Source organism: Peromyscus eremicus, chromosome 6, assembly GCF_949786415.1.
Source record: "Peromyscus eremicus chromosome 6, PerEre_H2_v1, whole genome shotgun sequence".
In the NCBI taxonomy this organism is placed as follows: Eukaryota; Metazoa; Chordata; class Mammalia; order Rodentia; family Cricetidae; genus Peromyscus; species Peromyscus eremicus.
This window is the reverse complement of record NC_081421.1, coordinates 90,201,628-90,273,716: the sequence shown is the minus strand read 5'-3', so window position 1 is coordinate 90,273,716 and position 72,089 is coordinate 90,201,628. Positions and strand designations below refer to the sequence as shown.

At 37.2% G+C, this 72,089-nt stretch overlaps 1 long non-coding RNA gene across 1 annotated transcript; it reads right to left on the bottom strand.

Annotated features, from left to right (window-relative positions):
- Positions 1–31,510: 31,510 nt before the first annotated feature.
- LOC131912673 (uncharacterized) lies at positions 31,511–40,422 on the bottom strand. The gene is made up of 3 exons (XR_009379672.1): positions 40,344–40,422; positions 36,798–36,906; positions 31,511–31,761 (listed from the first exon to the last, which is right to left on the bottom strand). It is a non-coding gene; the product is annotated as an uncharacterized LOC131912673 (long non-coding RNA).
- Positions 40,423–72,089: the final 31,667 nt, after the last annotated feature.

Sequence of the window (72,089 nt, the reverse complement as noted above, 5' to 3'; positions counted from 1 at the left end):
AGAGGAAAGAGGGGTCAACCACCGCACCAGAGTTCTCATAATATCGTCACATGGCTGAATTGAAGTAAGTGGATATCCAGCAAAATTGCTCTTTCACACTTCTGTAGAAAAGTGAAAGTAGAAATTAAATCATTTTAAAATAAAAGGAACCTAGCTGTTTATTATCTTCCCATGTAAAGCTAGAATATGTGCTGTGAAATTGATCATTTATAACGGACAGTCCCTACTGTGAAGAAGTTAAAAATCATCTTACCTTTTGTTTGATGGATCTTTTAATGGATCTGTAAAAAAAAGAGTGAGATCCCAACTTTCTGTTGAGATTATTACTTTTGCTCTATGGTACAGAGAAAGTGGCCAGTTAGCTGAATTGATCACAGCCTGGTAACGTTATACATCTTAGAATTTTGAAGAGTCATACAGAATGGTGACTAAGAATTTTATTTTGCCCTCGTGTATTTTCAACTACATCCAGGCAAATGAAGATAAAGAGATAGGAAACAGAGCTAATTCAGAAGACTGAAATTTAAATAAAATTAAAGCAACAGTATAAACCTCTGAGCCAGGAAATGCAGGCAGGAGTGAATTCAATTTCAAATAGTAGTTAGTTGTAGTCAGACTGCAAACATAATTTGTAAGTCGTGCCTCAGACCTCAGGAAGAACCCTATAATAAAATCTGTGTCTTGAATCTCCACTGACCTTTACTTCCTCAGCATACCATAATATTCCTGTTGCTCCACTGAAGCCATGCTTCCATGAGAGATGGAAGAAAAATTAAGATTGTGACATGCTTTGGGCTGGGACATTGTCCTGGTGAAAAAAAAATCATTGACTTAAATTTTAATCAAAACCCTTCTAATAGATGGGAAGTAGTGGGGTAAACCCTGTCTCAACAAAATGAAAATAAATCCATTGAACATGGGAGCTCTGTTTTTCAAATGCTTCTTTCTGTTGTCACAAGGAATGCTAACACCATCACTCTGTCAGAAAGTGCAGCTTGAGAACAAAGTAGTCGTATCTGGCTTTTCCTCGGAAATTAAAAGCCTTGACTATTCCTTCTGCATAGCACATTATGCAGTTGATGAACCAGTTTCTTCTCTTCAAAATGTAACATTATTGTAAGAATAATGTATTAAAACAATAACTGGGAGCTTTTTTTTTTTAACTTCACAGTAGAAAGTAATGAGAAAATTAATTTTTACCTGAAATTTTGAGCTGGGGAAAAAATCTTATTTCTTTCATAATTCTGGGTAAATTCTTTTATATTTTTTGACCTGTAAAATAATAAGGCATTTTAAAGCATATGATAATTTATTTTGTCTGCAAGAAATACATCACTGATGAATATTAAACCTAAACATGTTCTAGTTTAAACAGATTGTAAAGCAGATGTCGTGAGAAAGCTAAATAAATAATAAATACAATGAGAAGAGTCAGGATTACTCACAGAGTGAAAATGAAAGCCCTAATAATGACAACGTTGTGAACAAAACATTTGAAGAAAATGCAGGATACATAGCTTATAGTTGGAAGTTCTCTAGGATGTATTTTATTCCAAACTTAGAATATAGTATCATGAATGTAAAGCATGGTGAAAATTTGCGGTGATACACCAATTACATTGCAGCATAAACATCAGCTTCAAATGTCCCTAATATAAACTCTATATTATGAAGATGTTATAGTTAATAGCGTTAGTTCTTTAGTAAAGAGACTAGAAGTTCTTCAAGTTAATTTGATTTGGCTGTGTAAACTCTCCATTTAACTAATACACCTTTTTAAAAAAAATTTTGAGTATTTTCTTTTTACATATAGTCTAATTTCCAGAAAGCAGTTGAGAGTGTTTAAACTGATCATTTTTATGGAATATGCATGGTGTGACATGAGCAACATAAACAAATACATTAATTGCCTTATCATAGTTTTATCTGACAGATGGGTCCCCAGGCACAGAGCCTAACCTTTTATTTTGACACCTGCCACATCTTGCCAGTCCTGACCCTTTTTCTTTGCCAGAGTGTCGCTGTGTGGTTCACCATGGTCGCATTAATCTCCAGCTTTTAGGAGGCATAATGTTGGAGTCCTTCTGAGAATCACAGCCATCAGTCAGCTGATACCACAACAGAGAGCATTTCACAGATCCATCCAACATCCGCTCTCTCCTGTGATTCAAACATGTTTTCTCTTATTCCTGTGACCTACTGGCTCAATAAGATTACACGGAGCTCCATTCAGTGGAAGGCCCCGTATTGTTAACATGTGACAGGAAACGTTTAATTTAGTAGTCACTTAAAATTCAGAATTAATTGGAGATTTTTTTTAAAGAAGCTATGTTTTGACTTTTGTGCTAAATGATACTTTTTGCCCACAAAGAAAATGTGCATTTTACTGTAGCTTACGAGTTAAAAACAACAGGAACACTTACATTTCGAAAGACAACGAACCATCAAGGCGATAATCATGTGTTGTAAATCACAGCACACACAATCTCCTACTTGCACCTTCAGTTTCTGGGGGGATTCCAGAAACCATTGTCACATGTTATGCGTCCTGGTTAGCACAGCTAAAAGCACATGTCTGGTCCATTAAAGAGTGAGGTTTGGTTCTAAAGAGTTTCACAAATCAGCGAACATGCAGAAGACAGGTGAATTACGAGAGCACATCCATTACTGGGGTAATTTGGTATAAATTTCCAGAGATTGTCTCCTTAAGCAAAAGCAGACTATAACAAATTACAGAAAATACTGTAATCAATCTTTGAGGGGAGGAATTTGGAAACAAAGAAACAGAAAACTAGATATGTAGATAAGAGATAGAATTTTCGAAGCATGTAGAGTATTCCACTAGCTCAGACCAGTTCGGTTTGAAATATCACTTCCGAAATGTGTAATTTGTCTTCCTCAGTGGCATCTGTTAGTTCTGGAATAAGCTTATTTGATAAAATGTAAAAAGCCTGGGACCAAGTCTTGGTTAAGCTAAGTTTCTTAATAATTTAGAGGCCCATTTGTGCCAGCCAGGATATATATGTACACTGAAAGAAGTATGGGATCTATATCTTACAATAGTCAAAGAAAATGCTGTTTCATGCCTGGGGCTAAGGGCTATTGGAGTCAAGGTAATTATAGAGCGATGGCAGCTTCATGCACCTCTGCAGAGTCAGCAGTTTTGTAAGCTTTACTGATCCCTTATTAACATGACTCAGCTCTACGGCACATATTCCTCTTTTTGCCCTGACACTTCCCAGCTTTCACAGGTCACTCTGAGGTCCTGATGCCTCTGATGTGCCTTGGTATGCTATAGAAAATCCTTTTCTCATGTGTTAAATCTAAATCCAGAGACAAAACAACAACAACAACAGTAATACACCCAGCTCAAGTTTTAAAGCATAATTACCAAGTTCACAGGTTACTAGCCACACTGTGGCCCTGGTTCAACCAGCTGGGGAGAGGGCCAGAGAAAGGAAAGTATGTATGTAAACATGGCGACTTGGTTGGCTTGCATTCTTGATGCTGCTGATCCTCTTAGAGATTTGTCTTGATGGGTTGAACAATACTCAGAATGTAGTCCAGGCACGGGAAGTGTTCCTGGTGTTGCTCATTACCCACCCAGAGCAATGGACACACTGAAGACTGCAGTTTAGGAAACCTTTCAGTTCTCTGCTAAGGACATTTGACCGCTTCTGAGTCTAACAATCAAATCTCAGACTACTTTTTTTCCTAACTTGTTTCTTAATTTTTTTTTTTTGTTTTTTTTTTTTTTGTTTTTTGTTTTTTTTTTTTCGAGACAGGGTTTCTCTGTGTTGCTTTGTGCCTCTCCTGGAACTCACTTGGTAGCCCAGGCTGGCCTCAAACTCACAGAGATCCGCCTGGCTCTGCCTCCCGAGTGCTGGGATATAATAACTCAATTATCCATATTGATTTTTTTTAAAGTAGTAATGATCACTAATATAGTAGTGGTGAGTAAGAAACCAGAATTTCGCAGGATTATAAGACTCAGATGGTTTTAGGCTGCCCCTCTAGATGATTAATATATAAAGATCAGATCTTTATGATCAAATTCTAATTCTCTGAGCACTGGGTTCCTCCTCAAAAAGCAGACACTGTAATGGCAACTCACTAGCTCACATTATCATCGTAATAAGAAGACAAAAATAGAGTGAATTTTGAAAACTAGTAATAGACTAATCAAAATTAAGTCATTATATTTTTCTCTTTTTCAACTCACTCTTGGGGGTTTAAGAGATAACTCAGTGGGTAAAGTGTTTGCCATGCAAGCTTGAGGATCCTCAGATCCTGTGTAAAGCCAGATACAGTAGTGTGAATCTGTACTCCTAGCACCCCTGCAGTATGATAGGAAGTGGAGACAGAGGATTCCTTGGGAGCTTGTGGTTCAGCAGACAAAAAAAAACAACAAAGAGAACCTGTCTCAAGGTGGAAGATGAGGATCAACACTGGAGGCTGTCCTTGTGCTGTGGCACTTACACATAGTAACACACACACACACACACACACACACACACACACACACAGAAACAGACAGATACACAAATCATATGCATATACATATACATACAAGTATTTGCAAATCACGTACATACTAAGAACTAGGATTAAGAAATTTATCCATCATCTATCTATCTATCTATCTATCTAACTAACTAACTAACTAACTAACTAACTATCTACCTATCTATCATCTCTCTACCTCCTGGAAAAATCAACATTTTTATAATAGTTATATTTAATAGTTATTATTTGAATATTATTATCCATATTATTATGGATCCCCCATGTGATATGGCTCTTTTAGATCATATTGCTTATTTCTATTGTATTTACTACTATTTTTTTTCCAAACAGCAACTAGATACTAAATTTGCAAAGCTTGCTTCAGGAAACATCCTGTTCTTGAGGTCTGAAGCTAACTTGATTGTGAATGTTATTTAAATATATTTAAGCAGTATAATACTTTAAAAACTACCAAGAGGAAGTACATATTTAATAAATTAATGAAAATATATTAAAGGCTAAAAATATCCAAAAGTGGGAGAAAGGGTTTCATGATAATACAGTTGAGGGAAGTTCATATTGCAGGTGGAATCCATGCAGAGTTTAGAATAATAGATTATATTTTGAAAGCTGGGGAAGAAACTACCTTATTTCAGGCAGAGTAAACCCTCCAATGAAAATTATAGATTCAGCTCATTTATGTATACATGTCCGTTGATATATACATGCAGAAATGTGAGAAAATAAAGGCAGTCAGAAACACAAAACCAATAAAATTTCAAAGTCTACAAAAGATTTTTGTAGTTTCCAGCACCTATTGAATGATATTAGATTTTTAAAACTGGACATCTAGAAATGGAGTTGCTGGACCAGTGTGCTGGTTCAGCAAGTAAAGGTAGGTGCTTCCCACTCAGCTTCAAGACCTGAGTTTGACTCTTGGAAGCCAATGGTCAAACGGGAGAACCGCCTCCAACAGTTTCCCTCTGAACTCCAAGTGTTCTGTGGTGACACACAGGCCCACACACATGTATCTCCATACCTACAGACACAAACACAGGCATACACACATGCACAGCATTAAATAAATAGAGAAAATGAAACAGAGCTGCTTTTACAAAATATCACTTCCCATCATGTATACCAAAGGCACATTACAGGAGTAAAGTGCTCAAAAAATTATTTCTTCCAAATACAATGCAATGCAACATTGTTAATGGAAGTTTCTTAAACCTCTTAAACATCTCAAGGAATAAAAGCACTATTTAAATAATATTAACATGTTTTTCTGTGGCCATCTGGCATCTCAGTTTAGTACAGAGAACAAACAAACTAAATGGCAGGAGAATTGCTTCCTTAATGAGCAACTTTATAACCTCAACAGTTTTATTAATTTGCAATACAGACATTCTAATTAAATTACAGAATTATCACAGAGCATTAAGAAACTTTGGACTACTGTACACATATAGTACCTTACTTAGAAACATCTACTTGGTAAGAATGTCATTCATTAATTTAATAATTTAAAACTACAATATAGTTAATAATGAAACACGAATCCCATGCAAGCTTGTGGCCTTTCAGCATTCAACTGTGGCACAGAGTCTAAGTACAAAGTGGTGGTAACATTCTTCTAACCACGTGAAGTTCCTTTACAGATAGGGTTGAAATCAATGATCTAATTATTCCAGAAGCTGACAAAGCATGCCAGTCTAACGAGGTCACTGTGTGGCAGGCTAAGCAAGCACACTGTGGTGCTACAAACACATAGGGTGGACTAATCCCAGCCTGGAATTTGGGGACTAAGACAGTATTAAAAGTCAGAGAGGTAACTCCACACAGCAATTTTCATGTACACAAAGTGAAACTGAAAATGAGAAATATGAACGCTCTCAGATGTTTCCATAAAATTGGAATAGAAGCTACGTGTCTAATTCACTCGAAAAAAACAAAACAAAACAAAAACCTCAGTTCTTGGGGGGGGGAGTAGGGGAGGAAGGGCAATAAAAGTGTATCAGAATTACCAAACAAGAAGGAATTAATGTGGAAATGATGAAAACACATCTGGGCCATCTAGAAGTGGCTTACGGCCTCCTCTGAAGTTTTTCTGTGTCCAGGGCACATGCAGAAAAGAGCTTATTGAACACACAAAAACGACAACACAATTCATTGGAGCTTTCTTCCCCAGGCTTGAACGTTTTAAAACCAAAGATTGTCATTTCCATGGTGTTTGCTAATTAATATTCTTTGTCTTTACTAGTGTTTCAGTTACTTAAGACCGCAATTCTAGTATTGGAATCGTAAATATATTGCGTTGATGTCTGAATACTTCACATTTTTTCATTTTGTATTTTGGTCTGTAGCATGTCTGTGGATGTTTCTTCTTCACATGTATGAAGTAGTTAATTTTGTTTCTGGTTTGATGACTTCTTTACAGTAGTCACATAAGGCATTAGTCTTGTTTTCTTTTGTAGAGAGTGGCCTGCCACTCCTGGCCCCTGACTCAGCTCTATGCTGAAGAAAGCTGTATTAGCTGGGGACCCTTAAGGGCTCCTAAGGAAAAGGCAGAGAAGGTAGTTTTTCACTAGTAATTTTTCTAACCCTTCTTTTATGTAAAATTAATTTTGACATTAATTATTGACATTAATAGATTAGTTAATTAGGCAAATGTAACTCAAACCAAACAAAAACCCAGTTCTTCTCCTGAGAAATTCCTTTGCAAAAAAGAGGCAATTCATCTCCTTTCCCCTGTTAGAAAAGACACGCTGATTCTGTTGTCATCATTTTCGAGTTAGCCTTTACGTTTCTTCCTTTTACATCTATTTGTTTATTTGTATGTTTAGGGTCCTTTACAGAGGTTAGACAACAACTTTCAAGAGTTGGATCTTCCCTTTCACCATGAGGGTTACGAAAATCGAACTCAGGTCCCTTGGGCTTTGAAGGAAGCAACTTTGTTCAATGAGCCATCTTGCTGCCCAAGACTGCTCATTTACTTTTAAGGCTCAAGTTTCTTTCTTTCTTTTTCTTTCTTTGTTGTTTCTTTCTTTCTTTCTTTCTTTCTTTCTTTCTTTCTTTCTTTCTTTCTTTCTTTCTTTCTTTCTTTTGTTTTTTGTTTTTCTAGACAGGGTTTCTCTGTGTAGCTTTGGTGCCTGTCCTGGATCTTGCTCTGTAGACCAGACTGGCTTCGAACTCACAGATATCCTCCTGGCTCTGCCTCCCAAGTGCTGGGATTAAAGGCGTGTGCCACCACTGCTTGGACAAGCTGATGTTTCTTTAAATATTAGTCATCTCCTCTGCCTATGTTCAGTTTGGCTTCCTAAATGTTTCTGTTAAGAACACTTTGGATCTCAAACTCAGGGGCTGCCCTCAGAAATCAATTATAAACCTCTCTTTGAGCCTTGACATTATTGATCAACTTCCTTGATATGTCTTTCTAACCCCATCTTCATGCTTTGTTCGGGAATGTGCAGCTTTCCTAAGGATCAGCTTCCCACCCCCACTTTCCTTATCATTCTGAGGATAAAGCTCTGTTGTTGCAAAGCTCCCCTTGTATCTCAGCCAGGCATTTCCCAAAGCTTTACCTCACACCATGCTGACATCTACTTGAAGTCTAGACACAGGCACCTCAAACTCCACACATCCAAATGCTTCTCACCACACACTTTCCAGGTCCTTTCCTCTGAGAACCAGGCTCCTGTCTTGGTTTGGTTTACATCTCCCCAAAGGTTCATATGCTTGAGGCTTGCTCTCCAGGTTGGAAGTTTGAGGAGATAGTCTGGATCTGTAAAAGGGGAGGATCCCGGAAGAGGGACGGGATCACGGCAGGTTCTTGGGCAAATCTCGACACGCCCTCGGAAGAGAATGGAACATTTCTACAGGGATTCTGGTGAGTTTTTAAAAGTAGGTTATTTTAAAGGTTGAAGTTGGCCCTACTCAGACTGCCTGGCTTTCCCTGTGATGGGGTGAATTCTTCCTTCCACACAAAACCTCCTCTCTGTCATTTGCCATGATGCAGCTATGAGAAGAAGGACCCTCTCTTTCCCCCACAGCCTGAAGCATGCTCTTAAACCACGAGCCAGTCAACATTTCTTAAGAAAGGAAAACACCATGCCATTAGTCACTTCAAGTATTTCACTTCAATTGCTAAAAATATACTAAGGCAGTCCTTAATCCGTGGACGTATCACCATAGGATTTGCACTTTTAAATGCTCCGAATTTTGCTTCAGCTCTGTTTTGGTGTCTGCTCCCTCCTCTGAATTCCCTTATTATTATTATTATTATTTTGCCATTAGTCTTTAATTCAACTCGAATTAAATATGAAATTTTTCTCTAAGACTACTTACATTCATTTTGAAAAACCTGTTTCTGTCCATAACCCTCAATGACTTTTAGTAAGATTTTTCAACTATGTTAAACGTTTCAATCATGTAGCCAAATATAGTTGCCTAGCCTACTTTCTTTGGATTCCACATCTAGTTTTTTTTTTAATTTTTTAACATTTATTTGTTTATTTATTTATCTTTATTGTTGTGTGTGGTGTGCCATTAGTGATATATGGTGAGAAGAAGACAATTTGAATGAGTCAGTTCTCTCTTTCCACCATGTGGATTCTGGGCATGGAACTCAGGTCCTCAGGCTTGGTGGCAATTGCCATTACCCATTGAGACATCTCATCCTCCCTTATTCTATATCTTTTAAGACAGTATGTCACTCAGCCTTTCACCCCATACTACAGTCTCAGCATCCAGAGAATGAGGACTTTGTGCTATTTATCTGCATACCCTAGAATGTTTCATAATGCTGAAGAAAATTAAATGAATGCAGTAGCTTTGGTCACCATTCCACTGTCCCTGGCACTGCCACATCCCCACATACAAATTTTCGGTCTATGTGTTCCCTGGAATCACTGGGGAGATTCTGAGAAATACTCAGCCTCCGCCTACAGAGATTCCAATTTAATTGCCTTGGGTGGGATTCAGTAAACGGTATTTTTAAACGTTCCCCAGACAATCTGAAGTACGCCCAAAGTTAACTTTTGAGATAGAGAGTAAAGTGTAGGCTGTGGAAACTTGAATTTTGAATCTAGTTTAAGATTAATTTTCATGTACTATATTTACCTCAACAATCAAATCCACCCAAACGAATCATTTAGCCCTTCCCCATGCAAGAGAATTTGATACTTAATAGATCTACCGCTAATGGGAAATATATGCAGAAAAAAGTACTCATTTTAACACAAAATTTAGCCTTTGGAATCTATACATAATTAGATTAGAATATTTAAATGAACATGTCATAGGACCAGAAAGAAAACATTCGAGGCACATGTGTAGGCCTTTTCTTACCTATTCGATTAAGCAACATTCCATCACATTTTGATTGTTTATACTTGCAGTTTTAATTAGGACTGAATTAACTCCAAGTCAGGCTATTTTAAATTTTAGAGGTTATTGATCTTTCATATGTCTTGTGTGACCATCCACAGTATTGATCATCTTTAGAGTCACAGACCCTGGTGAAGATCTTCAAGCTCCCTACAGGTTTTGTTTCCTCTAAGGTTCAAAGGCCCCACACTGCCTTTACTCTGAAGACTCTTCTAAGATCACGGTTTCTTTTAATTTGACATTGTCTTTATAGGCAGATACAACATGTACTTAGAAAATTTTGTAAAGTTTAATTCTAACCAAAAAACAAATGTGTACTGTCTAATCTGTATTTTAGAAAACAATCGACTTTTCAAAAACATCATTGAAGATTCAGCTATGTTCTAGTTATGAAATATTAATCATTTTTAAAATTTAAATGTGTGTGAGTGTGTGAGTGAGTGATTGTGTGTGTGAGTGTGTGTGTGAGTGAGTGATTGTGTGTATGTGTGAGTGTGTGTGTGTGATTGTGTGAGTGTGTGTGTGTGTGTATGTGAGTGTGAGTGTGTGTGTGTTGGTAAGTTCTTCATTTGTCATCCCTTCTCGCTTACTCAGAGTGTCAGAAATTTATTCTTCATACTTGATCTCTCAGAGGGATAGGCAGGTGAGTGAACAAAGACTCCTCAGTTCTTTTGAAGTTGAGCACAGAAAACTGAGGCAGGGGCCATAGCTCAGTTGGTAGAATGTATGTGAGTGGCCCTGGCTTAGATCTACATCAATTCACAATACCAGGCTGAGTAGTTCACCTCTGTAATTCCAGCACTACGTGTGTGGAGACAGAGGGATCAAGAAAGAGTTCAATCTTGGCTTCATAGTGAGTTCTAGACCAGCCTGGGATAAGTGTGAATCTGCCTTAAAAACAGTAACAATAACGACAACAAAACCAAACCAGGAAACCTGGAACCTGTGCGGAATGGAGAGTGTTCAACATTTAGGAAAACATTTGAGGGAAAATCTTTTATTGCTACTTCAGCCCAGGATTCCTGAGAAAGTGACACAGACAGGGAATCTCCATGTGAACCATGCATAGAAACAGTATTCAGGGGCCAATAGAAATCATAAAGATGGGAGGAAGAGAAACAGTGGATTACAAGTTAACAGAATCTGTCTGTGGGTTTAAATCTCACCTCTGACATCCTGGGATAGAAAGCTTCTTTTATTTTATTAGAAAACTACTCCAAGGTTTACCTCCTAACATCTAAGCAGAGTCTTTACTTTCATTGTTTATGATGAACCCTAATCTTGGATGACCTACCAGGCTTCACATTTCATATCTTCAATTCCATTGTGTTGTTTTAGCATAACTTTAATGGCTTCTAGGAACATGCTAAAATGATTCTTCCCCATGCTGTGGACAAGTTGTCAAGATTTGGCCAAAACTCCGTGTCTAGAAGCTTCACTTTACTCCTTGGGAATGTTCACACATGATAGCAAATCTCCCCTGCCCCTTAAAAGATCATGGATTCTCCTATTTTCTTTCTAATGTTCTTTTCCCATTTCATGTGTGTTTATAGCATGGATCTATGTGTATGCTTGCTTGCATGTGTGGATGCACATTCATGTGTGTGCAGGTATCTGACATGTAGGGGAGCACGCATGTGTAAGCCAGAGGTCGATTTCCATAATCATTTTTGATCTTTGCTTTTCCACCTTATTCATCAAGACAAGGTCACTCAGCCAATACCCAGACTTGCTGATACAGCTAGTCTTGCTAGCCAGCCTGCTCTGGGAAATTACAGTTCCTGCGTGCTCTCAGCATTTGTATGAGTTCTGGGGATATGAACTTAGCTCCTCACACTTGTGCACAAGCAGTAAGTTCCTTAACCACAGAAGCATCTCCCAGCCCCTGTTTTATCTCCTCACACTTACCCAAGAGATCTTTTCTTCTATAGTTTAATTAAAATAATGATTTTGAGTGTTACTCTGTGTCAAACACAATTTTGAGATCATTACGCAAATGAGGAGTTCAATGGCACAGAAGGGCTGACTAACAGAACCGAAGTCACACAGAACATCAATGGCAAAGACAAAGAGTCCAGTCTCTTTATTGGGTTGACACCTGAATCCTACCTTCTTCAGGAATCACATGACCTGGAGTAAACCATAGAAAGATCTGTGGATTGTTTTCTAGTTTATAAAATAGGAACAATTACAGTTACTTCATATAACTGACGTATTTGGTATGCTAACACACAGGTGGCACTGTACCCAGCAGTCAGAAAGTGTTTTAGTGTGAGTGGTTGCTACTACTGACTATGTAGCACCTCTCCATCTCTTTCTTGGCTCCCAGTTCTTCTGTTCCATATCTAGTCACCCAAATCTGCTTGATGTCTGGATGTTCCATAAACATATTAATTCAATAATGTCTTCCCAGTCCATTATTCTAGTACAGTTCTGTTGGTGAAATTATTAAGGTCACTCCACGTAGTTAAAAGGAGATTTATTTAGTGGCATAACTTACAAATTAAGGGATAGGTAGGTCGCGGGGTCTGGTGAAGGTGTATCGCAGTCCAACGGTGTTCTCTGGAGCTCTGCTTGGCCCACCTCCACTGTCCAGGGTCCCCGAACCAGAGAGATGGCTGGCCCATCCAGATCTCAGGTCTCCAGGCGCCTTCCTTGGCCCCGCCTTGTAGGCGTGACAGTTGCCGAAGTCTCAATGGGGGTTGGAATTGAGATCAAAGCTGGAATGGCTACCCACTACACAGTTCAGCTGTACTAGTGTACTGGTGAAAGTCATTGCCCCACCAAGTTCAGGGGGCTTTCCAAGATTTTCTTTTGGTTATTAGATTAGCCCAACAAGAAGTTTCTCCCTATTTCACTCACAGCTTTCTATTTTTTTTTCTCTTCCTGCCTCTTGTACCAACTCAAGCAGACAGCTCAGTTGCAGATATGATGAAATAGTGATTTTCATTCACACATATTAAACAGTGCTAAAGTAGTCCTATTATGTGCTAAAGTAGCCATTTATGTGCCAAACACGACATTGATGAATCTCTACCCTCAGTGATCTTCCAGTCTACATCAATAGGAAATTCAAACGCTGCAAAGAGCATTGCTAGACATGTGTTTTGTATCATACTAATATAAACAAAAGAGGGATTATGGACAATATGACAAAGCAAGCAATGCAAAGCTCAGCCTATTTGATCTGGGACTAGAGATATCAGGATAACCAGCAGGTGTTGAGGGAGAGTGTTTCACAACTAAACAATTTAATCAGCTACAGGATAAATATAGATAAGAAATGTATTTCAAAATAAAGTAGCAAATGCTTAGAAGGAGATATGGTATATTTTTGAAGCACAGATGAGGTGTTGGCAGTTGAAGGATATCAAAATTGGGCAGCAATTCAGGGAATTAATTCAACATTTCTACAACTGTCTCTATTTAATTTGAATTTTATTATTGTGGAAGAGCTCATTGTCAAGGTTTGCTCTGCAGTCACTACCTTCAGTCTGAAGTTGATCTCAATTGGGTTTGATCCTCAGTGACCACACAATTCAACTTGCCTCCTGCTTCTCTTTGGCTGCTGGTCTGTGAAATCAAATGTAACTTATCCCTTTTTAGCTTAATTATTTACATGCTCATGTTCCTTTCAATCTATTACCAGGTGGGGTGGGCAGAGTTTACTTAAAATAACATTTATTGTCAAATATCGATCTAACGATTTATCAAAGACGCTATTGAGTTAGTATGAAACTGTAATTGGTGACTTCACAAATAGAACTCTAGAATTAAGGATGAAATTGACATTTAAATAAGGCATGCATTGATACTAATAATGTAAGTAGGTATAAAAATATCTCCAAAGCATTACTAAAGCAATCAAATTATACCTGGCTGAGATTTTTCTTTCCATCCAATGGGTTTATTTAGCCCCATAATTATTACCTACCTATAATGTATAATAATATACGTAATATAATTCAATAAGCTATAGACACTCTTGATAATCATTTATTCTTTAAATTTTCTTTATTGATTCTATGAGAATATCCCTAGTGTTTCTGTGGGCAGACAACTAAACAATTAAACTCACAATGTTTGCCAACTACAAAATCCTATGGTATATCTGTGACTTTACAAAGAGAGCCGTGTTGGACAAAACAAAATATCATAGTCTAGGTGGCCCAAGCAACAGAATTAACATTTTCCAAGTGCTAGAGGTTAGACATTCAAAGTCCGAGTGTTAGCATGATTGGGTTCTGGTGAGAACTGTCTTATGAGACTGTAGATGACTGTTTTCTGGGGCGGGGGGGGGGGAGCAGGAGAGAAAGGAGGATGAGGAGGGTCTAGGAAGAAGGTGACAACAATGATAAATAAAGGCGTAGGAGAAAGAGGGAGAGAGCACTTGTATTTCTCCTTGTGAACATGAGGACACCACCTTCCTGATCTCAACTAAACCTAAAATATCCTAAAAAGACTTATCTCCGAATACATCACATTGGAAGTAAAAGAATGGGAACACAGTTCTTCCACAGCACTCTCTGCAAACCCTGCCCCCATCCATACTCAGCACTATCCTGTGGGCTTGTCACCTGTGTCACAGCTGTAGGCTGTGGGGGAGGTCTAGTTCCAACAAAAACCAGTGGAGATGATCCAGACAGTGACACCGAGTGTGGCCCCTAGGATCTCTGAACTGCAGCTGGGAATGCTTTCTTTTCCCAAAAAAGTCACGGATGTCCACATTCAGGCAGCTCTACTATCTTAAATCGAAGGAGTCTGATAACCTTCTTTCATTTTTGTTCCATTTTATTCCCTTTTGATTAGAGAGTCAGAATTTCTCTTCACATAGGCCAAAAATGTTTACCAAATATTTCAGCCATACAACATTACTTTCATCAAAAAAATATCCATTTACCTTTTTTTATTTCTTTCTCCTTCCTTCCTTCCTCCCTCCCCATCTCCCTCTCTCTTTCTCTCTTCCTATCTTTTTCTTCCTCTTCCTCTTCTTCTGTCTCTATTTTCATCTCTTTAGTAATATGAGTAACTTGAGAATTTATCAAATCTTCATGTTGTGGTTCATTTTTCCTTAACCACCCCCCCTTTCAGTTCATCTGTAACCTATCACATTTTCCAATAATCAGGTAGAAAGAACTATACTGCTCCTTTAATACATTGCTTACAGATTTCCTCCGTGAAATATCCAGTTATATCCACTCAAGATCTCCCAATGACAAAACACCAGAACACAGATATGCCAAACTCTTTACCCCTCAGTGACAAAGTCCCCATCCTCCTAAGAATGTGCCCATTCTACCCTAGGCCTCACTAAAATCACATACAACATTTCTAGTGTACATATCAAAATTCTTCCAGCCTCTTACACATCACCAAATTGCAAATCTTCTTCTTCATTTTGAGGTATGTGTTACAGCATCATCTCATTCCTTATCCATATCTAGTTCATTTTGTTATCGGTCAGATTTAAAAATTATCTAAATAGCATAAATTTATTTCCTGTAAGTTCTACAGGGTGAGGGGCCAAGATTAAGGTTCAAGCAAGGTGGTCCTCATAGGACTGCTTCCCTCACTTCACACGGACACTTCTTTATATAAACATGGCTGAAACGAGTGTGCGGGGTCTGAAGTGTCTCTGTTTGAAGGTCACCAGCTGCATCATGATGACCGTTCCTTCATAAGCACAGCTAGTCCTAATGATCTCTTAAGAACCCCCTTTCCAAACATCATCACATTGTACATTCATGCTCTGATACATGAATTGGAAAGACACAATTCAACCTACCAAATATGTGTATTTTCAAGACACTTTCTGTTCATAAACAGACAAATTTTCACTATAAAATTATTTTTGGAACAATCCATGATACTGCCTTCTGAGAAAGATTGCAATGAATACTTTTATCTTTTGTTTGTAAAATTTGTTTTGTGAGTGTTCCTTAGGGTGGTGTGGTGAACACCCTGCATATCTACTTCTTAGTGTCCAAGCATACTCTATCTTGCTCTCAGTTCAGCATTTTTTGCATATGAGAAAGATAACTGCTTAAAATACATTTAATCTAAAGTTGGATATACAAGTGAAACATTTGCTTCAGAATTATTAGAAAGAACTGCATCTTAATGAGAATACTGAGAGGTTTCAATGGAGCAAATTCAATACTTAATTATGAAACTGAAAATTTAACTATAAACAGTGACATACTGCTGAGTTTGACTGTAGTTATTTGTAAGGAAACATGTTTTCAATATAGATTGCGATAGCATTCCTCTGGAGTCTGTCTTACCAGTGCATTGCAGGCTCTTGCAATTGTATTTAGAATATTCTTCTTGTTTCCTGTAGTTTGGAAAGTTATACCATCAATTTCTGACAGAAAATATTGATGATCTACTGTTGACTATCATAGCTGAAATTTCCTTTTACAATGTGAACATACTAGATGGTGAATTTAGGTCTTTTGATAACTCAGACTGCACAAATGTAAGATGTAACAGGGAAATGACCACAGTGCACACACTGTTGTTTTCAAATCTGAAGAAATTGGCTTTTTAAGCCTTCATCCAAATTTTAACTTTTTAAAATTTAAATTGTCTAGATTTTATGGGTCAAGAAAATTAATATTTTTATATATTTATTTATTTTGGAGAGTTTTGTTTGTTTATGTTCTTTCAGGACAGGGTTTCTCTGTGTAACAGCCCTGACTGTCCTGGAGCTCACTTTGTAGCCCAGGCTGGCCTCAAACTCACAGAGATCTGCCTGCCACTGACTTTGGAGTGCTGGGATTAAAGACATATGTGCCACATCAGGCTTAGAAAATAATTAATTGATTGATTGATTAAAAATGAATAAACTGTCTTGAGCAAAACTGTGTCACTATGGGTTCCCTCTCTATGTCAACTTTTTCTGGATCATTGCATATTTTTTAACATGTTTCCAATATTTCTTCATGATTATTTTTATTTTTTGAATGAAAAAAAAATGAAAGGAGGACATGACTGTTGGTTTCAATGCTGCGGTGCTGTGTTATTCATTAAGAGGTGCTGTTACAGTTCGAGAAAGGCCACAAGGCACAACAAAACCCACTATCAGAGCTTTATTAGAAGAGAGGGACAGAAGAGAGCGTGACCAGGCCTGTGGAAGACATGTGCAGGGAGAGAAGGCTGGGAAGAGAAGAAGAAAGGGGAGGAGTCTGTGTCCTGCTTCTTATGGATTCCCCTGCACATGTGCATATAGGCTTATGGAGCTGCATCTCACATCCACATAGTTTGCGTGTGTGAGTAAATTATGTGATCATGCAGCCACACGGATTATGTAGGACGTAAGGCCCCTTACTTGGCTACTGAACTGCGCATGTGAGGTTATGTAGCTGGGGGAGTGGCCAGGAATTCCAACAATGATTGCTTCTTAGGGGTGGAGGGTTTTCTTATAGATATAAGGGAGAAAACAGGCAAAGACAGAGACATCGACATCTGGGAGAGTCCAGAGTGAACATGGCCACACTGAGCCAGGCCACGTGAGCAGACTGGGAGGGGAGACCAAGAGAGCAGCCAGCCAAGACAGGTAGCCTGGGCAAAGAGACTGGCCAAGAGATTGGTGCAGTCAAAATGGATGAGTTATATAGGTGCCAGAGGAGCTGGTGAGAGGGAAGCCCAGCTTCTGGGCTGGTGAGTTCAGGGTAGGGGGCAAGGGATGTCAGCCAGGAGGACCCTATGACTGATAAGGAATGAGGGATGCTGGGAGAGCCTAGCTGCCAGCATCTGCTTTGATACGTTAATAGACACATCAGTTAGCCTTGAGACCTAGCACTTTTTGCTGCTTTTTAATTAAAATTGTTTTAAAGTTTTCATACATTTCCACCGCTATCTCTTCTCCCTCCATATGTTCACCTGTTCCTGTCTCCCCTAATCCTTCTCAATTTCATGACCTCTTTTCCCTTTAGTTATTATACACAAGAAAACACAGAAACATGCAGAGAGAGGGAGAGAGGGAGAGAGAGGAGAAACACAACTTACTGAGTCCGTTTAGTGTTTGTTACATATGTGTGTGTGTGTGTGTGTGTGTGTGTGTGTGTGTGTGTGTGTGTGTTTAAGGCTGACTGCTTGGGATTGGATAACTTGTCAGGGGACTCCTCCCTTGAGAAGAATGAATCTCCATCTCCCAGCAACCATTTGTTGCCTACAGCTCTTCATCTAGGATGGGGTCTTGGGAGATTTCCTCCATCCACGTTGCAGTCAATTGATTTTTTTTTCAGACCATGTTTAAGCAACTATATTTTTGTGATTTCACGGGTGTAGATTCCCTGTCATACATGGAAGAGACTATCTTACCAACACGTCCTAGTCCTCTGGCTCTTCCAATCATTTTGGCCCCTCTTACGCGATGTTTGCGAGCCTTAGCTGTGGTGCTGTAGATGATTCAATTGAGGATGGGCACCCCACAATTAGTTGCTTTCTGCATTTTGATCAGTTGTGGATTTCTATAATGGCCTCTGTATCTGCTGCGAAAAGACGCTTCTTTGATGAGAGGTGAGACATACTCTTAATTGTGGATAGAAGAGTTGGTATTTAGAAAGCTGTTAGAAATTTAAGAAAGTGACTGTATTAGGTTCTCATCTGGGGTCTATGGCCCACCTGTCCTGCAACAGACTGTTAGCTGGGTTTATAGAACCAGACATGATTCCCCTCCTATCGGGATTTAAGTTTTATTAAATGGTTGTTTGTTACTCCTGAGATATTTCTGTTAGCATTCAAGCATACCCGGCCTGCCCCTTGAGGACCCGGCATGATGTGCTTGCTAGCATTCAGGCAGATACCTAGACAGCCCAGGGTCCTACGGTCCTATGTCATTAAATAGTCTGTGCATGAGCTATGTGGCTACGGAGTCTCTGAAATACTCATGTGCTGAGCCCCTTTTAAGAGGTGGCCTCGCCTTCCTTTTTTCTCTCTTTCTTTTCCTCCTCTTCTTCCTCTCTCCTTAGCTCTTGTCTCCAGAGGGGGACTTTGTGTCTCTTCCTTCCCCTCCCCCAATAAATTCTCCACGTGAGTTCTATCCTGTGGCACAACTTTCTAGGGCCCCTTGGCTCAACCCACCAAGGTTGCCTTCTGCCATTTTTAAATTAATAACAATTTCACTATTGCACCATTGATGATATCTTAACAAATTCTCTTTCTATTCACCCGTTGTCTCCACATATATGGCGTGCATGAGGATTTCCCACAATGTCTTTCTGGTCCTTCAGATGTTTTTCTTTATCATAGACAATTTTAGTTACATTAATAGTGAATATATGTAGATTACTGCAAAATATATTTGGATGTGATCCCAATACCTATATCATCACGCAAATGTAGTGGGTAGCCATTCCAGCTTTGATCTGGAAGTTCCAACCTCCACTGAGACTTCAGCAACTGTCACGCCTACAAGGCGGGGCCAAGGGAGGCGCCTGGGGACCCGAGATCTGGATCGGCGGACACGCTCTGTTCCAGGACCCTGGATGGTGGAGGTGGACAAAGCAGAGCTCCAGAGAACACCACTGGACTGTGATACGCCTTCCCCAGACCCCGCGCGACCTACCTATCCTTTAATTTGTAAGTTACGCCATTAAATAAATCTCCTTTTAACTACGTGGAGTGGCTCAGTCGGTAGAGCATGAGACTCTTAATCTCAGGGTCGTGGGTTCGTGCCCCACGTTGGGCGCCAGATATTGGTGAAATTATTAAGGCCACTCCACATAGTTAAAAGGCTACCCACTACACGCAAAGATTCTTTCATTTTTATTTTTGAACAATTTATATGATCAATGCTTGTGATTTGGACATCCTGTTGTAACTTAGGGGCTGTTTGAGAATATAGGCAAGAATGCACTAATGGATCCTGGAGAAAAGAAGGAAAGGGAGGGATCCTTTCCTTAATCAAAAAAAAAATGTAATCATAATATAAGTATAGGTGAAAGGAGAATATTAATTATATTTCTTTGGTAATTAGCAAAAAAAAGTCAAGTGGTTTATTTTTGTATGGCACACATACATTCATATAACTCAAACTCCTATCTATAGCAAAGTGCTATAGATAGGAGTTTTTTTAACGTATTTATTTATGTCATTGAGAACTTGAGACCATTTTCTTGTGGATGTAGGCAAAGCCTATAGTGTTTAATCACCCAGTAGTTTTAACAACACAGTGATATCACTTGTGCTAGCAATAACTTTTCTCCTTTTCGTGTGTGTGTGTGTGTGTGTGTGTGTGTGTGTGTGTGTGTGTGTGATATGTATATATGTCTGTTCACATGTGTGGTAGCACATGAATTTGAAAGTGCATGTAGAGGTTCTGTGTTGAAGTTGGGAACTTCTTCAACATTGCTTCCTCCTTACTAATTAAGGTAGGTCTCTCTGTCAAACACAGAGCTCACTGATAATGCCGCCACCCTAGCCATCTTGCTCTAGGGCTCCTGTCTTGAGCTTCTGAAGATGGAATTACAGGTGGTCTGCCACATCCACCTGGCTTTTCCATTGGCTCTGGGGATTCAATTTCTGGTCCTAATACTTCCACAGCAAGTGTTTTATCTCCTCGGCCATCTCCCTAGCCCTACAAGCAATACTTTTTGAATTAAATGTTTAGTTGAGGTGATTATCATTTCATATATGTGTATCTCTCATTAAACACGAAAGCATTTACGTCGTTGGTGATGTTTAAAAATAGTCCTACAAAGTAGCCCAAACATCTACAGAGAGGTATAAACAATGAATTTACCTCCATACTTCAGGGTCTGCTGGATTGCTCAAAAGTTGTTTTTGTTTTTCCTTCTGGAAGAAATCCAGACTTACTAAGCAGAAAAACAAAAATGGAAAAATCTATATGAAGTTTTAAAGTATAGCAGTATAGCTGCAATACAAATGGGAAGTATTGATCTGAAGCTCACCAGTCCAACCTCACAAGAAGTCTCCTGATGTACATAATAAACAGGTTGCTTTTGTTTGGCCACATATGGCTACTTCTTTTTGTCAACACTATCGCAAAACATGCTAATATCCATTCCTCAGAAAATCTCCATCTTTGACAATGAAAGTTGTACAATAAGGACATCAATTCTTTTTGAAGAGCTAATGATTTAGTAATTACATGTTCCAAAGCAGATACCAAAATCTGAATGGTGCTAAAAACAACACAAAAACAATCCTTATAAGAAAAACTAGTAAATCTTTTGAAGTAACATAAGATCTGTTTTGATAACGAGTATTTAAATTGCTATTAAATTGATGATATAGAGGAAAAATGAACTGATTTTGATTACATCTTTAGTGTTAATTCAAGTGCCTCTTGATAGCTTCCCAAATTAGTTTAAGCTGTAAAATAGAATTTGACTCTGACGATCTATTTTTGCAATTCTCTTCAAGAAAGTATTGCATAATCTATAATTTATTTGTAGTTTTATGTGTATGTGTGTGAGAGAGAGTGTATGTCTGTACATGTGGTGCATGTGCATGTGTATGTGCATGGGTACGTGTATGGGCATGTGTATGTATATGGGTATGTGTATGTGCATGGGTATGTGTATGTGCATAGCTATGGGTACTTGCACCACAGAAGCCAAAGGAGGACTTCAGGTTCTATCCCACTAAGTGTTACAATCCCCTTGAAGACAGGACCTCTCACTGGACCTGCAGCTAGCCTGGTGGCCAGCGAACTCCAAACATCCTCTGCACTCCTCACAGTTCCTGGGTCACAGGCATCACAAATAAGGACCCAAATTAACTCTTGATCAAGAAAGCTTGCTGAAATCATGCCACAGAGACACACACAGACAAGAAATGCATTTGGTTTTTACTCTTCCGGGTTGTGCCTGTCTTTCCCTGCTGGCTGGGGTCTCATTCACCTCTTAAGTCGTATTCAGTTGGCTAGTAGAAATTGGCTCAAAGGAAGTACAGGAGGAAGGGGAGAGGGCTCTTTGCTCCCAGGAAAAAAAGGGTCACTGCTCCAGGACATCAAATTCTGGAAAGCAGCAGGGGTCTTTGTGTAGATAAAGGTTTTACTAGGTATGTGGGGGAGGGGGGATGTGAAAACATGTACATGAAAGTCTTCACAAGCTGGGGGAGATAAAAAATTTGAATTCTTCATCCTAAACACAAGTTTTATAATATTTGATGGAAAAGATTCATATTTGGTATTTCTTACACAGGTACCTCCAACCCCTCCTAGCTCCTTACACCGTCCTAGGATCTGAATTCAGGTCCTCGTGCTTATGATGGAAGCAAGCGCTCTGTCCCTTAAGGCCATCTCTCCAATCTCCAGCTATAGACTTTATTTGATCACAGTGAGTGGCATTCTTGGTGTAATTGTTATTTTACCTAACATTTGTGACCGATTTAACCATATAATGTCCCGATCACTTTGCGCGCCCTCTCCTTTATCCTTGAACACTTGATTTTCTTCTGTTTTCTAATGAAATTTGAGGCAGGGAATTTTCTCACTATATACAGTTAGACTTTTTGATTCTCGCAAATGCTTAACTTCACAGGTCTGTGTTTGCACATGTACCGTATGTGTATGGGTATGAGAATTAGCTCATACGGAGGTCAAGGGAGACATGTAGCACCCTGCTCCATCTTTCTCTCTCTCTCCCCCCTCTCTCAACTGTGACTTGAACTTACTTTTCCCTTTTTCTGAGCTTTTCAAATGGTGATGAGGGCTGCTCTCAGCTTAATTGTTCCCTTTTAGACAGGCTTTTATCTCTGTTTGACTCCAGAAGCTTCTCCTAGTCCTTCATACTCTGTCTTCTCACAACGAAATGACCTGCTAAATATAATTTGTTTTGTTTTATTTGTGAAGCTTTCTAAATATGAGGACTCGTTTCCAGTTGAATAAATGGTTCCGTCATTATCTCAAAGTTTTTCTCTTCTTTCAACACTATTATTTTCACAATTATTCTTGTGAAATGTGTCAGAGCTTCTGGATTTTTTTTTTTTTTTGCCATATCTTCAGAACTCCCTTTAGTATTTTTTTATGGTATTTTTTCCTTCCTCTCTGCTGAATCTTATATACTTCCATTTTTTATTTCACTCATTTTCTCTACACCTTTGTCTCACATACTCTATATGATTTCTATCATGGTTTTATTTCAATGACTATATCAACTTATTTGATGATAGAAATTTTATTTGGAGGGCCTGGGGATGTAGCACAGTTGGTGTACTGAATGCTCAGCATTTAGGCTACCCAGAATTCCATCCCAGCTATTGCATAAATCAAGTATGATGTTTCTCATCTGTAATCTCAGCCCTCAAGAAGTGGAGGCAGAAGTATGAAAGTCACTGTTACCTTAGGTATATAGTGAGTCCAAGTTTAGTATGGACTACATGAGATGGTGCCTCAAAATAAATAAATGAGCCAGGCTGTGGTGGCTCACGCCTTTAATTCCAGCACTCAGGAGGCAGAGGCAGGTGGATCTCTATGAGTTCGAGGCCAGCCTGGTCTACAGAGCGAGATCCAGGAAAGGCACAAAGCTTCACAGAGAAACCCTGTCTCAAAAAACTAAAATAAATAAATAAATAAATACATACATACATAAAGAAAATATAAATAAAGTAGTAAGGAAGGGATAATAAAAGAAAGGTTCTATTATTTTCCAGAAATAATGCTATATTATTGACATAGTAATCCCAAAGAAGAAACTCCCCTTCTTACAAGACACATAAGAGAAAGAATATTTTCCTTCTCATATACCAACTGCCTAGTCTTTAGCTAGCACATAGGATAGTTTCTATAAATGTTCACAGTAATGGGCTGAATATAATCCAAGCAAAGGTTTAACTTAACACACTATACATTCTCACAAATAAATCATCTTTACCAATTAATTATCAGTGCATCTAATGTAGTTGATTCTAAAACTGGTGTCTAAAACACAAAGGGAAACAAAACAAAAACCACTTCTGATGAAAAACAAAATAGAGTCTCGGGTCTAAGCATAGGGTTTCTGACTCTGTGTAGTTAGGGAACTATCTATAAATCTCTATTTCGAATATGAAATCATATAATGCATGGTTTTGATTTCACAAGTCTCCGAAACACCTATTTGGAGAGATAGATAAGTCAGAAATTTCTCTTTTGTGTGGCTTGATCAGCAGCAGGTATGTTGGAGACCAGTTAGAGTACAGAGATTTGCAATAATGGAGTAAAAGCTAGAGAACAGGTGGAAAGTTTGGGAAAGGTCAATACTGGCTCAGTAAGTATCCTTGTAAAACCACATTGCTATTTACAACATAAATGAAAAAAAAAAAAAACTTGGTCATTTGCTCTAATGAAAAGCCGCTGCATTCTATAGCATGCAATTTTCATTCTTCACATAGTTTCCTTCATTAATTAAAGCTATTTAGAAGCAGAAAAGGTTGATATTGGTCTGTTTCTCGTGGATTTATATTTTAAAGCTTTGCATTGAATTTTGTAGCCTGATAGAATGATAATGTAATGCAATTTAGCTTAATATCTGTTTTGTGTTAGATGACAGTTTTATTAAGCAGAACCAATAATCATCGTCATTCAGACTCATAATGGCCCATTATAAATGGTCTCATTTTCCCTAATTTTAATTTTACCTCTTAGAGTATGCCTTTCTCGAATTGTTAAAATGGTTACACTTGGTTTCTTCTATAAACATAATTTTAACAATTGCTATGGAAACATAAGTCATCTACTACTTAAATCCAACTTTCTGTGTATTTGATACAAAGCTATTTCAGTGTCTTGGTTCTTCTTAATTAAATTTTCACACTAGCACATTTAGGGATAGATTGCACTAGCATCCTTTAAGTATTGGGAATTTAAGATTGAAATAAGTATACTTTTTTTTCGTGGGATAACACTTTCTGACCCCCGAGTTTCCTTAGTGGGGGTTAACATTTGAGTGATATAAAAGGACTCATTCCAGATAGCATTCTGAAGAGCTGGGCCCACAATTCCCGACTGTGGTGGTCAACAATGATTGTCAGCTTGATGGAATCTAGACTCACCTAGGGAACAAATCTCTGAGCAGGCTATGTCTGTGAAGGAGTTTCCTGGCTAATTAATGTGGGAAGTTCTATCTTAACCGTGATTAATGTTATTCTATGTATTCAACACCCAGGCTGAATACAAGGCAGTAAGCTGAACACTAGCTTTTTTTTTTTTCACTTTCTGAGTACATATGCAATATGATTGGCCGCTTCATACTTCTCTCCTTTGATTGACAGCACCCTCAAACTGTGATCACAAATGAAGCCTTTCTCCCTTAAGTTGCTTTTGTCCAGCAAGGAGAAAAGTAGCTAATACAGAAAGTTGGCAGCAGAGATGGGCTATTGTTGTGAAAACTCTGAGCATGTAGTTCTTAGGCCTGTAGAGCTGGTTTATAGGAGGAATAGAGGACAATTTGAAGGTGTGTGTTAGAAAGGCTCTAATACTATTAGGAGAGCTACATTGGCTACTCCAGTGGAAGTCTGGAAGACCTAACCGTTAAGAAAAAGACAGACCCCTCCTTAGAAAGATAAAACAGTAAGGTAGTTTCACGATTATCAAGAATTTTATCTGAAAGTTAATAAATCTGGATAATAATCAGACTGTGTTCACTTCTCAATAACTGCAATGAGAGATGTGGACTTGGGTAAAAGAAACAAAAGCTGTATGAGCTCGACACTTCAGGGCAGGGTGGGCTTTAGAGGGTCCCCAACTGTAAGGCAATTTTGAGTAACATCAGTTATCTGTTGAATGTTCTATAGATTGCTGAGCAATGCGTTCATGTCGCCTGTGTGACTCCTCTAGCAGTCACTATTGTTCTAACTTTACACCGAGGAGACTAGGTGCAAGGAAATTATCTCCTAGCCATGCTAGCTACGTGGTTTGAGTGGAGGAAAAGCTTAAGCTTTTTTCAGATCAGAGTTGTTCTTTTTTTTTTTTTTTTTTTTTTTTTTTCAGTCAGTGCATATCTCAAAGGCTGGATGCCTGGGAGCAGAGTCATCAGGTCAAAATAGTTAAAAAATCAGAGGTTGAAGGTCATCTTGAACACAAACTTTGCCAGCTTTATATTATTGTCCAGGGACCAGCATGCAACAATTGCTTAGAATTCAAGGCAACCCATCTCCTTTCAGCTTCTGTCCTGGGCACTATAGGTGGCTCCTGTTGCTTGTGAGTAATAATTCTTTTTCATCTATACATGATTAAATGTAACCTTTCTCTGTAAATTTGTGCCTAGAAGAACTGAGGATTTATTTCCACGTATTCAGGGATGTGCAGGAGGACATCAGACCTACTCATGGCTGCACACTTGTTGTATCATCCAAAATTACACTTTGTAACTTGATTGAACTTTACACTGTTCATTTATAGACAGACTCATTAAGAAAACAAAAAAGATACTTACTCATCATTCTATTTTATAAGCTTGGGTCCAATACATTCTATCAGGAACTGGCACACACTTTGTGTGGGGTAGTTCCTAAGTCAGATTCTTTCCATGTTTGGCTAAAAGCCCCATACAGGACCGTGCTTCTGTCATTAAGACACAGCTTACGACATTCCGCAAAGGTGTTGTTGTTTTCTAAGGCAACCATATTTGTTTGTTTGGATATGAAGTGTCTGCATTGGCTAACATGTTTGAACACATGTTCCCAGATAGTGGTGTGCGAATGTTTCGGGGTCTTTGGGAGGATTTAGTGGAGCCTCACTTGAGGAAATGGGTCACTGAGGGAGGGCTTGAGGTTTTGTAGCCAGGCACCAATTCCTGCTCATTTTTTGCTTCCTGACTGTACAGACAAGGGGATCATTTGGGACCACCATGTCTTCCTCACCATGATGTACTATATCCTATTTTGAACTGTAAGCCAAAAGAAACCCTTCCTTTCTTAAGTTAGTCATTGTCAGGTGTTTGTTCTCAGCAATAAGGGAAGTAACAAATACTGTGGGGGCCCAAATAGGCTCCCTAGTAAGGCCCTACTCAAGGTCAGAAAGTCTGAGCTTGCTTTGCCCAGCAGGGCTGCATAATAGGATGATTTGGCCAAAGGCGTGGGTACCAGGTATTTTGAAGGGTCTATACTTGTTGATACTTTATACCACGACCTTGGAAAGGGACGGTCTTTTGTCCCTCCCTTTGCTGATGTATAAAAAGCCCATCATGACTTATAGTCAAGGTGACTAGATATTGACCCATTGACCCAGGGCTCTCCTGAAGCTATCCTGTGTCTCTTTCTCATCATCTCTGTCTATATTTCTATCTAAAACTTTCTCATTCCTCACTCCTTCCCCCAAGAACCCTTCGACAGGTCAGAGCTGATCTCCTACATAATACTAATACAACATTTATTTTAAAGGGAAAATCAAACTCACTTTCCTGCCAGCCTTATTACATGAACTCATATGAATGTTGTTTCATTTTCTTAGTTATGGCAAAATACCTTCCATATTAGGTGGGTTGTGGTTTTCTACCAATAAAGATTATATATATCAAACATTTTATTTTTCTCATTGTCATAGTTTTCAGTGACGTCACACATTTTATTTATACACATACTGAACACAGTTCATTAAGCAGGAATTGGGAATCCTTACTGAAGTTTGTCAAGGTAGGACAGCATGTTACCTTAAAACTAAGAAAACTGGCCCACCAAGATGTCTCAATAGGTAAAGGTGATAGCTTCAAAGACTGATGACCTGAATTAGTTCCCTGGGACCCACATTGTAGAGAGAACCAACTCCCATGAGTTACTTTTGGATTTCTACACACACATGTGCACACACACATACACTAAAGAGAGAGTGACTAAGTAAATGCAATTTTAAAATTAAAAAAGCCTGAAAACAATCACTCAATACTTGACTACATATAAGAGTTTAGTTCAGTTGGTTAGAGTGTGCTGCTAATCTGTCTGGTTTGATTATTCAGTTTTCTCTGTGCACTAATTGCAATCTGATTGATCTCTCACCCTCTGGATTTTGGTTTTGTTTTATTTTAGGCTCACCGACTGACTGCAGCTATAAATTCAGCTTGCCAATGTACACTATTGCTCACAAGAGGGCCTGTGGAGAGAGTGTGGATGGATTTATTCCCATCCCAACAGCAAGGTAGCAGCTTTGTAGACGTTACTGATGAGCAACAGCAGCATCTTTATCCAGTGAGGATGTCTCAGGAGAAGCTATTTTCAGTGCAAGTAACAGAAATTAGAGCAAAACAGTGCAAGTTATCAAGGGTAATTCTCCTATTTATAGGTTAAAGGCCGATTATGTTCTTCACTGTTTAAGTTCTGACATCTAAGTGAATTGAGTTACTTGTTTCCTTTGTGCTTGTCCCCTCTTAGATCTGGTGTGACTTTTTCTTTCTTTAGTGCTCCTTCCCTTGTTAAACGGCATTGTCTGAGGATTGGAACACCTTTTTTATTATTATTTTGAGGATGCTTGGTTGTACCTAATTATCCTTTGGAGAACATCAGGAGACAATGCATGAGAGAAGACACATGAAGAAGTACTAGGAAAGGATTAATGCAAAATCATATCACTTCTGGAAGCCATGGCGATAGATTTCCTTTATCCTTGCCAGCACATACTTTTATTCTAGGTAACGTTTTACTTTCTGTTACAAAATTTAAAGCCCAAGTTTGCTAAATCTTCTCTATCTGTTTGAAAAATAACATTATATAACATGCAATATCCATTAAAAAAACTAATTAACTAAGAATCTATTTATTTATTTGCTCATTTATTAAGGAGGAAAAAACTAGCCGGGCATTGATAGTGCACAACTTTAATCCCAGCACTTGGGAGGCAGAGGCAGGCAGATCTCTGTGTGTTCAAGGCCAGCCTGGTCTCCAAAGCGAGTTCCAGGAAAGGCACAAAGCTACATAGAGAAACCCTGTCTCGAAAAACCAAAAAAAAAAAAAAAAAAGAAAGAAAAGAAAAAACTAAAACTGAATTGTTTCCCAGTTTTGTAGTGGGTAACTGTTCCAGCTTTCACCTGGAAGTACTACCCCCATTGTGGCTTTGGTAACGCCTAAAAGGCAGAGCCGAGAGAGGAGCCCTGAAGACCCGAGATCCAGATGTGCCAGCTCTCTTGGTTCCTGGATTCTGGAAGCTGGAGGTAGACTGAGCAGAGTTCTCCAGAGAACACCTCTGGACTACACTTCACCTTTCCCAGACCCTGTAACCTATCCCTTCACTTGTAAGTTACTCCACAAAATAAACTTCCCTTTTAACTACGCAGAGTTGCCTTAATATTTCAACCACCAATATAGTTTTGTCTTTTTTTTTTTTTTTTTTTTTTGGTTTTTTCGAGACAGGGTTTCTCTGTGTAACTTTGCTGCTTTCCTGGAACTCACTCTGTAGACCAGGCTGGACTTAAGCTCACAGAGATCCGCCTGCCTCTTCCTCCCAAGTGCTGGGATTAAAGATGTGTGCCACGCCGGGCGGTGGTGGCGCACGCCTTTAATCCCAGCACTCGGGAGGCAGAGCCAGGCGGATCTCTGTGAGTTCGAGGCCAGCCTGGGCTACCAAGTGAGTCCCAGGAAAGGTGCAAAGCTACACAGAGAAACCCTGTCTCGAAAAACCAGAAAAAAAAAAAAAAGATGTGTGCCACAACTGCCTGGTCATTTTTGTCTTTTACTTAACTTATAACATTAAAACACACTCTCAGATCAAGTCTTATACTTGAAAAGTTGAGTAAAAAACATAAATGACAAAGGTATTGTCCTGATACAAAATAGTAAGACAGCAAAGAATTCAGCCCGGCATTTAGGCATCTAACCTACATTTAATTGTTGAGACCTTAAATGTGCCAGGGATTTCTTAAGGTCCAAAGGTGGGTAAACATAGGCTATTCCCTTTAAAACACAGATTCTAACAAGAAAGGTGATGGTGTGGATGTGGAAACAAATGTGACCAATTCAAGGTAGGCAGATCTTAAATAGTTGCATCTACAGCCACTCAAAAATCCTTCAATCAGTGGATAAGCCAACCAGGCAGACAGTATATGATACTTCTCTTTGGATTCAGAATTCATTCTGATTATTATGAGGAAAATGTGTTTTATTAATTTTTTTCTGGGTTAGCTAATTTTTAAATTATTTCAAGTCCATATGACTGTGTGTGTATACACATGTATACATAATCTAGAGTTAGGATGATTCATGGGATAGATGAATGGCAGAATGAAGGGTCACATGGGATTAACATTTATAAAAAACCACAAAAGTGGAGTTCAGTCCTCACTGAGAAGTAACTGCAAAATACAGAATATGTTTGTGGAAACACAGTCGTACAAGTCTGGCCTTGACAATCTGATGCACGTTGTTCTTGCATTCCTATCTATTCACATTGTTCCTTGAGGAGAATTTGACAATAGTATCTCACTAATGTGTTGCCACTTTCAAAGATTCTTGCTAACAAGATTCTTCCCTACTAGACATATCATTAAGCAGGAGGTTTCAAAAGGGTAATATGGAAAGGCAATTTGCACAGACGTTCGATTCGCAATGTTGAGATTTTTGTAAAAAATGTTCTGGGTAGCCCTCTTTGTTTTCTATGGATTTAATTCCCCTGTTAGAGTTAGAAGTTTCCTGTCTGTTGTGACACATAGAATAACCCATCATTCCATTTAATAGATAATGGGCTGGCAATAAATGTACAAAACCACTCCACAAATTACAAAAGACAATGCAAGAATTGTTGTCATTTCTGAATTGTTTACTCATTATGCTCCAATGTAAGTATTACTAAAACATTAAACATACCAGTTCTGCTAATGTAATGGTAGTTTTTAATAGCAACATTATGGATTTTCTATTAAATATCTTAATATTGTAATCATCTCCGCATCATTTTGATTCTCTTGCTAAGGCAGACCAGAGAACAAGGTTAGTACCTTACTCACTCTGCATATGTTTGTATCACCAACTCAGGACTAAACATGTGTACGTGTTTATTAATACTTTATAAGGAGTGAATGAGATGAGTTAATATTGCTTGATGCCTGTGGGCTCTATTAATTATATAACTATGCCCTGCAATTTGAATATCTCAGTCTAATATGGTCATTTGCTGAACCTGAATGAAAGGAAATACATGCTGTGTACTTTTTATTTTTATTCTGATGACCTTTGTGATGGAAAAGTTTTCTTATTCTCTCTTGGTTGAGCTATAAAAACAGCTTTCTTACTAGCAGTGACTTGATGTAAGTGATGGGTCACCACCACATTCTGCCTGGCATCATGATCTTGGCAACACTCAGATCTGATCAGGCCACCCACCCTCCTGCTTATCACTCCTCAGTACCCACCACAGCCCTGTCAATCTGTATATGCTGACTCTACTTCACCTATCATAGTTCTTCAGGGGTTTTAAAAATTATTTTTATATGTTCCCCATGCCTCAAAAACCTGCCAATTAAATATTAATGAGTAAATGCTACAGCTGTGAATAAATGAAGATGGCCACCTAGAATCATGTGTACAAAGTTGGGGCAAGAGGGTTAGTGCATGGATGTGTCTAGTGGAATAAGCTGGGAGCAGAGGTTGGTGCTTTGAAAAAGCATCTCTCACTTAACTATTTACCCAAAAATAATTTGTGAGCCATGTTTATTTATTTTTTATGTGAAGATTTTTATAGACACAATTTTCAAAGAAGATTAGAAAATATTTATTTTCTTAAACAATTGTTCTCTCAGATTTTTCACACATAGGCAGGTTTAGGGAGGTCTCTGAATGTAGGAGTCAACATCAGGTTATGTGACATGGGAGGCTGGATAATGTGACACTGTTTCCTTTCACTGAGTTGAGGGGCTGTGGTTTTCAGAGGTTTCTATCTAAAGATGTGCAGAAGCAGATGAATGGCATGAGGTTTACCTGAGTGAAGATCAGAAGGGCCTGGAAGTAAAGTACTGGATGTGAGTCAGTCCTCCAGCTGAGAGGAATGGTTAAATTTCCACAGTACCGAAGGAAATTGTGCCTTCCCCAAATTCACAAGTCAGTTCGTTCGTATCAGATAATGTATTGACTATCTCTTACAGGGCAGGCGCAGCTCTAGGTGTTAAGGGCACAGCAGTAGCGACACCCACACATTTTTGCCTTTGTTCTTCTGATTTTCTGCAGTTCCCTATGCTTGTCTCTTCAGTGGTTGAAGAATTATTTTTATAGCTATGAGGTGCTGGTGCAAAATGAGAATGGTTATCCCTAAAGGGCTATCATCATCCTGGCTGAAAGTAAATGTCCAGATATTTCAGTCTGATGGAAAACTGAAAAAGCTCCCACATCCTCTGAAGATGTAAAGTTTAGATTCTAAGGCTTTCTCTCACCGCGTGGAAACTGTACGTGCCTGAGCAGGAAGCTCTTACTAGACCCAGCTGTGAGTGCTCCGTGGTGAAACACTCCATCATTATCATTTCAAGTAAAAATGTAATATATATATAAAGAATATATATATATTTATTCTTTACCGGGGATTTATTCTGTTCACTTTGAAATTCTTAATATATATTTTAAACTATCAAAGGACAGTGGTCAAGCCAAACATGTTTTGTAGATTAGGTGAACTGACTTTGAAATACGCTTACTAGCAATTAAACCATAGGCACATTACCTAACCTATCAAAGACTCAGTTTTCTCAGTAATAAAATAGTTAAAGTAGCTTCTATTTCTTTAGTCATGAAGTTAAGTGATATCTAAAATAAGATTACAGCACACGGGACTTAATACTTACTTTACGATTATGTGTAATTTATCTGTCTCTTACTGGACACTAAGAAACAGAGATTTGAGGTATATGAGCTGGCTTCTAGCAATAAGCAAGTATTTCCAAGTATTTGAGTGTAAATATTCAAGGTTTTACACTAATAAGTCTGCAAAATGATGAACATGAAATAAGAATTTTTTTCTTTTTGATACAGTATAGTAGATAAAACTTACATTTCTTAGAGTCTTTTTTGTTTCTCAATTCTATTACTAGTTCCACTTTAAGTAACAAAGTCTGGTAACTATCTAAAATCAAATTGCTCAGATTTCCCAGGGAATTTCATTTAAACACAAAGCATACCTTAATTAAAACCAAGGACAGTACAATACACTGAAATGAGTTCTATATATCAATAATACTCTACGTGTATAAAAGGAAACAACAATATTGTGAATGAATTATGCCACTTTTTGTTGGTTTGTATTTACAGTAAAATAAGAATAGGCATTTTGGAAAACTGAACAATTATTAATTAAAATTAAAAATTTTTATGAGCCAAGAAGCCATTGTGATTTCTGTGAGTATATTCCCAAAGATCAGAAGAAATATATTTGTCACTAAATGTGAATTAAGAAACATAGATGCTTCTGGGCATTTCCAAAGTAAATTGACTTATTTTTTGGTCCAAATTTCTACACAGACCTACAATTGAAAACAACAACAACAACAACAACACGGAATTGCTTTTAATAGCAGTGGTTTAAATGTCCATGGCTTGTGCAACTGGTCTTTAAAAGTTCGAAGCCAAGATATTAAAATAAACATTTCTTTCCTAATTTATAAGATTGATGAAGAGTTTACTAAGCACTAATGTTTACTAGATTTTAACTAATTTTTAATTAATTTAATTTTAATTTTACTAAATTTTAATGTTTACTAAACACTGATGAAGAATTTACTAAACTATTAGTGTTTAAATGATTTAAAGAATTTAATTTTTTCTTTGGAGTGGTGGTGTATACCTTTAAACCCATCATTCAAGAAGCAGAAACAGATGGATCTCTATCAGCTCAAGGCCAACCTGGTCTCCATAGCAACTACCAGGCCAGCTAAGATTACGTATTGAGACCCTGTCTCAAAAATTTTTTTCTTGTCATATTTACCTGGGGTCTTCAGGAAATAATTGTGTCAGGCAAACATATTTTTGATTGGTGAATTGGACGTCAGATAATTTCCAACACTGCACACTGCATAGCTGGAGTTCTGAAGTTTTTACACATCACACAATTCATTGAAAATGGTGTCTGTTTTTTAAGACAGGATCTCATGCAGCACAAGCCAGCTTCAAAGCCACTGTGTAGTTCAAGGTTGACCTTGAACTTCTGATCCTCCTGACTCTACTTGCTAAGAACTAGAATGATAGTCATATACCTGGTCCTATGCGGTGCTAGGAACTAAACACTGGATGTAGTTCATGGTAGGTAAGCAGCTACCAACTGAATTACAGCCTCAGGCTTTCAAATAGTATTCATATGTCACATTAACTCCTTCTATCAATGACTGAAAGTGAGGGAAGTCTAGGGTCCAGGTCTGACCCCCCAAACTCAGACAGCCACAGACATCACTGTCATTGGTGCATCTGCAGCCAGTTTGAACACTTTAGGGTAAGCTGGCATAGCAACTATGAAAGCCTGTGTTTGATCTGGCATATATAAAATAGAATACTATTCATTTCTAAAGAAAAATGAAACACAAAGTTTGTAGAAAAATGAATGTATAATATAGAGGTCACAATTTCAAAAAACAAAACAAAATGTGTTCTCCCTTCTACATGGATACTGGTCTGTAATACATATATGTCACATACATAAGCAAATGTAGATGTGGGCACAGTATAACATGTAAAAAGGAGAACAAGAAAGGGTTAAATATTAGGTGATGAGGAAGAAAGAAATGCAGGTATTAGAAATTTGAGTTGTGAAAAGAGGATATTGTGGAAGGCCATCTAGAAGACCAGCTCCCACATTTTACCCCAGGGTATTCTTGAGAAGTGAGGGATAAGAGATTTAGATAGAAGGATAGAGAGGAAGAGAAACAGATAGAAACACAGGACAGTCTCGGGAGGGCCTGCATCCTTATCCACTGCCCCCTTCTGTCTCTTCTAAAGGGCTATTTATAGGAATGCCAAGGGGTGGAGCAAAAGACATTCCCCTAGCTCAGCCAAGTGTAGACCCTTCCAATCACCTAGTAGCCATATACATGGTCAAGCAGCTCTTCTGGGTAAAGCAGCTCGGATCTCACTAGGAAACTTTTGTGGGCCTCCACAGGATATAAAGGTAATTGTTTTTAACTATGTCATGGGCTTTTCATATTTGGGTGAAAGAAACACTCATACAAATATATTTGATAATGAAAGTGTGAAATCCAATGTGTTAGTTCCACAGTTTCAGAATGGCTCTTCTAACTGTAAGGAAATTCATTGAGATGGATAGACTTTGGGTCTGTTTGATTTCACTGTATGATGATTTTTATTTATAATTTCTTTACAAAAATAATTAATTAAAAGATAAAGAAAAGGGCGGTTAATTCTAAATGTATTGTAAATTTATCTGTTCTGCTTTGGATATTTCCTTGAGTGTCAATTTTAGCAGAAGATATTTCCATCTTGTATGTCCTTTTCTTTGACTGAAATAGGTTATTTCCAATGTTTTTGATGCGACAGAAGTAAGTATTTGAGCTTTAGGGCACAAGCAAAGGCAAATGGTGAGTGACGCTGTTCTCATGGGCTTGGGTTTCCTCAGTGAAAACTAGAGTTCAAGGGAGCTGACTGAATTTCTTTCTTGTTGTTGCTATTATTAGTGTTATTAATTTAAATATTATTAATAGCTGGGCGGTGGTGGCGCACGCCTTTAATCCCAGCACTCGGGAGGCAGAGCCAGGCGGATCTCTGTGAGTTCGAGGCCAGCCTGGGCTACCAAGTGAGTTCCAGGAGAGGCGCAAAGCTACACAGAGAAACCCTGTCTCGAAAAACCAAAAAAAAATAAATAAATAAATAAATAAATAAATAAATAAATAAATAAATATTATTAATAAATATTGTTATTAATTATTGTTATTAAGACTATTATTCATGTATCCCAGGCTGGTTTTAAACTTACTACAAAGCTAATGATGTCCTTGGACTCTTGATCCTCTTGCCTCTATATCCGAAGTGCTAGGATTATAGGAGTATACAGCTAGCTCAGAAAGATGAATTTTTAAGAAATTTTACCAAAGTAAGATAATTATTTCTGACTCAGGAAGAGATCAGTGACATTCCTATGTCCCTTTGCTATTTCATCTTAAATATGCTTTTGTTTATTATTTAATTCTAAAATAAGTTTTAGAATTTTTTTCTAATCTAGGTATTTTAGTGACAATCTCCAGCACAAAACTGCTACAGTAGCTAGTTCGACTCTGAGACTAAAGTTTTTAAAGTGATAGAGTACAATAAAGAGGTAGAAAGATGCAAAGAGAGTGAAGGAGAAACAGATTGATTTATCAGATCCCTTTCATATATTCAAAGTTTCACAATACTTCCTGTCTAGAAGTTGTTATATGCAGCCTTAGTGTCTTCAAAAAGACCCCATTTTCTCTTTTTATACTTCTGTGAAGAGGCCCCCATAAGCTTAAAGAGACTTTCAGAGTAACCAGCTCTATAGCCACCATTGGGTGGCATGGTTCCCACAATAAAATGAAAACTAGTCTATTTGTTCTACTTCTCTTAAGTTTTAGAACTAGTTGTCCAACCGTGGACAATTAAAAACAGCAAATTCCGTTTTATTTTTAAAAAGTTTAGAAGGTGCTTGTCATTTCACAAAGTCAGCAGCCCATACCCCGCAACTGAACTCTGTGTTCTTTTGCTTCATTCATAATCTTTGTATATTTTGGGAGGACATTATCTTGCTGACACTTAAACAATAATGCCCTCAGTTTGGGAGAGTCTCACTGCCACAGGCCCTTCTCATCTGTTGGCGACTGAGATCAGGTATCTCAAAAACTCTTTGAGCTTTTGTGACCTTAACATTAGTGTGAAATTGGATCACAGTTACAGAAAAATACCCAATCTGTAACCATTTGTCTCAGATTTCTTAATGGAAGCTCTTTCTTTGAAATGACTTATGGGTAAACTGCTCACCACCAAATCTTTTCTGAGGAACTCACTGAGGTACATTTGACGTTTATCATTACCTGAAAAGCCATGGCAAGTTTTGGAGAAACTTCTTGTTTCAGGTTATGTGCTCCTTGATTCTATCTGATGGTTGTGTTTCAGAAGAATACACAATGGGGATTTAGCATCCTTAGAAGACAAAGGAAACACATATCCTCACCATTTTTTTTTTAAACTCAGGAGATATGAAATTATTTACTGATAGTCTCACATAGTGAACATTTTTCTTGATAGTAATTATAACATTAACTCATTATTATAACATAACTCATTACATGTTTACTATTTATAAAGCTCTTAGTGTGAGCATCAAATTTATATGAACATTCTAGTAAATGTCTAGAAATTATTAAGCACAGAATATATTCACCACTGTTATTCTATTGTATTCCAAAGGGAAAATGCATGGCAAAGTAGAGCTTTATTATCTATCATTTGAGAATTATTCTTCTCTCAGACATTTTCAAAATTCATTAGTAAATAAATTCTGAACACTAACAGATTTGTGGAAATAGTCATTCTGTTAATGTGAGCACTAAATGTTTGCCCAGAGAACAGATTTCCAGGTAACATACACATAAAGAAGATCTCACTCAGAATAAAACCATATGTTCAAGTTTATGTCCAGAATACTCCCAACTGTTTCCTATCAAGCAGTTTTGAAAATTAGGTTAGTATCAATTACATGATGAGTTGTAATTCTTCCAGTAATCACTGATTACAAAATACTAATTGATCATATTTTCTATCTATGTCAAATAACTTTGCTAACTTTTCCTACAATCATTATTAGCTAATGACACTATTACTTATTCAAGAAAGTTAGTAGGTCCCAAGTTTTCTCTACTTCTATCTGTGTAAATTACCTTATTTTAGCATCTGGTGGATTTAGTCTAGATGATCTTTCAGGGAGATGAGATTAGTAAATATCACCAAATTTCATCCCAGGACTGTTTCTCCACTCATTTAATTCATAGACAAAAATAGCCCAGCTTAAAAGCAAATACGTGAATTACTGCTGACATCACTAATAACTGCCAGTCTGATAATTAATAATGTTATCTATTCAAGTTGGCTTCCGTTCATAAAGTTAGACAAAATGAATTTAAATACAATCACAATTGTGTACTGTTCCTTCCAAATTATACAGGAGTTTCTCAGAAAACTGTTGTTTGGCTTGGATATCATTATGCAAAGATAATAAACACTGTTACATCTGAAATTGTTTCTACAATATGAAAGAAGCTTTTTGTTGTCCCTACTTACCTAGTAGGGACATTGCTTCATATAGAAATTTAGAAGTATGTTTTCATGTGAATTCCATGTTTTAAAGGTACTAAATAAAACTTTCTGTTTTGGTCTGTGATTTGGGTAATTTTGTTTTTATATACTCCAAGAGGCTTGAGTTGAGAATGTTCAATGTAAAATCCCAGGATTCTCTTTCACTGAACTTTCTGGAAGTCTAATTATACATTTATTAGTGAGCAACTGTAGCCCAAGCAGGTCAACTGCAGCCTCCTGCCGTCTGTTGTAAGCCCTTCTCTCTGGTGTGTATTTGCTTCTTTTCTTGCACCTGATGGGTGTTATGCATGTAAAGAACATGTGGTGAGACTTACTGGCTTCTAATTCAGCAATATTTTGTTGGAATTAGAATCTACAACTGACAGAATTCAGTGGGATCCATTCTCTAACAATGCAGAGTAGGATCAACTGATGAACCCTCAGAAAGATCAATAGAAAAGTGATTAATAGCTTTAAAGTACTTATCTGGTTTGAAGCAACAAATCTTAATTGTAGAAATATACCAGAAGATAGTGCTGGAATATTGGTGAGAGGTTATATTGACAGGTGATATTAAAATAGAAAGTAAGCAATACGATTGAAATCAGGAAACAAATTATAAAATCCCCAAATGAAGATAATACTACAAATAGTTTAAATTATTGTTGTTAATATCAGGTGTGATTTCTAAGGAAATAATAAGAAACCATTGAAAATAATCTTTAAAAATAGATTGCAGGATTTTTGAGGAATCATTAATATGTGTGTATACATACAAGTATTTGCATGTATTTCTATTTAATTACATTTGAAATACACAAAAATCTTCAAGATCTGAGTTGGTTTCATTTATTCTTTTAAATTTCTTTAGATTTTTACACTTGTTCAACATCATATAAAATCAAAGGTACAGAAACAGTCAGTCCCTAGTAGTGAAAAATAGTGTCATTTGTTAGGTCATGTGTCCCTATTTGATATGGCAGAAACACTACCAGATTGTCCCTGCTCAAGAACATTGCATCATTTGTTCCACGATGAGAAACTGGGTTATATTTGATAATCTGTTGATAATTATAATTAATAATTAAGGTGTATGACTTCATGTTCAGCAAAATTTTCAGCATGTCCTTTTTGTAAGAGCAAGCTGGGATCTCAAAAAATAAATCTCTAAAATGTGAACACCCTAAGAAAATTACCAATCATATGTAAAACAGCACATTTATATTCCATCAAATCTGTTATAAACTTAAGTTTTTCTGTGAAGATATTTTCAACACGTCCTTTAAATGCTTCTTTACAAACAGTACTGTCTTTGGAGAACTTGTGCTTATATGTTTGGAAACCTACAGGAGTGAATGTTTCCTACAGGATATTTGAAAGCCGAGCCTCAGTGCTGCTAAAGGCTCTTGGCCTTCATTCTAGCAGTGATTATGCTCTGCTCTATTGCTATCAAGCTGGTGATTCCAGAAACGGAAGGATCATCTTAGAACAGGAATAACTTGGAAGCAGGCATGGCTGCTCAGCCTCAGCCAGACAGCAAAGGTATATAGAAGGAAACGAATTCTCCATGCTGGTTTTGCTCACGATGAATACCACAGCTAAGGCCTTTATTTCATCATTAAGTTAAATATGACAATTTTTAGGGATAAGTTGCTTTGAGGCAATGTGTATGAAGTTTGTCCAGCACTAGATACACTCAAGTACAATGTTCCAAGCACGGCAGAAGGTTCAGAAGAACACTAATGAATGCATAAATGAAATGCTCCTAGGGAAAATGGCTCACTGGTTAAAGCAACTGATACAAAGCTGTAAGTGGTGGCATTCATCTGTAATCCCAGGTAGGGATGGAAGGTAGAGACAGGAGAAAACCTAGAAGCTCAAGGATCAGCTAAACAGGATAAATGATGGTTATGATATGCTGTATCCAAAAGGTGAAAACTGATATGAAACCCCAAATTGTCCTCTGACCTCCACACCTGCACCATGACACTTGTACACACACACACACACACACACACACACACACACACACACACACACACACACTACAGACATACATGCACTGATATACACATTATACATATACATCATCCACTACATCTTCCACACACAGAGAGGTTGCAGTAACAAAGAAAGGCTTCCAGTGAACCTTGCCTCTTCAAATTTGTTTCTTAAAATAATAACTAAGATAATCACTTTGTCTGCCTCATTCTCTAAATTTCATCTTAAAAGTAATAAAAAAATAAGTATTTATGCTAGAGGAAAGGCTCATCAGTTAAAATTACTTGCTGGTCTTGCAGAGGATCTGAATTCCGTTTCCAGCACCCAAGTCAGGTTGTTCACAAACATCTGTAACTCTAGTTCCAGAGGATCCAAGCACACATGTAGGAAAAATATTTATACAAAAAAAGAACAATAAATCTTTAAAAATATAATAAACAAAAATTAAATTTATTTTGCATGGCTTTGAAATATCTGCTTAATTAATAATTCTATAAGCAGCTTTCGGGATTATAATAAAACCCCCTTCTGGCTTCAAGAATGGTAGTGTATAGCTGAGATCATGAGGGATTTGTATGAAGAATACAAATTTCATTTTCACCAAGGTGGTGTGGCCTTCACAGTATGTGACTATCATGTTTTTAGTGGTACTCAGTGACTGGGAACTTTAAGCTTTGCTTAGTAGTGTCTATTTTAGAAGAAGAGTAACATTCAATAGGAGTTAATTTAAAAAAATAAAATAAAAAGAAACCCTCAAGCTGTGTATGGACTGATACTCATTGATCATTTGTCAATATATTTAAATGCTCTCAAGACTACTTTCAGAGCAAATAATTTCCTAAACCGTAAAAAAGAAGCATAATTCATGGACTGAGAAATTCACAAATGCTGGTGGTTGGAACTTTATGTGTGATTTATATATGTGGTTTTAGGGATAAAAAATTGAATAATATAGATACTGCTAGGTAAAGTTTTCACCAGTAACCTAAGAAATAAGAACAATATCTGCACGTGACGATGTAATCATGCAATGCTACTCTGAAAATACCCGGTAGGGTGTTGAACTACCCAGCACTACTTAGTTTTATTAAAAACTAAAAACAGAGAACAACTGAGATACTGATCATTAAAAATCAGAAAGGAAATGAAAAATGGTTTTATTTCTCAGTCAATATGTTACTGCTGATTTTAAAAAAGAGACTTCTTTGTAGGCTAGAGAGAAGAATGGTATCAAAGCGTTCCTGTTCCTTTGGTAGCATGCTAGCTGTAGAAGCCACAAAAGAGGGCAGCTTTAAAAATGCAATGCATTAAAACAGTCATTTTTCAGTGCTATGTAAATTGTTTGGACATTTTGAATTTGTGGATAAGCAGAATCAGCAGATAGCGACAGTTTTAAATTTGCTAAAAATCAATAAAAGAGCAGTAAAATCCAATTTTCTTAAACCAAGCTGTAACTTCAACTGAGCTAAACTATTTTTGATGCAACTGATAGATCTGTCTTTCTTTTCTTCCTTCGTTCCTTCCTTTCTTCGTTCCTTCCTTCCTTTTTCTTTTTCTCTTTCCTTTTTTTCTTTCTTTCTTTTTTTCTGAAAGGACTTAAAATGGATTAAACATTGTTCCATTTTATTAGTAACTGAACAATAAAGCTGTGAATTGCTTGAAGTGATCTGCTTTTTGTTTTTTTTATCAGCTTCAGAGCATCTATATGCATATTTTATTCTAATTTTTAGAAGCTTAAGTTATATTACCTCTTAATTATTATTTGCAGGTGATATTTGTTTTCCTCATTACGGCCAATTCCCTGAAAAAGAATCATTTTCTATTGAACACTCAGTGTGTGTTCTGAACTTGCAGGCTCAGAGAGGAAGTTTTAAATAATGTATGCCTGGTCCCTTTGTAACAAGGTGCTCTTAATGTTGTGTTGTGATTTTGTCACTGTATACAAAATGTTCTTTGTTAAGATGCCACAAATCATATCAAGGATTTTTATCAACTCCTCCTACTTCATCTCTATGCCTTTTAATCGGTGGGTGAATACTATTCAAAGCTCCTGGGCATTTGATTAGAATATTACATTTAAGAGCCAGGAGCATATTGAGTTGTGTTCATAAAACAAGATCAGGGTAAACATAGTTTTGTCCTAAAATTTCCTTCTTATCTTGTGTTTCAAAGTCCCTTCCTTGCTCTTCTAACGCAGCCGTTTTCTTGAAACTTCTTTCAAATCTGATGACAACAGGGGAGAGAAAAGGTTAATGTCTGGAGAGCTAATAGCTTTACAAGCACAGAATGGCAGTCTCACTTTGACGTGTGATTTCTAAAACAGGCCATCTTGTAATCAGAAAATTAAAAAGAAAAAAAATCTAAGCAAATTTTATTGTGATGAACGTGTCCCCTCCCTTAGGATTCCTCTGGCTCTCCTCTCCCCCTTCTTCTGTGCTTTCTGAATGTGAACTCACTGTATCCCATGGCACACTCGACCTGTTCAGGGATTGATATTTATTTTCTGCATTCCTTTTTATTGCCTACACATTTGGCTATTATGCTATGTCAGGCCCTTTGTCAGACAGCAGCATGTGTAGCCTTGTATTTGGAAGGCACATGTCTGGGAGGCATAATAAGTAACAGCAATACATAAAACACAAATCAGCAGCCTCGTTGGCTGGAGGAAATGATTTACCAAAGTTCTGTGATATTCTCTCAAACTTAAAACACAAGATGTTAATTTTACCTGTTTTCCAAAGAGCTTGCCATTATTATTGACATGCCTCTGGCTTTATGGTCCCAGGATGCATGAATTATTAGTGTAGCTTGACATTTTTAAATCCCTAACTCTATAGCCTAGCACCACATTTCCAGTTAGCTATTATGGGCTTTAAGAGGCCATGCCAGTTGTTGATCAATGATTGCTCAGTAATTCAGAGGTGTCAACTTCTCTGGTGGGTTGAAAAAAGAATCGGTTATAAGCCATTATCCAAATAAAAATGTAAAATGTTGCCACGGATCTAAGGCTTAAATGATACACATTTCGATTTTTGTGAAGGGACTGAACTCTGCTACTTCAACTTTTTAGCAATGAAACAATGTGATTCAAATGAAATTCAATTACTTATTAGATTTTAGTGCCTAACAAAGCAGTATGATGAACTATTACAGCAGTGATAGATCATACATTATTGAAGCCACCTGAATATTTAATCTTCAAAAAGTTCACCCAATTAAAAAAAATAATAAAAGATATTTGAGTCACAGAAATGCATAACACACTTACGACATTTGAGTTTTCTATGGACAGTGTGCCGATTCTCACTAGTCTGACGTCTTTTTTTAATTTTTCTTTAATGGCTGTTTGCATGGCAGAGAAAGATGCAAACATTTGAAGTAATGATAGATAAAAAATACACACACCAATGACATTTGAATTTTGTTAAAGAATTGCTAGCCTTTTATCATATTTATACTTTGGTGTTTTGTTTTGTTTTGTTTTTTTAGCACAAGAGGATGTTACCTGAAATTTTTGAAATATTTAAGTGGGTCAATGCATTCCCAGGTATGTCTATATTTGGAGTTTTAAATTGTTACAAAAAACTTGGGTTGAAATATCTCATTTCATTTTTATCCTTTAATGTATACCAAGCTTGCCCTCTCAGCAGGAAGCACTTTCAATTAGGAAACCTGTAATGAAACTCAGCACAATTAATTGCCCGTTAGTCTCTGAGACTAGATCTATATTACCAGTTATGTTGCTAAATTGTGGGTTTGGAAACTTGCCTTACACAGATTGACTTACAACTCATCAAAGGATGTATTCCAAAGTCCCAGTGATTAGTTCCCGTGATTAATTTAAAACATGAGCCACATTTCCTAGCCTTCTCCTGTTCTAAATCCCAACAGCTGACTTTAAGCCCTTGTTTCCACTGAACTTGCAGGAGCATTTCAGCCTGTAGGACAATTCTCCATGTCCTCAAAACACTCTTCTCATTCGGTTCCTCTCCCCTTTGCTCCTTCTCTTCCTGTCTATTAAATAATCCTTGTTGATGTTCTTCTAGGGTCTCTTCCACTTTTCATACCTTGCATTCTGCAGTGGGTGAGAATCTGACGTCTCCAATTTAGAAACATATAAGTACTCGCCACGTACATGCCACAGCAAGGAAAATGAATAGAGAGCAAAAAGTGTGTAAACAAAGGTCTTGTCCTACAGACCATCTATATCTTTGGTGTGAAGAAAGCTTGTCAATATAACCTTTCAAGTGGAAGAAATCCTTGCTTCTCTTCTCTGTACTGTTCTTTTGTCGAGTTAAACTCATTGACCCAACAGACTTTGTTCACAGCACATACTGTCTCCAACTCTTCTTGTGTGTGTGAACCCACATGTGTGTATTCCTGTGTGTATGCAGATGTATGTGCACAAGAATGCATGTGTGTGTGTGCATGTGGAGGCCAAAATACAACCTTAACTACTGTTCCTTAGGAGTCACCCATCATGTTTTGTGACATGGAGTTTCACATTGCCCTGGAGCTGACCATGGAGGCTCTGCTAAGTGGCCAGAAAGTCTCAGGGCCCAGCTTGTCTCTCTTCCCCAGTGCTGAGAGAACACCCAGATCAGATCGTTTTACACACATGCTAGGGATCTACCCTCATACTTGTTTGACAAGTGCTTTGCTGATGGAGCCAATTCCTAAGCCTCCTTCTCTCTGACACTTCCATCTGTAGCTGTATTTCCAAGTCTCTGCTGGACCGCTCTTAGTCTTCTTGGAACTTAAAATTCAGTGTGTCACACATTAAACTTTCCAACAAGTTCCTTCACTTCATCCCCAAATCCCTTGTTCACTGTTGAATTCTCAGTCTTAAGTATTGTCACTTGCGTTTCCATTTCCCATTTCCAATTTGTCACTTATCCATGCTCTATATTTGATTTTTTTTTACATAGTCTGTTATTAGTTCTTGCCAATTTTCCTCAGTGGAGATTTGTGACTCCAAATCCATACACTGCTTTTTAATCTCAGTCACATACCATCACCCACAAGTATAAATACTGATCTTATATCACACATGTTGGTATATGAAACTTAGGGAACATGATAAAAATAATGGAAAATGTCACAGAGAAGTTAGCACCAAGTGAGTATTCATGGATCCTCTGAAACATTTGTGTAGATAGACATCTAAGAATCAATTAATATGAAGAAAAAGTCACTCACTTTAAATATCAAACATTTAAAACATATAATTTAAGGAACAAGTGCTCTCAAATTTCTTTATTTTATCACATTTTTATTTATTTTGTGTTCTTATGTGTATGTATGTGGTCATGTGTGTGTGTCATGGCATGCATGTGGAGGTCAAAGGAAAACTTGCAGTAGCATGTACTTTTGTTTCATCTCAGGGGTCAAACTCAGATCGTCAGGCTTGACATCATCTGTCAATACTTTCACTGCTAAGCCATCTTGCCCATCCTGAATGTCTTAGTATTAAATAGAACCCATGTTTCAATGACAAACTTGAATCGCACCATGGCATTACCTCTGAGAGACTTTAGATTTGGAAAACACCAAATTATGGAAGTGGTGTGTCTAGTGTCTCTAAGGTTTCTTTTCGTGTTGTCAAGCAAACATCACAAGAGCCATGGCTGAGGTATCATTACGTTCAGTATCTGTCCTTTAGAGGATTTTGTATGTAGTAAACTTTAATATGAATATTTAGATGAAGTTAGGATTTAAAAAAATGTGCAAGATAGCTTATCACAACAGAGGTAGAAATGGTAAATAACTTTATCATGAGAAAGGAGTAAAACTGCCAAAGAGTAGATGCAAATGATCATTTGCTGATCTAAGTGTGGTGTGTGTGTGTGTGTGTGTGTGTGTGTGTGTGTGTGTGTGTGTGTTTGTGTGTGTGTGTGGCCTGGGTCTCTCAAGGAAGCTGGAGCTAGACTGGTGGTCAACAACCCTGGAATCCTCCTGTTTCCATCCCTGGAGATGCTGGGCTTTATAAACACACCCAAATTTTTACCTGAATGCTGGGATTAGAACTCTTTTCCTTATGCTTTCTAAGCAAGCATTTTTTTCCTTCTGGGACATCTCTCCAGCTTGATCTAAGTTACTCGGATTTGTACTGGTGCTCAAACATGAGTGATATAAATTAACCATGGATAAAATGGGCAGAGATGTGATGACAGGAAACTGGCTATAGGCAAGCTGTATTTGGCCCCCAAAATGCAATGTTGGCATTTAAGACAGTATTTAAGCATCAGAATTTATATATTTGCACACACACACACACACACATACACACACACACACACACACACGCACGCACACACACACACACACACACACACACACACACACACGAATCCCCAAGTTTCAAGCTTCTCTTTGTAATTTGATGATCTTATGACACTGAACTTACGTTCACACATAGCAACAATTGCGCAGAAATGTAACCAGCTGTTTCTCTGCACCTTGCATGTATTTCTGGTTCCCAACTGCTCCAAGAAGACCCACTTCAGGCATTTACTGTAACTTCCTATCTCCTAACAGCAGTTGGAACCTTTAAAGACTGGCCTGGAAATCTGAAAAGTTTAGAGGGAGACGTTATTTTGAATGATTCATCCTCTGTGGCAATGCAAGAGAAAGAAAAACATCTCTTCTGGAGCAGACATTAGGAACAGACACAGCTAAATAATCAGTAAGGCTGACATGTCTACCAGAAAATGATAGAAATAAAGTGTTCTCACCTGTGATCATTCAGATCTCTATCAGTTTAACTCAGGGAAAAAAATGAAAAACTTAATTTTTAGCCCACCAACCAAGGCAAATGAGTTCTTTGGGTGATAAGGAGACAGACAGGGGCCCTCTGATATGTGTAAAATCAAATTCAAAAGGTAGAAATCTTTCAGGCAAAAATCTACCCACTTACAATTTTTAATACCTATTACATGTAAGAAAAAGAGGAGGACAGAATTGATTTCCTTCTTATGTGTTCTAAATTTAATATTCATTAAATTTCTGTAGCACTTTGCAAGTAGACATCATACTACGAACAGCCAACATCAATGCACAAGTATTTTCTAATGCTTTGTTTTCCAGTGTTTTCTACCTAGTGATGGTGCTCATGTTATTATTAAAATAGTCTAGTTGTCTTTCTAGTTATTAAAAACCTTTACAACTCTATAGGGTGTTGAGATATTTCCTCTTGAGAAGAATATTACCTATATTACAATTTAATTGTTCATATTAGCTAATAAATAATACTAAACGTCTGATGCAAGTGCTTTGTTGAGTCTAAGAGCAGAGTGCTTATTAGAGCATTGGTTTGGTTTCAGAGAACTCTGAGTCCCTTAAATTATCATGAAAAAACAACTCCAATTTCTTTGATGTGTCACTCATCTTCCAGTAGCCCTGCTAATATTAGAGCACTCCATCTTTTTTTTTTTCTTTTCCAAAGCACTTTCACAGACGGCAAGCTTGCCTTTAGGTATTGCAATTAAGCCAATTTTAGGATATTTAGCTTAATGGAAGTGGGGACAAGGGTTGCTTTAAAAGAAGGACAACTGATTGAGGGCTTTCCCTTTGGTCGCTGTGCTCCTCAAGGCTGAGAGATTTAATAACACTGGCATGTGGGTTACAGGAGAAACATCTAGGAAGTTGCCAGAAATAGGAGAGCTATCCTTCATATTAGGCTTGTATCGATAGATTTCCCATTTGAAATCTGACTGCTTACAAGCTTCCCCTATGGTGATATTTTATTTGTGATAAAATGTGATATTTTATTTGTATGTTAATAAATAAAGTTGCCTGGAGATCAGAGGTCAAATGGCCATTAAGCAGAAGTCAGGAGGTTGTAGCACACACCCTTAATCTGATCACATGGCAGGCAGAGTCTCTGTGTGGTCAAGGACACAGCCAAGCATTGTGACACGAGCCTTTAATCCTAGTACCAACCATAGAGACCTGGAGGTCTGTATAGACAGGCAGTGATGAGAAAGTCTTGTGGCTGGGCTTAGGGCCAATGAGAAGGCAGAACAGAAAGACAATAAAAACACAAGTCAGGAGGAAAAAACTATCTCTCTGGGGAAGCTACTGCTGGTGGTAAGCTAAATCTAGTCGTGGTTATTGCTCTGATCTCTTTGGCTATTTCTTCTGTTTTTGGCTCTATGTTTCTTATTTACTGAGACTGTTTAGAATTTTGTCTACATTCACCCAAATTTCTGATGTTTGAAAACTACAATGCCTTTTTGAAACTACTGTTTGGTGTCATTTTCGTTTTTGGAAATCTGGAGAAAGTTGCTCTGTGAGAGGGTAGGTCTAGATGACCACCAAGCATAGTGTCATAGCTTGTTCCTAACCATCCCTGCATGCCAAACACCTCTCAGAATGGCTAAAAACCTGTTTTTATTTTGTTGGGCTTATTTATTTTGAGGAAAGAGATCCCAAAGGCAAAGTGGTTGTCTCTAGTCGGTGGATTTCTCAGCTTAACCAGATCAGTACCACACTTTGTTTCTCTGTGAACCTGGAAAGTCTCTCAAACCTGAAAATTTCAAGAGTTCAGGAGTATTTGGATGCACTTTGTCTATGTGAGTATTGTACATGTTCATGTGTGTATATGCATGCTGGGGCTAGAATGAGAAGTCAGATATCTTCCTCAGTCACTTCCCAACTCTTTTTGATATAGGCTATCTCACTGAACCTGTACTTCATCAACTAAAGTAGGCTGGTTGGCCAGCAAACTCCATGGATCCTTCTGTCCCTGCAGCCTTCCTGCACTGGGATTACAGCAGCACACACCACACCATGCTCTTTATATGGTTATTGGGAGGCCATGGGTTGTTGTGGGTCCTTATTCTTGTGCAGCAAGCTCTTTACCGTTTGAACCATCTCCCAGACCTTTGGTATGCTTTTAAGTATGAATGTCCATGTATTTCCAATATGAATAGTGAGTTTTCTCAGAAACATAACTTTCATTTTCACTTGGTCAAAAGAGAGAAACAACAGCAAAAACTCATGGTGTTACTACATATGCCTAGCATGGGAACAATAATTTCAAAGACAGCATCATCTCAGATAAGGTTTCTTCCAGAGGTACTCTGTTTTCTAGTATTAGAGATCTGTGAATGGCATCGCAGATCCAATCGTCTGGTGATCCACCTTCTTGTTCACATTATGATGTCAACACATTTGCTCTTTCTTTGGTCTTAAATGGCATATGTCTGAGTTCCTCTGCTTCCAGATTCAGATGCAGTGGTCCTGTCCCCAGGGAGGTGTCAAGCACAGCTGAATATCTGTCCTCAAAGCTGCTTTTTGTGTACAATCCTTAGGACATTCTCTATTGTGCTTATTTCTAAGCCAGCCTTCTTCCCTCTAATTCCTAGTTATGGAAGTTCAGGCCATGTATTTTCTCGCTTATGAGTAACTTCAATAAGTACAAGAGTGCCTGGAAGAGTAAACATTCATTACATTTCTGGTTACATTTTAGAGAAGGAAATGGAACGTTATGTGTGTCTGGGTGACAAGGGGTGCATTGTCCTAGGAGGAAGAAAAAACAAAGCAGCAACAACCATCAGCATAGACGGAACATCAATGCACCGTTAAGAACTGACATCACCCTGGCAAAGGAAACAGGAGCAATTACAGTGAAGAATAAACTTGCACCAAATCCAAGAAGCACACAGGCAGTATGCTCAGTGACCCAGTGATTGGGCTTGATTCTTGGCCTCTCAGGCACTGCTTTGACTCACTGATCCAAGGAGATATGCTCTGTATCCAGAAGAAACATAAAGACACTTAGGGTAACCCACTAATATTTTCATATGTAGAAATCCTAAGATACCTTCTTAAGCCATGCATAACTTACAATATCCAATCCCATATGTAACTCGGGTTGTTTTTATGCGATCAAGAAAGAGGCTGTGGGACCAAGAAGATGAGGGCATTTAGGCCAGGGGAAGGGCATGAAGACTTATGCTGGAGATGATAGCTCATCTTAAGGATGAAGGAAAAGAGTTGAAGAGGAAAGATGGGATTCGAGACCACAGAGAAGGCAGGCTCTAAGAAGCAGTACTGAAAAACAATGTGTCCTACCAAGTACATTACAGACACAAGGTCTTTGCAGTTAGCATTTTCTCTTCTGGAATGTGTGTTTTCCAGAAAGTCAAATGTGTATTTTTCATTTCTGTCAGCTTTCTGATCAAATGTCATGTTGTACTTCTCTGCCTCCTTATGTGGCTTTATTTGTAAGAGGAATTATCATTGTGTCCTGTTACTTATTAGAGCCCACACAAAGGCCTGAGCGAAGTTTAGGCTCAAGGTTCCTACAGTAGGCATTAGGAAAATAGACCCGCAAGTGTTGATAGCTAGTGAGCCTATCTGAGGTGCACATTTACCTCTGTAACTACTTGAAAGCACAAATAACTCACAGCAGGAAACCTGCCAATCAATCTTGAACTTGAAAAAGGAGCAGAGCCCATAATGCTCCATATCCTGGAACACTGATCTATCAGTTTCTTGCAGCTTATTTTCATTTTTTAAATAAATCAGAACTTTCTACCCCTTTAGGGTGAAGAGTTGATCTAACATGCTAAAATTTTACACTTAGCTAGGTACAGTATGCACATCTCAAATCTGGAGATGGTGTCAGAAAGATTCCTGGAGGGAGAGAGGCTCATAATAACCTGAGATATGTGGTGAGGTACTGCCTCAATAAAAAATTAATTCTTAAAGCTAAAAATGTTGTTACAGTATCTAAATTAAAACCTTACTTTTTTCAAGGCACTCTTGTATATTTTTAGTAAAATATATGTGTGGCTATCATCTTAGGTTTTTTTTTTTCTTAGCTGGGAGCCTTATTCCCATAAAACTGTATATATTTGCCATAATTTCTAAATTCTGTAATAAATGAAAATGCAAGTCTCTCTGTAACAACCCAACACATTCATTACTGTTCCACATTTGGTGAATTTCCACTTGAAAATGTCACGATGTACATTTTTTTCTCCATGTAATGATGCTGTATAACTTATTTTATGCATATCTATAGGTTGGGTTCTTAGTAAACACAAGTTTGGGAAACTATTTGAGTAATAGTAAGACAAAAAGAGGTATGGGTACTACAAATAGGCTAGTGATTGTATACATTAATGAGCTTGTACTGGGGAGGATGTTGAACCTAAGGATGAAGACAAGTGAGAAGAATTTCATACCATGTAGAAGATCCAAAATAATAAAAGAAGCTATTTTTATTCCTTCATCTTAATTAAGAGTATATCTATGTATGTATTTTGGTGTTTCTGTCTATAAATATTGCTTTTCTCAACTCCTTTTCAGATACTCTGACAATAGTGTATGTAAATGCAATTGATTTTTGTATGTTGTTTCTGTGTCCTGTAATTTTACTAAAGGCATTAAAGGTTTATTAGTTCGAGTAAGAGGGGTGTGTGTGTGTGTGTGTGTGTGTGTGTGTGTGTGTGTGTGTGTGAAGTTTTTAGAGAACAATAATCAGAATGAAAATGTATAAAATAACTAGAAAAGTACTAGCAAAATACATTTCTGATATGGAACTAATTAAAATGATACACAGACAGGTGAATGGATAGATAGATAGATAGAGAGAGAGACAGAGAGACAGAGACAGAGAGACAGATGATAAATAGGAAGAACTACCACAATTTCATAGAAAAAATACTTAATAGTCCAATTTAAAAATGGCTTTGGGTGTGACTGTTTTTTTTTTTTTATAAATACAAACAAATGGCAATGGGTATATGGAAACAATAATGTTCAGTGCCATTAAACATTAGAGAAATGCAAATAAAGTGAAATATGACCTCACATCTGTTAGAATAACTTTCCTTAAAACAACCAAAATACGGGAAAGGACTTGGAGAAACTGGAACTTTGTACATCCTTGGAAGAAATGCAAAGTGCTGGAGCCACTATGTGAGAAAATATGAAGCACCCTCGAAGAAGTTGAACAGAGCTGTTACTATTCAGCCATCTCATGTCAAGATGTTTATCTAAAAGAGCTGAAACAGAGATCATGAAGAGCACTTCCATGTTCATGCTATCATTGTTTATAACATGAAGGTATGGAAGCAAGCCACACATCTATCCACAGATGAGTGAATGAATGCTATATATTTGTTCAATGGAATATAATTTAACCTGAAAAAAAAAACTCTAAAATACATGGATGGCAATATGGATTGCCTTGAGGATATTAAGCTAAATGACAGAAGGCTGTCATGTGTCAAGTTGTGCATGATTTAATTTCTAGATAAGTAAAGATGACCTTGAACTTCTGATCCTTCTTCCTGTAATTCCCAAGTGCTGAGATTACAGATTTGAGCCACCAACCCAGTTTTACAGGGTGTTAGGGATTGATCTCAGGAATGATTACATTTCTGTGGGATCTCTATAATAGTCAATCTCAAAGACACAGGGAGCAGACTGGCAGCTACCAGTGGCTAAGGGTCCAAAGAAATGAGGACTTGCTACTCCACAACTGTACAATTCACTTACCTAAGATTATTACATTCTAGAGATCTGCTGCATGGCACAGTACTGTATTTTACAGTGCCACGTGGCATGCTAAATACTCATTAGGACAATGTGTCTCATGTTTAGTGCCAGTAAGAAAATAAAAATTTTAAAATAACACTCACATATGTATGTACAACCATATAAATTTTGTGTTATTAAAAAACAGATAAATGCTATGTTCTTTTTGTTTTGAAAATTAAGTAATTGGTCATTTAATATAAACACCAATATAGGATAAAGTTGAAAACACATTTTAAATTGAAAACTTGAGATAGTTTTTGAACTTGAATTACTCTCAGCAAATATGCAATTATGGTTATTTGAGAAATCTTCTAAAATGTGAATATATATTTCATATCTTTTCAAAGTATATTTACATAAAACTGGCAGATGTTAGATATGTGTGTAAGTGTTCATATGCCTTACAATTAGTATAAATAGCAAACGATTAGCATTTATATACCACCTTCCAGAGAAGCCAAGTATCATAAAGTCATTTATTTGTTAATCATTGTAGAGAACAGGTGCATTGTTTATTGCACTGGTAGGTTAGGGAAATTGGACTATTTGTTAAACACAGAACACTTAAGAACATTTTCTCCTATCTAATCTTAAAGAATATTTCTTCATAAATAAAAGAAAGAAGGAGAGGGAGAGACAGGAGGAGAGGAAGAGAAGACATAAACATACACACACACAGAGTGAGAGACAGAGAGAGAGAGAGAGAGAGAGAGAGAGAGAGAGAGAGAGAGAGAGAGAGAGAGAGGAGCTCTAAACACACCTATGTTATTTTATGTCATATTCATGCTGATTACAGATAAACTGTGTAGCCAAGACAGTGAATCAGGTATAATTGTCTGCCCTGGCTTTGTTCATGAATGACAAATACCAATGGGACATAGCTAAAAAGTCTAGAGGTAGAGTGTATCAGGCTTCTGATGATTCTGTACAAAATTAGCTATTGCACAGAAGTGGTTGCCTGTTTTTGTGACTTAAGTAAGGTGGGTTTCATAAAGTAAGAGTCACATTCTTTCACAATTGGAGTTAGTAAGTTGATTTCTTCATTCATCTATGTAATGATATCTATTAACAACATTAACTTCACTGAATCCAACTCACATCTCATATTGTCTTTCATATCTCTCAAGATCAAAGAGAATAGTTAGTATTTGGGTAAGTTATTTCACAACTGAAACTTAAAGCAACCAAGTCTTAATTTTTACACATTCATGATTGCCCATATTTTATCAACTTTTATAACTTCATCTGACTCGTGCTTAAATAGGTTCTTTAGGTATTTAATAGAAGTTATTCAGATAGACCTAGGAGTTAACATATTTCTCCTACTAAGAAAGACTGTACATGAGGAGAAACTATATTGAGAATGTATAACTTATTAAAGTGATGCTAAAGTGATTTACCCACACACCAGGAATTTCTGGCACATGGTATATTAATCTTTACCCAACCCTTAGGAAAATAACTGTGATAACGAATCCATTTAGAAGAGACTAAATATTAATGTTAACATTACCAAAATGAGAGTCAGCTCCTTTTAACTGTTTTCATTTTTTTTTAAATAATTAGTAGCATAGCATTTTAAGTAGATTGTTTGGAACATGCAGTATAGCATACTGGTAAACTTCAAATCAAGGTCATCAATCAAATACATTTTAAAAAAATCCACAGTTCGTAATGGTTATGTTCTTCTTGCATTTTTTGTTTCCTATTTGCCAAAATGAAAAAGAAAACAATAATGTCTAAGTTATGGGGTGGCTGTGAAAACTGAACAACCCATTTAAAGTAAATTCTCTACTGGAATGTAGAGAATGCTACACACATTGTCAATATTAGAGTAACTTCATTAAATATAAGTAACCTTGGTTTAGAATTAAGTTAGCCAATAGATTTTAAGATGGTGGGATGTTGCTTTTGAAAAGCAGTCACAGCAAAGTTGTGAGGAAAGCATATTTCTACCTTCTTTCTCTCCTGTAAATTTAAATGTGCAGCTTCAATTGTTTGCATAGCATCAGGACCCTCATCATGCTTTGATGATACTGTCTCTGAAAAATCACCTCCTGAAGCCTTCTATCTGTTTATTGCAGCGTGTATTCTTCACCAGTGTAGATGAGATAAGGGTAGAGGTGCGTGTTACAATATTCTGCTACAATCAGCATGAATGTAAAGCACTTCGTTGGTTCAATTATCACTGGGGTTATCTACATGTATCATTTAGAGCAAGCAAGCCAAACAACTTCATAGCAAAATATATAAGAGAAGAAAAGTAACTAACAGATAAGGAAAGATCAAGACATCTTTTATCTTTCCCTTATGTATACATTTTTTTCCTCGTGTACTTTAGAATTCTGCTGTTTGATTAAGCTTTCCAATATCTGCAAGAAGTGCACAATTAAAGAGACTGAAGCTGGTATTTCAGAGACCAAAATCATGAATGAACACATCTTCCTGAAGTTCTTTGCTTTATTTAAGACAATTCAGGATTTCTGATGATAAGTAGCAAATAAATAGTTATATTTTATGGAGAAACACACACATAACCTCCCCTAGGTCTCTATTAAATTATAATTTTCCTCTGTAACAGGAATAATGTGTAACTTAATGTTATATCCCAAATAACTCAAAATATGAAGCTTTTTAATATTTTTGTGTTAAGTTGCTTTATTTGCTTAATATTACAAAGCAAACATAATTTCAAATAGTGTAGTTGTTAGATTTGAAGGAAAAAACATAATAGATAACACCTCAGATTTAGATGACTCATGCTTATATTTCCTTTTGCTTAAAAAGTATTGAAATTAGCTCGTTATGCTTCAACATATTCCCCAGACTTTCTCCTTTAACATTTTATAGGGGATACTCATGGAGAAAGTAAAATATTATTATTGATACATACATGCTTTAACGTTACAGTGAATTTAGCCAAACTGGTCTGTGATTTCTTGTGAATTAAGAGAGTAGCTTAGAATCTTCACTCAGTCCCTTCCTGTTTGTCTCTTAGGAGAGAGGTGTCCCTCAAATGTCTGCATGTCTCTGTGCACACACAGGTTTGGAACAAGTGGTGAAAGTAGCCACTCTCTGGTGTGTGTACCCACACTTGTCTGCTTCAGCTGGACCTCCATCTGCTGTGGTCCTTTTCCCATTCTCTTTTGGATTGCTTTCGCAGTCTGGAAAATGGTAGCCTGATTGCCCAACACTTCTCCAGATGGCTGCTGGAGCCTTTCATGTGGCATCTATCAACAACAGTTGATGGCTTATTGAAAGTTCATTTAAGGTGTTTACAAGTCGATTATTTGGTCATAAATTATAACATATCAGAAATTGTATGCGGGGGGGGGGGGAATATCATAATCTCAGATTTTAGGAATGAAATCATTTGGATTACTTTGAGGAAAGAAATAAAGCACATTTATATCTTCCCGAGAAGCAGATGGCTACTCCTAAAGTGTTAGCTATTCAAAACTGTTTCTATTTTTACCCCTCTATATTGACTAAGATGACATTTTAGTGGAAATAGCATCCATCCATACAAACGTATCTTTGTTTCTTGAAAGACAACTATTTGAATCAGGGTGTGTGTGTGTGTGTGTGTGTGTGTGTGTGTGTGTGTGTGTGTATGATTAAATTTCTCTGAATAATGAAGCAGCATAACATAGCTGTAAGGATCAATTCATAAAAACAAATGAATCAGTAAAGACAAAGGCTATAGATTCTTATGTGAGTATAAAGATTATATACCCTATATGACTAAAAAAACACATAAGGAAAGGTGGCTTATCAGCATTTTTTGCTTCTCTACCAATGGATGCCAATAGTTTGATGCATTGTGCAGCACTAAAAACTTAGTCTCTTAATTTATTTATTAACTTTTGGAGAATTCTGTTTTCTCCTTCTTTCTACCCAACTCCTAATTTATCTGATATGACTTTAAATTCATCTTGGTTACAGTCCCTGCCTTCTCATTCATACACTTATCATTTCACTTTGCATTTACTGAGTACATACCATTAGTACGAAAGCAGTGGGAGGTAATTTAGAGAGGACCACTGTGTACTCAGGGAGCTTTTAGTGAGAAAGAAGGCTTATGAATCAATAATTACAATACAATGTGATGGGTACAATAAGGGAGTCATCATAAGGAAGTACAATACCACAGAAAGACCACTCATCAGTCCCGTGTGAGATCCAATGTTGATGACATCTTCATATTGTTTGCTAAATGGCTTTTTTCACAGAAAAATCTACTTTATCTTTGACTAAAGATTCAAGACACCTGTCCAGTGATGTTATCTGTCTTATGGGAAGTACATCTAACTTGATCAAAACCGTAAGAAGCAAGTCCTAACTGAAACAAGAAAATGATTTTCCGCTACTCTCAGTAGGGCAGTGCTTGAACAAAATGTTTGTGAATTATTTCCTCTTTCTTTGTACTATGAAAATGGCAAATTGGTTCATAATTATTTTTATTTTCCATCCATCATTCAGGTAAAGTTTTATTTCCGATAAATTCTATAATGTGGCCAGAATTTAAACTTAGCGCTAATTATTATTTCAAGTCAACTTATTTGTGTGCATGTGTTCTGTGCATGTTCATGGGTACACATGTGTGTATGTGATGGCCAGAGGATGGGATTGATGACCTTTGATGTCTTACCTTCTTAGCTGATACCTACATTCTTTTTTTTCTTTTATTTATTTTATGTTTTTAAGGTGTGGTCTCTTAGTAGATTAGAAATTCCTGATTTAAAAAAAAAATCCCTAATGAGGGTTGGATTACCTGGCCAACAAGCCTTAGGGACCCACATATCTAATGTTCTCAGCACTGGTATTATAAAAGTCACCACATCCAACTTTCTTACATGGGTTTTGGAAGACAAACTCAAGTCCAATTCATTAGCTTCCTAAAAAAAATCTTTATCTATTTCTTTTGCAAAATGTTTGTTCTAGAACTTTACTATTTTAAACGTAGTTATGGATCCTATTACAGTTGTCACAAAAGCCATATTTTCATTCCCAATTTAACTCTATACACATTTAAAATTAGATTAAAATAATATTTAGTTAATATTTGTATAGGCAGAGTGACATACATGATGATCTGACTAATTATTAAACTGAAACTGAGGAGGAAGCATGGTTGGGTCTACTCACCGGGCAGCATTTTCATAGAGCCTACTATTTAAATTTAAATCCAGTACTATTATCATTTTGTAGAAAATGAAATTCCTAGATTAGTAATTAGTGAACAGATAAAATAAGTTAATTTTGAATGGAATTCTACTCCATGTTTCAATCTATTAAGAACATTTGGAGCAAAGTAAACTTAGAATAGTCATTTAAACACAGACAAAGCCTTGCATTAGCTATACAAAGCCAATTTAATTGATTTTTCTTCCCTTTTTCTTTTCATTATTGTTGTGGAACTGTAGAGACATATGCCATTGTTACCATGGCATTTTATGTCAACTTCACATTCATGAACAACAAAGCTATACCTAACGTTGGGGATGTTTTGTGATTTATTTTGGCCATGTAAATATTTCAAGGTTAAATAAAGCCCCTTCTAGGATTCGTGTGTATTGAGACCATCTGGTAGGGGACATTAACACATGGATTTTAGTGGTAGGATATGTGTTCCTCTAACATGATGACTTCACATAAAAATACTTGGAGATGTTTTGGGTTAACAATTCCAATTTTCTGTCTTCTCCAAAGAGTATATATTTGAGGAATTCAATGCACTCATTGTGATAAGAAGACATCGGTTATTATTCTGAGAACATGACAGCAAGCATAGATTTGATGTTCTCAAAAACACCTAATCTTCCTCACAGAGCATGGCCAACACAAGGAGTTTACAGAGAGATTGCTGCTATCTAGAGATGGCAGTTTCTTAGCAACACAATCACCTCTGAAGAGCATCCCGAGTATTAGAAACTTTATCTGTCTTCACTCTGTAAAGCTGCTGCTTGGAAGTAACTTCTTTGCTTTTACAATTTACCCTACTAAAAAATAAAATAAAATGAGGGGTTGGAGAAATGGCTCAACAGTTAAGAGCACTGACTACTCTTCCAGAGGACCGGGTTCAATTCTCAGCACCCACAGGGAAGCTCACAACTGTCTGTAACTTCAGTTCTAGGGAACCTGACACCCTCACACAGAAATACATGCAGGCAGAAAAAAATCAATGCACATAAAATAAAAATAATTAAAAAGCAAATAAATAAAATAACTGATATCTCCAGCAAATTTTTAGGTAAGGAGAACAACTTCTCTGAGTATGAGGCTAACTACTGAATATCTATTGTTTTATTTATTTTTTGAAGAAAGAAAACCGAAGGAGGAAGCAGTGAATGTAGATCAAAATATGTTAATGCCTTCTGGCTTCTTTTCATCTAGCCGTCATTTATTCATCAGCCCCTTTCTTACCTTTGAGTGTCACATAGACACCTCCATGTCACCTTCATTCCATTGTCCTGGCCAATTTCTGCCTGCTTCTTTGAAGTACAATTAATCCTATAAAACTTTCAAAATTTGCAATTCTGTTTTCTCTTTATCAGTTTTTTTTTTTTAAAATCTTTTTCAACATACTACAAACTTAAAGTAAGAATTGCTTTTCAGTTTTCTTTTTGTTTCTGTGTAGAAATAGAGGCTTGTGCCTAGTATTGTGCTGGGCACGGTGAGAAGTCAATGAATGACTGTAATCAAATTTAATAGCCCTTTCTTTGGCCTGTTCCAGTTCTTACTGGCTCACAACGGTTTGATGTGACTTATCTTCATGAGTGTGAAAAGTTGTATCCTAAGAATGTTTTCCTAGATACTTAAAACTTAGATGAAAATGATTGGTCATTATTATTTCTCATGGAAACACTGGGAACTGTGATAGCTTCACCAACATCACCATGAAAGTGCCAGGTTGTAGCAGCACCTTGCTTTCTACTTTACCATCATTTACTAATTTATCAGCTTTAGGAAAGGAGAAACTGGGGAGAAAATCTGCCAAGAGTTGACACACAAAAGGATAGCTCAGTAGCAGAGAAAATGTCAGTTTACTATACCATAGATTGTTCTTTTCAAAATATCATGAAATTGGCCTGTGATATAATCATGTTTGAAGTTCTAAGAAAAGTACACTATGTGTAGGAGAATGCATAGGGAAATGGGTTTCTCTGTGGGAGCTACAAGAGGAAATGATAACACTGCGTAAGTACCACCTTTCAAAATAGTATGTATACATATTTAAAGTGGCTTGTGTGTCCTTATTAATGTTTATTCTATTTAGAAGGGTACACGCTTACCTTTGTAAGACCAATTTCAAAGCATGCTATGCATTCCTAGATTAAGTCCTGATTAAGTCGATACATTTACAAGAATAACAGGAGAATGCTCACATATTTAAGTCTAGTTTTGTTGACTTGCCTGAGGTGTTTTATAACATTGTACCCAGTGTTTTGCTTCTTGAAGGAGGAAACTGTATGTTATGCTTCATCACACATTCTGGAACTTTCTTTATCCACTGCCCACCCTGCTTCACATCATCCACATTTTCATCTATGCAGCATAATGAATATATGCTGCTAAATTAAAATTTCTTAAGAATCTGAACCATCATCAGTGAATTCCATGTCTTCCTCAAAAACAAAAACAAAAAACAGGATTTGTGTTCTATCACTGAAGCTATGAGATGGGAAGAGGCCATGCAAACGCTTCAGAAACTCTCATCAATGTAGTAATGATAGTTCACCGTGGCAGAGGCTTTACAATATTTTCCTTCACATGAAATATAACTACTCTGAGATTATTTAGAATTGTGGGAAGTTGAAGTACGATTCACCATTTAACTTGCAGTTATAGACAGAAACAAGCATAGAACAAACGTTGGCTGATTCCCAAACAGACGTTCTGTTCTTACGCTTCTCTCATCTTTGCCGGTTGCTTTAAGGAGGCACAGAAGTGGCAGGGCAGTGAGGAGCAGTAAACAGGGGCTTTCACAAAGAATAACCTTATGCTCCACCCATTGTTCATTGCGTGAATCTGTGCAGGCGACAGTATCTGTAAGCAGAGTTTTCCCATTTATAAGATGGGATGAACAATGAAGAAAGGGCGTAAAATCCTTCTAAGTAAAATAAAGTAATGGCAGATGAAATATCATGCCCAGTCCATGCGACATTGTAGGCACTCGGTAAATTGTAGCTATCAGCATGCTGGTTATTTGCAACTAACATTATTTTATAGTTAATCATTCCCAGAGCATAAATAAACTTGCAGCGCTCCAGTGTGAGACAATCACATGGAGGGCAGAGCTCATCTGACACTAGAATTCCGCACTGCAAGGGCAGGCCCTAGCTGCACCCAGCTTAGAAGCTTCTAAGTCCTACTCAACTAAGGTAGTTGTGAGACTAGCAATTGGGGCATATTTTCAATTCTATGTGGAGAGATATTTTCAGCCATGGTTAGGTATGTTCAGTGTCCAATTGATGCTATTGTGAAGATAGGATTGCTGTTGAGAGTGGAAGTTCAGCTGCAGGGTGAGAGCAGGAGCAGCCTCGTAATCATACTTATGCAGAAAAGGAGAGGATCATGCCCTTGTGCAAACGAGAAGCCACACTGAATGAGCAAGTCAGTTTTTTTTAATGTTAATATAAGTATTAGCATTAATAACTAGACAAAAAGTTGTGTTTCCAGTCTCTACTTCAGAAGGGAGAAAAGCAATTGTATGTGTGTTTGTTAGGCTATGTTTAGGCAGTGTTTTGATATCAAATAAAGCCTTAATGTAGCTTATAAATTAAGTAACCCTCATAAGATTATCCTCTAATGGATTGAAGAATGATAACATCATGAGTAAACTTTATGTGGACAATATTTACTTTCCTAGTGATCACTTCTGTCATTATAATTTTGCTCATGATGAATTCTTTAGGTCCAACTACACACATACTGATCTGTTCCTGAGCTTCAGGGAGATTACCACCTACAGGGCTTCTGGGGGAGAAAAAACTTGTCATCCCGAAAGGAAACTGAGTGATCAGTAAAGCTCCATGTCTTAGCATTATTTATATTTTTATTTTCTATTTACTTCTGGCTTTCTGAGATATGCAGTGGAAGCTGGCCTTGAATTCATGACCTTTATCCCTCAAAGGTACTGGGATCACAGGAGTGTATCACCATATCCAGTACACTATAGTGAGGGCCTTTAAAAAGGAGAGACTGCCTCGAAGACCACTTGTGTCTCCTACAGCATGAAACTCTGCATTCAACTCTATCATCAATTCAGAAACGGCAATCCAGTGTAGCCTTTTCTCATACATGGGCCCAGAGTCCATCAGGACTGAGGACTGGGGGGAGGCAGTAACCCCTCTGAGCTCCTATTATCAATCAAATCCATGTCAGAAAGGAGTCTAGGATTTGGGAATGAGCTCAGAGTTATAGTCCACAATGGCAGACTGTGTTCTTCCTAGCCTTTCAGGATAGCACAAATCTAGTTTTGATGTTAATAAGACATCTCAAATTCAGAACCAGACCGCACTATTTTACAGAAATGAGGGATCAGTACATTAAAAGTACCTTCTGTGAGGTGATAAAAGGAACATCCCAAATTAGCTCTTTGTTTGTTTTCAAATTAAGAACACTTCCTGATACTTAATGCTTATCATCCTAAACATTTTCCTTCATCCACATGTTATTTGAACACACACACACACACACACACACACACACACACACACACACACACATATATAGTTTGCACAGTGGAGCTCAGAATTTCTCACTTTACCCTGACAGTTGGCAGTTTTACAGCTTTCGGCCCTCCACAATTAAACTATGATGAAGTGGCCACTTGCAGGAAGAAATGAATGGAGTAAGTGCATAAGAATTCACCAAAATCAAGACCATATTAAACACTCAGCACACTTCCCAGCTACATGTGTTTGTAGAAGAAATTTTAAATTTGCTGTATTGAAGAACTCACATCAATGCTTCCTTAGTTCCAATTAGATGCCTTGGAGAACATTTAATAGTCTTAGTAAAAACAGATTAATAATGCAAGTGTTACCGTCACCGTAAAACACTTATTCAGATACGGATGTGTTCAATACATACATTTACTAATATATAAATAATTTTGTAAAATCTACTACTAAAGGAGCTTAAAACTCAACACACTTAAAAAAAATTCGGTGGCAGCTGGGCGGTGGTGGCGCACGCCTTTAATCCCAGCACTCGGAGGCAGAGCCAGGAAGATCTCTGTGAGTTCGAGGCCAGCCTTGTCTACAGAGTGAGGTCCAGGAAAGGTGCAAAGCTACACAGAGAAACCCTGTCTCAGAAAAAAAAAATTCGGTCGCCATTTGGATCTGCTGCAAAAAATTGATTTATTATATATAACAAATGCAACAGAAAAAATACCTTTTCTTAATATGAATTTTGATACTTAAATTTAGTATAATTTTGTATCACAATAAGCATTGTAGAGAGTGCCATGTGCAAGTCTCTCTTATCCAAAAAAAAGGAAGAAAATGGGAAAAACAAACAAAAAGGAAGGCAGAAGTCACTTCTTTAAAAAAAACTCTATAGAGAAAATTATAGGCGTTTCTGTTGCTTTTTGTTTGTTTGTTTTACAAAGGAAGCCCCACAATTTCTTTACTGATAAACAAATAAAATCAAAGAGACAAAACTAAAATCAGCCATCTCCATGTTCTAAATAAGATTTATAAATCACTTAGATCAAATTTTTGATTGAAAGTAAAAAGTGCTATGCTTGACACAGTAGGCCTTGTTTTTTTCCAAAGGAATATAATTCACAATTGAGAATTATCAAAAACACCATTTTCCAGTTTTAAATGCATCTAAATAAATTTAGCTGAAGTACACATCATCCTTGTGAGAGCTGAGATTCCAGGTTAAAGATTAAGAGTTTAAGATTAACTACACTTAAAGCTTTAAGTCAGAACAAAATTATAAATTTGGTCTAAAATTTCTCTTAAGAAAAGCAGAGCATAATTCATAAAAAGTTATAGATAATAGCTCTGTGCTTTATGAGTATTTCTACATCTAACTAAGATACTGCATCCCAGTAGAGATCAAATGTATTCTAAGTGGTCCTTTTCCTCTGAGATAGAAAAGATTATCCCATAGTGGTGGTTTGACATCCTCCAGCTTTGATTTTCAACTTTATTTCTCATTCATTTGTCTATGAAGATAATTTGGAGAACTAGGGATGCAGCTCGGTTATCTCAGTTGATTGAGTGCTTGCCTAGCATGCATGAAGCCCTGGGATCAATTTCCAGTGCTGCACAGTCCTGGCTGGGTGAGGCATGCTTGTAATTCCAGCACTCAGGAGGTGGAGGTGAAAGGATCAGCAAGGCAAGGCCATCCTTGGCTACATAATGAGTTCCCAAGACTAGGAGTAGAATACATAAGAGCCTGTCTCAAAGAATGGGGTTGTATTTATTGATTTTCAAGTGTTAAAATATCATAAATAATGAAAAGGGTTAGGGCTATTTGAATATTGGTTTAATTAGCACCTAGAAATGCTGTTGGATTAGTTTTCCTGTTTTATTAGCTTTAGTGGAGTTATTTACACCATAATGTCAGTCTTGTAGCTTCATGAATCACTGAGTTAACATCGGAGAGTGTTGCTTACTATGTAACAGGTTATTTAGATCCAGAAAAACAGATCATGTAGCAGTTTGCCATTTGGGGATTCTACTTCCATATAATTTGAGGTCAGTACTACAATAATGATCTTGCCTTACATTCACTAGTGACTCAGTTGTGCCATTAGAGTTGAAATGGATCAAAGGGAAAGAACAGAAGTAAAGGAAATAGAAGCATTTTCAGTCAAGAAAAGGGTTATAATAAAACCAGCCCGTTGTTATATGCATATCTTAATAGGCATGCATAATGAGTGACCACAGTCTGCTTGCACTTTTATTTTCTTAGAATCTCTTCAATTATCTTCCCTGCATAGGCAAACAATTCAAGTTTGTGCTTTCTGTAAAAAAAAAAAAAAAAAAAAAAAAAAAAATCCTGCAGAGATGGCTCAGTGGTTAAGAGCATTTGTTGCTCTTGCTGAGGACCGGATTAGGTTCCTAGCACCCACATGGCAGCTCACAACCTTTAATAACTCCAGTCTCAGGGGATCCAAAGCCCTCATTTTATATTTGTGGGCACCATGCATGCACAAAATGCACATATAAACATGCAAGTAAAACATTCACTCAGAGAAGACAATAAAGTAATTTTTTTTTTGAGACATGATTTCTCTGTGTAGCTTTGGAACCTGTACTGGAACTCACTATGTAAACTAGACTGACCTCGAACTCACAGAGATCCGCCTGCCTCTGCCTCCCAAGTGCTGGGATTTAAGGCATGGGCCACCACCGCCTGGCTTGTAAATAAATCTTTCAAAAAATAAAACTTAAATACTACTTATAAATTTAGGGAGAATAAAATAAAACAATTTAGGAAGATTATGAACTCTTATCAGTCAATATTTTAAGATGAAAATTATTTTAAACTTAAGTCTTATATATCTAATTACCATATAATGATATATCTATTTACCATATATATGATATATGTAAGATTATAGATGTATATAAAATTATAATTACAACAGTTTCTCCCTAGGAATGAAAATCTTAGCAATAATAATAATAATAATTTCTATGCCATCCATCCTATATTTTTAAATGATAATTTTTGAAACAGATTATACTTAAGTACTTTATTATATGAAATCACAAAATTGAAAATATAAACTATTTAGAACTACATCTTTTAATGAGTATAAAATAACATATTTAGAGGTTTCATTGTTTAAAATTCCCTTTCAGCATTCATCTGTGTTTGTAAATATATTAAAAGACTTTCAAACTAGCATAAACAAAGACTACCTAATGAAATCGCTGATCAAATGTGTACAACACTTTGAGAAATGAGAAAAGAGACTTTAAGCTATTGTTTTATTGTTGATACTAATCACATATTTAATAACTTCCAGTTTTTAAGACAATAATTTACATTAAATATAAACCCACGATTAAGGGTTACTGGAGTACAGGCCTACCAAATGCCAAAAGCTGTACATTAAAAAAAAAAAAAAACAAAAACTATAAACATCCTGAGAGGATCACAATGTCCTTTGTTATATTCATGAAATTTGAAATCTGACTTTTTCATCGTAGAATGTTTCAAATAACCTTTTTCCATAAAAAAATGCACATGAAAAATCATTAACAGAATAGTAAGTGAACACTTTGGAGTGTAAGTGTTCCCCCATCCAAAGGAAGGTAAACTGAAATACACACCAAAATTTCAAGACAAGAGTAGGGTGACATTGATACATTGATATTCTGCATCTTAAGTATCTTGTCTGTCTAAATAAAAGTGTTTGCTGCTTAATTTGCTTCTTTCTTATAGTTAATATTCCCTGTGCTTAAGGACTAACACAGTAACCTTTAAATTAGTGTCTATTTAATTTAAAAACAGAATCCATCAAGTAATGGGCCTGCTGAAATTATTTCATTTTCATTTCTGGTTAATCTGAAGTGCTTAATTGTCAAATGCTAACTGTCAAAATAATGTACCTTTTTTTTATAAGAACACCTTGGGTTTCATACATAGCTCTTGTTAATCATGTTACCAAAACTGGGCCTGTATAAATTGTTCCAGTACTGTGGCTCTTGGTACTCATGTTTGGACAGTGCTGCTCACCTCTGCGGTGCAAAGGACCAGGATTCTGTTTTAAAGTCCATTTTTTCCCCTATTCTTCTACTAAGAATATATTTTAAAGGGAAGATGTACTATACTTTAATGGCACAACTTGTTCACTAGTAATGACAAATGTAAAAAATAACATTGGAGAGAATACATTCTTAGAGACTTTATCAATATATTGAAATTGAACATCAAGAATCTACGTAAGTTATTATTTAGTATTTAGTATTATATAACTATTTGGGCAATCTCTTTCTTCTCAGACCATTAACTTTACATTTTTACATATCAGTAAAGACTGGATTTTTTTTTTTAACTAAGAAATACAATCATCAATTCTGTTAAAGATTCTGGCCTTTTGCCATGTATGTGACTCAGTAGGTACTTGGACATATGCAAGAAGACTGCTTCAGAAAAAATAAATAAATAAAGTTTTGATAGAAAAATCCCAGCTACATTCTTCAGTCACTTCTGTGTTACTTCCAAGGTAGCTTAGCTTTCTTATTCTTGTTAAAGCCAACACTTAAGAAGTCTAAGGTTTACTTACAACCTTATAATATTGAGCGAAGTATTAACATGTCTTCCATTCTTCTGAATTTTAAGTTAAATCTGTAAGCAAGAAATAAGCTGCTGCAATACTAATTCTTTGTTTCTTTGTTTGTTTGTTTGTTTGTGGTACCAGGGATTGAACCCAGGACCTCATCCATGCAAAGCAAGCTCTCCACTAACTGAACTTTGTCCTCTCTCTTCTTCCCTGCATCACCTACCTGGGTTTTAAGTAGTCTAGGCTTTGCACAGCTAGTATTTATACGAAAGCTTAAATAACATGGCCTTTGTCTGAAGAACTCATCATAGGACTTTGGTTCAATAAACTCCAATAATGAGGACCTGATATAATTGCTTAACCAATAACATCCCCTTTCACCATTGTAAGTATCTTTTTAGTACATTGTTACTAAATAGACTTTTAATACGCATGTTAGGGAAATGTGCTTTATACTACTCTATTAGGTGAGCATTTTATAAACATTCAAAGAATTCTATCACAGCTATTCTCTTACACCAAGATTTTAGAATTGTGTTAGATGAATGAAGACGTGAAGTTTTTAATTATCCACAGCACAATCACACATTCTCTCTCTCCTCTCTCTCTGTTTCTCTCTCTATCTCCCTCTCTTTAAGAAACTAAAGCTCTTACTCTATATTACGTACCTTATACGAAGTCAAGCTGATTATTCTAGATTCTGATGGATGAAGTGAAACACCAGAGTAAAATATGGGGCAACAATTGCAATTACCAAAATAATTATAAATTAAATTAAAAGATAAGTTTACATCTTGGAAAAATCAACTCAATGCATGTTATCATAACTCCAAAGATATCAGTTAAAAAAAAGTACTCTATGGATGATAATGATCATTATGTAAGTTCAGTGTGAATGAACTCCAAAATAAAGCAGATTATTGGTGATTTACTTCCCAAAAGGAGGTCTTTTCCTACTCAGGCAAGTAACAATTTTTTATTATTATCATCATAGTTAATAGTAAGTTCTGATTGTGAATCTACACAAAGAATAAAATATTTGTTTCAGTGTTGCATAGAATCTGACTTGAATTGTGATTTAAAAATAAAATCAATAGAAGCAGTAATTCTTTAATTATTAAGGTTGTTATCGTAACAAAATTGCTAATAGAAAAATAAGGCCTTTTACATGAGAAAAAGTGGTGTACTTTATCTTTGTCCTGTTTGGTGTTGTCTTAGTTTCAGTTCTGACAGATATTGTGTGTGTTAAAAGGAAGAAGAAAGGTAAATCTGTTTCTAGAAAAGACTTTGTTTTCATTGTATCTGTGACGTGTAAGTATCTGCCGGAGAATAGCGACCCCAGCAATGGCTTACAGCAACAATCAGCCCATACAATTTAATATTTGCTACTAGCTGCACATAGTAAGTTCCTTGAAAGGCGGCTGTGGCTTTGCATTCTTTTGAATCCCCCCCCCCCCCCGCCAGAGCTTGTAGCAGCTTGGTTCTGAGAAGTCTTACAGACCATGAATGCTTTAAGGGCAAAGTCTGTTCATCATTCCGTGGTAACCCTGAAAATTAAAAGAATGCCAGGTATATATTAGGTACTTAATAAATATTGGTGGATCTGAATGCACGCTTTTGAATAGAGCATGCAGGACAGTCACTTACTGATGTATTCTGAAACACATTCTAATTCATGAATGCACAAGTTGCTTTATCTCAGCATGGTCGTGGGATGCTGAAAAATGTAAAGGTTGGCGAGGCCAAGTGTGGTTGCATTAAGACAGATAAACTTCATTAGCGTCACATCGGCTATACTCTAATTATTCTGCCTGTGCCTTTACTATTGTAGTAAAAATCTGCGTCTGCGTGAGAAAGTGTTTTCTTGTGTGGTTTTAAAAGATGCAGACAACTTTGCACACATTATTTTTCTTCGAAACAGGATCTTGCTGTGTAGCCCTAGCTTGCTTGACACTCACTATATAGACTAGTCTGGACCCAAACTCTCAGAGATCTGCTTGTCTCTACTCTACTTGTGCTGAGATTAAAGGCAAGCATCCCATGCCTGACACACTGATATTCTTTCAAATAGGTGCAGCATCTGCTATTTGTAATATGTTTAATATTTTTAATGAAATTAGAAATAGTAGAAAATGGATTTTGTTCTTTTTTAGATCTCTAAAGAGGGGGTTTATAGGCCAGGATGAGGACTTCAGAGGTGTAAGAAGCCTCTGCACTGCCCTAAGGGTATTACTGTAATCTGCACTCACATATCTACTGGGACATTTTCCTTGTTTCTTCATTCTCTTTAATTAAGAATTTTACCTTAAAACACAAGGGTGATTAACTATCTTCATTCAGTGACAGGAGCTCCATTAAAAAGGAAGGACAAGTATGGAATGCTGTGACAAAATTGTTTTGTCTCCCTGGTTACCTGAATGTCCAGGAGAGAAGATCCAACAGGTCTAATGTAAGGCAGGGCAGAGTTTGCAACAGCTGTGTCCACCCAAATGTCTAAAGCTCAAGTGTATTTCCTGATAGGTTATGGCAAAATTCCCACTGATGGTTCACTCTATTCACAGAGTTCTCTTAGAGTTTCTTGATTTCAGAAACAAAAGTTAAGAAGCACGATAAAGAGAGTTTTGCTATTCATATTTAAAAATATTGACAACACACCACCTGTAAGACACAAATGAGGTCCTAGTGACTGCAACCACCTGCCTGACCCTCTAGGCAGGCTTTGTCCACCAGGGCATCCAAGTGATCCTGCTTCGAAGTTTTTTTAATGGAAAGGGCAGAAGGGGACATTGGAAGCAGAAGATATTGCTTTTCTGCTCTCTTCTCCCTCTCCTCCTATACAGACTGAACTGCTGTTACAAGACAACACGCTGCTGAGCTAATGTAACTTAAAAATTTACAGCAGGTTGTATGCCTGGAGGCACATTATGGGACCACCTGTAGGCATCTAATTCCACTGGAAATAATAAATAATTGTAAAGCATTCCTCAGAGTGTAGATAGAGGATAGTGGATAAGAATCGAGTTGCTCATTCCCTCCTATGTGAATTCTGCTGGGGAGAAGGATTAGGGTACTGTACTCTTTCCAACAAATATGAGTAATCCTTCTGCCCACAAAGGAGACTGCTAAATGCTATGCCAGACACCTGGGTGCCAGATCTACCCAGCCGTGTGTGTGTGTGTGTGTGTGTGTGTGTGTGTGTGTGTGTGTGTGTGTGTGTGTGTGCAGTTTTTATAATCCACCTGGAGAAATTACCACATAGCAATTGCTTAATATAGCACATTGATCCATTTAGGAACCTATTTTTTTTCTTTTCTTTTTTTTTTTACAGTAGAAAATGCTACTTTGCTTGTCTCTCTCCAGCTTGCTTATCTCTATGAAGACAGAGTGATAGTAAGAATATTCTAAATAGGAGTCTAAGCATTTGGTGCATTGTGTGTGCCTGAATGCACATATGTGTGCACACTTGCATGTGTACAAGTGCCTAAACATGTGAAGACCAGATATCAAGTTTTAGTGTTATTCCTCAGGTACCAGTCACCTTGTTTTGTGAGACAGTCTCTCTTGTTGGCCTGGAACTCATCAAGTAGACAAGGCTGTTGGGCCAGAGAACCACAGAGATCTGACTATTTCTGCCTCACCAGAACTGGGATTACAAGATTTCTCGACTCCTAACATCACCCCCAGGATGAAGGAGGCACATCACTGGTTAAGCTATCTCCCCAGCCCTCAAGTATTTATTCGTGGAGGAGGAGGATTCATCTGTGAATTTTTAGCACGGCTAAGCAAACTTAAGCTTTTGTGGACTGAAAGGTAAAATTAGCTTACTTATCAAGTACATGTATTTCTTGCTGTACTTTTCTCAAGGTGGGAATGGACTTGTGCTTGTGACTAGCTAGAGGCTACATATAATTCGCTGCCATAAAGCTGTTGAAATTCATACACACACACACACACACACACACACACACACACACAAACACACACACACACACAAACTCACACACACACAAACACATACACACACATACCAAGGAGAGAGAGAGAGAGAGAGAGAGAGAGAGAGAGAGAGAGAGAGAGAGAGAGTATGCACATTTCAAAAACTGCTCTAATTATTGTTCACTTGGGCTGAAATTGTATATAAACTTTTTTCTTAACTGGGGATTTTTTGGTTTTTTTATTTTTAACTTTTTTTTAATTTTGAGATTATGAAATAGTATCATCTCTCTCTTCTTTCCCTGCTTCCAAACCCTCCCCATAATACTGTATATAAACTTTATGAACATACTTTTAGTCTTAGAAACAGCCTAAATGCTGCTTGAATTTTAAGTGTGATTACCCTTCCCTACAGTGATCACATGGCGTTGAATTAAGAATAGGACACATCAATTATCATTTAAGTACTGAAGATTGGATTCTCGGTGGTATTAAAGTTGACATTTCCTTTTTATTTGTACAGCATGAAGGGTTAATAAGGTTTGCATAACCTTAGTCTTTGATGGCTTTTCGGCAGGCGAGTTCAGGATTGCTGCCAAAACAGATTTTAACCCTTTTAATCAGACTGTTAATAGCCATGGTGCACACGGCCCAGAAAATACTGCACATAAAGCAATATAGCTCTGAACGCAGTTTGACCTGATAGCCAATCAAGAGAACGTTCCTAGAGACGCTTGCCATTTTGGTTGCTATGGTGAGTTTCATATTTTGTGGAAACCACTGCTAGAGTTCTTAAAATAGACCTTTGCCAAGAAAAACATTGGTCCAGTGGCATACGCTGGCAGAGCATGACAAGGTTGGTCAAATTCCCTCCTCTGTTTTTTCCTCTCCCCCATGGGGCAACTGCTCTAGGCACCAGCCCACTAGTCTGGCAGGCTGAGAATCCAGGAACTTGCTGCTAATTACAATGTTGACAATTCCCAACCTGTTTACTGGCGCCAGCAATCAAACTGTATCCTCTCAAGTGAACCAAAAAGCACTCGCTGGCTTTAGCTTCCCGAGGTTCCAAGCTGGCTGTATTAATTACTGTTAACTTAAAACTGTATGCTGCTCGGAGGCACCTTAATTAGCTGGTTTGAGGATTGAAGGCTATCCTCTCCACATTTTCAAACATCCTGGTTTTGAGCAAATTTATATGAAACCCTAAAACATCTTTCTGTGGACAGAAACGATGATTGAGGTGTGGTTTGTCTCAGCCAGTGTAGCCACTGTATTACCTTAA